General features: G+C 51.7%; 2 protein-coding genes and 1 long non-coding RNA gene across 3 annotated transcripts; 2 read left to right on the top strand and 1 right to left on the bottom strand.

The window, feature by feature from the left end:
* The first annotated feature begins 3,083 nt into the window (after positions 1-3,083).
* On the top strand, positions 3,084-4,503 carry TEX44 (testis expressed 44). Its single transcript, XM_055290963.2, has one exon. The coding sequence runs from the start codon at positions 3,172-3,174 to the stop codon at positions 4,357-4,359; it is 1,188 nt and encodes a 395-aa protein (XP_055146938.1). The 5' UTR covers positions 3,084-3,171; the 3' UTR covers positions 4,360-4,503.
* On the bottom strand, positions 3,295-15,613 carry LOC134737427 (uncharacterized). Its single transcript, XM_063645421.1, has 4 exons — positions 15,197-15,613; positions 14,750-14,893; positions 9,763-9,944; positions 3,295-3,364 (listed from the first exon to the last, which is right to left on the bottom strand). Exons 1-3 carry the CDS (start codon positions 15,611-15,613, stop codon positions 9,834-9,836), a joined length of 672 nt encoding a protein of 223 aa, XP_063501491.1. The 3' UTR covers positions 3,295-3,364; positions 9,763-9,833.
* Positions 15,614-23,783: 8,170 nt separating this feature from the next.
* On the top strand, positions 23,784-24,612 carry LOC134737381 (uncharacterized). Its single transcript, XR_010122260.1, has 3 exons — positions 23,784-23,946; positions 24,061-24,122; positions 24,308-24,612. It is a non-coding gene; the product is annotated as an uncharacterized lncRNA (long non-coding RNA).
* The last annotated feature ends 45,316 nt before the right edge of the window (positions 24,613-69,928 follow it).

Consider the following 69,928-nt stretch of genomic DNA (forward strand, 5'->3'; position numbering starts at 1 on the left):
GCAAGATGATGTCTCAAAAAAAAAAAAAAAATACCGGGCCCACATCTGTAATCCCAGCACTTTGGGAAGCTGAGATGGGTGGATCACCTGAGGCCAGGAGTTCGAGACCAGCCTGAGCTGAGGCATGAGAATCGCTTGAACCTGGAAGGCAGAGGTTGCAGTGAGCTGAGATCACGCCACTGCACTCCAACCAAGGCAACAGAGCAAGACTCTATCTCAAAAAAAAAAAAAAAAAAGAAACTGGCCCATTTGGGAAACTGGTAATCATCTCTGTCTCCCAGTGATTTGGAACCTCAGTGTGAGTGACCCCATCTTGACGTTTAGTCCAGTCTGTTGTGGCCTGGTGCAGGAGCCTCATCCGAAGCAGTAGCCTCCTGTAATTTCTATTTAGCAATTGTCTGACACTAAGGAAGAAGGTCATCTGGGATGGGCAGCCACCATTCTCTCCAGGACTCCTTCACAAGCTACAGGCTGTACTCATCGGCCCCTCACACTCCAACAAGACTGGGTTTGCTCTGTGACCTCTGCGGTGGCGGCAGGGTATCTGTGGGGAAAATAAACACTTAGTGAGCAAGGAGCCTGGTGTCAGTAGTGCAGCCAGCCTCAGAGGGTTACGGTGGAGGCTGGCTGGGCGGAGCCAGTAAAAGGAGTGTGAAGGGAAGGCCTGATCCCGGGAGAGGTGGAGGAGGGAGGGAGCCAGCCAGGAGAGGCAGCAGGAGAGAGGACGAGGGCAGAGAGTTTCAGGGAGGGGAATTTTCCATACACTCATGACCATGCTGCTGATGGTGCAGCCCAGTGCTGGCAGCAGCTGTCACCTGCTGGTGTGGTGGAACCGGTTCTAACGGGAAGCCTCTGTCTGCATCCGCCAGCATCATTACCATGCCAGTCATTAGATATATCTTTTTTCTTTTTTAAGGCACAGGATCTCGCTTTGTCACCCGGGCTGGGATGCAATGATGTGATCATAGCTCACTGCAGCCTGGAACCCCTGAGCTTAAGAAACCCTCCTCCTGGGCCTCAGCCTCCCCAGTAGCTGGGACTATGGGTGCGCACCACCATGCCCACCTAATTTTTGTTTTATTTTTTGTAGAGACAGGGTCATACTACGTTGCCCAGGCTGGTCTTGAACTCCTGGGTTCAAGCGATCCTCCCACCTTGGCCTTTTAAAGTTCTGGGATTACAGGCATGAGCCACCATGCCCAGCCCCTCATTCAACATTTTAAATATCCCTCCTGGGTATGAGAGAGTGCTGGAAAGCTTAGTATTGAAGCCAGACAGGGTTCAAATCCCAGATTCAGCTCTTATTAATAGTGTGGCTTTGAGTAAGTCACTTATTCTCTGTGAGGCTCAGCATGCCTGTGTGTAAACTGAGTATACTAGTAGAACAGTACCTACCCAGAGGTGATGGGTGATGAGAAGGATGCTACACGCCCTTTCCTGCCCATAAGCAGTCACTAAATGTTAGCTGATAACCCCTGGAGAAGCACAGACACTACAGACTGAGCCTTCCTCTCCAACCATCTTCTTTTTTTTTTTTTTTTTTTTTTTTTTTGGAGACGGAGTCTCGCTCTGTCACCCAGGCTGGAGTGCAGTGGCGCAGTCTCGGCTCACTGCAAGCTCCGCCTCCCGGGTTCACGCCATTCTCCTGTCTCAGCCTCTCCGAGTAGCTGGGACTACAGGCGCCCGCCACCACGCCCGGCTAATTTTTTTTGTATTTTTAGTAGAGACGGGGTTTCACCGTGGTCTCGATCTCCTGACCTTGTGATCCGCCCGCCTCGGCCTCCCAAAGTGCTGGGATTACAAGCGTGAGCCACCGCGCCCGGCCCTCCAACCATCTTCTTAATGTAGGATTTCTTTTTTTTTGCGGGGGGGATGGATTTTCACCCTTATTGCCCAGGCTGGAGTGCAATGGTGCAATCTTGGCTCACCACAACCTCCGCCTCCGGGGTTCAAGTGATACTCCTGCCTCAGCCTCCCGAGTAGCTGGGATTACAGGCATGCGCCACCACGCCCAGCTAATTTTGTATTTTTAGTAGAGACGGGATTTCTCCACGTTGGTCAGACTGGTCTCAAACTCCTGACCTCAGATGATCTGCCCGCCTCAGCCTCCCAAAGTGCTGGGATTACAGGCGTGAGCCACCGCGCCCAGCTAAGCACAAGTAGGTGTATCTGGGGTTATCCTTCTCCAAGAAACACTCAGAGGTCTGCAGACCTTTTGTTATTCTCTGCCCTTCTAGCCCTGATGAGCAAGGAGAAGATAGAGATTTTTGCCCTACATCAAAAGGGTTAAACCCACAGCCACAAATGGAGCTGCCCAGGCCCTTGGCTTTTGCTTATACCTACTCACCACTGCTGGGAAACTGATTCCCTGCAGGAACACTGACTAAATTGGGGGTGTTTTTTTGTTGTTGTTTGTTGTTGTTGTTGTTTTATTTGTTTTGAAACGGAGTACGCTTTTGCCCAGGCTGGAGCGCAATGGTGTGATCTCGGCTCACTGCAACCTCTACTCCCTGGGTTCAAGCAATTCTTCTGCCTCAGCTTCCCCAGTAGCTGGGATTACAGGTGCCCGCCGCCACGCCCGGCTACTTTTTGCATTTTTAGTAGAGATGGGGTTTCACCATGTTGGCCAGGCTGGTCTTTAACTCCTGACCTCAAGTGATCCCCCCGCCTCAGCCTCCCAGAGTGCTGGGATTACAGAAGTGAGCCACCATGCCCAGCCTAAATTGGGGCCTTGAGGCACCAGTGTAGACAGAGAGGTGCTGGGAGGGGTCCCTTATAAACACTGTTCTAAATAAACATCTGCGTCCCTTCTCATTTGTCAAAGTCACAGCTCTCACTCCCCCTGTGGCCCTGTGGCTGTACTTCCCCTGTACACACGCCTCCAGCCCTTTCAAGAACATTTGTCGTTTTTTTCCCTATGTACCTGCAAAGTTGGCAACAAACTGTCCCATAGAATTAGCCCACTTGGAAGTCTGCTCCAGAAGCTCAAGGCCCTTGCTCTACGGGGACCTGTGACATCACCAGTGGCCACAGTCCCTTGTGACCTCACCACTTGGACAACTCAGCCCAGCTGGGTTGCAGCCACTCCCTCCAACAGCCACAAGCAGCAAAGGGCATAGATGACCACAGGAGAGCCCTCAGGGGAGGCCGGCTCCACCAGCAGCCCCACACATGGCACTCTCGGGGTACCCCCTGGGCAACGTGGCTGACAGCAGGTCTAAGGACAGCCCAGCAGGAGAGCCCCAAGGTCAGGTCCCACTCACAGCAGATGTCTTGGCAGTGAGCAGCTCTGTCGCATCCACCGACTGGCAGGATACAGATCAGGCCTCCTTCAAGACGGCCACCCCCGGGGCCATATCAACATCTGGAGACAAAGACAAGGGTGCAGTTGTTCCAGAACACGGCCAGAAGACACCTAGAAAAATCACATCTCTGCTTCCCAGCCAAAACCCAAGTCCCCTGCAAATGTCTATGAGCCTTCAGAATCCAACGTGGGACAAGCAGGTTCAAGACGCAAGGACAAGTCAGAGTCTAGTGGTTTTCCCAAGTCACCTCCTGGGTAAGGACAAGATGTCACAAATGGCGAGTGTTCCTGAGAGAGAGCCGGAGTCAGCTCCCTCTGCCCCGAGTGCTGAGCTACAGTCCACCCAGCACATGGAGGCTCAGCCCGTCGAGAGTGATGCTGACCACGTCACAGCAGGTGCCAATGGCCAGCATGGCCCTCAGGCTGCCAGCACCACCAAGGCTGCTGAGGAGAAAGCTGAGCATCCAAAGGCCCCACACCCTGAAGCTGAAGCTTTGCCATCCGATGAGTCCCCAGTGGCAATGGGGGCAAATGTGGTGGACAGCTTAGGAGACCTGCAGGCTTGGTTCTTCCCTCCACCTCCAGCAGGCAGTGTGTCCCTGTCGCCCGGCCCCCACGAGGTGGCCCTGGGGAGGAGGCCCCTGGACCCCAGCCTGTACATGGCCAGTGAGGAGAACGGCTACATGCACTCCATGACCAGCCTGCTGGACAGGGGCGAGGGCTCCATCAGTTCCCTGGCAGACATCCTGGTGTGGTCCCAGACCACCATGGGCATGGCCATAGCCACGGGCTTCTTGGATTCCGGCCACAGCACCGTGGCAGACTTGCTGCACAGCTCAGGGCCCAGCTTGCGCTCAGTCCCCAGCCTGCTGGGAAGCGTCAGCTCGGCCTTCTCCTCCGGGCTGGTGTCAGGGACCAGCTCAGCCCTGCGCACCATCACCCATGTGCTGGAGACAGTGGAGCAGAGGACTGTGGAGGGCATCCGCTCGGCCATGCGCTTCCTGACCAGCCACCTCACCCCACGCCGGGCCCAGGCTGACCCCAGCTATGATTAGAGCCCTGCACAGGGACCCCTGAAGGGCTGGTTCAGTGGCCTCCAGAGATCCCTGGGACCCTCACGCCCTGCTCCCTTGCCCATTCTTGCTCTGGACGGTTCCCCCAGCCTATGCAATAAATCACCAGCGAGCATTTACTTCTAAGCACCAGCCTCCTCCCTTGCGGTGCAGTGAGCAACACGGTGACAGGACAGGAGGACTCGGGGTGTGGTGGAAACAACGTCCCCTGAGGGTTTCTCAGGTTGTCCCATTCAGGGGCTGGGGGCAAATGTGCAGACAGAGAAGAGCCTGGGCAGAGCTGGAGGCAGTGTGGCGAGGGGTGTCTCAGACCTGCAAAAACCCATCCCTACTGAACCTCCACCCAGGTAAGCTCCCGAGGAGCCTTCCCTGGGGCCTAGGCTGGCCTGGCAAGCTCAGGCTGAGAGGCAGAAGAGGCAGTGCAGCTGACAGTGCTGAGTCAAACCATGTGGGTTCAAACCCCAGCGCCAGCACTTGCCCTGGGCAAATCACGTCACTCTCAGCCTACTTAGCTGTAGAAAGGAGAGAATAAATCCATACCATGACTCTGTTATAAGACAGAAGGGGAAGCGATGCAGGCCATAATGCATGGTGTCTGGCACTTGATAAGCCCACACATGGTGGCTGCCATTATCATTATCCTCCGGTGAGCTGGGGGTGCAGAGGGAGCAGGAGTCTAACCTTGTCCTGGTTTGCCTCAGACTAACGGGGTTTCTGGGTTGTAGGACTTTCATATTTAAAACCGGAAAACCCCAGGCAAACTAGGATGAGTTGCTCACCTTAGACCCAGGTCTCTACGTGGTATTTACTCTTGTCTGTGAAGATATGCATCTGGGAAAGCATTAGCAAGGCCCGGCCTTGAGTGCAGCGATGGGGCAGCCATCTGCTTTGGAAGCTGTCAGCCCATCCTCTGGCTAGACCCTGTGGAGCACCTGGTGGTGTGACCTGGTGAATGATGCCCTGGCTGGATGTCCGCTCCAGCTCCACCCTTAGCCAAGTGCCCTCAGCAGCTCTCACTCGCATGCCTTCATGTGCGGCCCTGGCCACGGATGGTTCACTCGTCCTTCCTGGTTCCCAGCAGTCTCCAAATGGGAGCCCTGGGGCCGCAGCCAGCCAACTGATGGGTTGTTTGACCTACATAGTGCTTCTCAAATTGTAAACTAATCGCTAGCATTTAAAAAATAGATTTTATGGCCGGGCAGGGTGGCTCATATCTGTAATCCCAACACTTTGGGAGGCTGAAGTGGGTGGATCACCTGAGCTCAGGAGTTCAAGACCAGCCTGGCCAACATGGTGAAACCTGCTCTCTACTAAAAATACAAAAAAATTAACTGGACATAGTGGTGGACGCCTGTAATCCCAACTACTCGGGAGGCTGAGGCAGGAGAATTGCTTGAACCTGGGAGGCGGAGGTTGGAGTGAACCAAGATCACACCACTGCACTACAGCCTAGGTGACAAGATATCAAAAAAAAAAAAAAGCCTTCCTCCCCTCCCTCCCTCCCTGCCTCCCTCCCTTCCTTCCTTCCTTCCTTTTTTCTTTCTTTTCTTCCCTCTGTGGCCCAGGCTGGAATCTAGTCGGCTCCCTGCAGACTCCCTGCCCCCGGCCTGCGGGCTCCCTGGGATTGCCGGTGCGCGCCACCACCGCTGCCTGCTTTTTCTCCTTTGACTGGAGGCGCGGTTTCGCCATGTTGGCCAGGCTGGTCTCCAGCTCCTGACCCCGAGTGCTCTGCCTGCCTCGGCCTCCCGAGGTGCTGGGACTGCAGACAGAGTCTCGCTCACTCGGTGCTCGGTATTGCCAGGCTGGAGTGCGGTGGCTTGGTCCTGGCTCGCTGCAGCCTCCGCCTCCCAGCCGCCTGCCTTGGCCTCCCAGGGTGCTGGGATTGCAGCCTCTGCCAGGCCGCCGCCCCGTCTGGGAGGTGGGGAGCGTCTCTGCCTGGCCGCCCATCATCTGGGATGTGAGGAGCGCCTCTGCCCGGCCGCCCCGTCTGGGAGGTCTACCACGGAGGCCAGAAGCAATGTGGGGGCTGGACGTGGTGGCTCACGCCTATAGTCCCAGCACTCTGGGAGGCCGAAGCGGGTTGATCACTTGAGGCTAGGAGTTCGAGACCAGCCTGGCCAACATGGCAAAACATATGAAAAATACAACAGACAAACCAGCAAACCAACCCAGCGACAACAAAACAGGTCTACCCTGGAGTTATATTCTAATTTTTTCTATTTTCCTCCCTTTCTGATCCTTTATCCCACTTTCTTTTTCTTCCTCTTCCTTCTCCTTCTTCTTTGTCAAATAGAGGATTGAGTTATTATCATTGATCCATACAAAGTCCCTCTCTCATTTATTTTCTTTAATTCCCACTCCCCATTTCTATTCCCCGTCTTCCCATGTGCAACCCTCCTAATATGTTTGATATGCATCCTTTTGTTTGTATGTATTTTTAGAAAATGTTTATTGTTTTGTGTGCAAAAAAAATTAATAAAAAAAGATTTTGCATTAAAATCTGGATTTCTGCTTCTCTGGGAAAATCTAGGGCCCTCATTTCTTCAGGACCCCAGGCAGCAGAACTGCCTGCTTTAGGGTGTATGTGCTCACTGTCCACCACAGCCCACCTGGCCTGCATCAGTGACCCATGTCACCAGCCCCGCCCCACCCTGCAGAAGGCTCACATGAGGAACGGTGATGCCAGGCCCCAAGGTGGATGCAAAGATGAGCCTGGTGTGCATACCTGCTTCCCTCCAGGAGCTGCCACTTTTTTTCTTTTTTTGGATGGAGTCTCGCTCTGTTACCCAGGCTGGAGTGCAGTGGGATGCCATCTTGGCTCACTGCAACCTACATCTCCCAGGTTCAAGCAATTCTTCTGCCTCAGCCTCCTGAGTAGCTGGGATTACAGGCATGCACCACCATGCCTGGCTAATTTTTGTATTTTTAGGAGAGACAGAGTTTTGCCATGTTGGCCAGGCTGGTCTCAAACCCCTGACCTCAGGTGATCTGCCTGCCTCAGACTCCCAAAGAGCTGGGATTACAGGCATGAACCACCGCACCCGGCCTCACTCATGCTTTCAATAAATTTTTTTTCTTTTCTTTTTTCTTTTTTTTTTTTTTAGATGGAGTCTTGCTCTGTCACCCAGGCTGGAGTGCAGTGGCGCAATCTCGTCTCACTGCAACCTCTGCCTCCTGGGTTCAAGTGATTCGCCTGTCTCAGCCTCCTGAGTTGCTGGGATTACAGGCACGCACCACCACGCCCAGCTAATTTTTGTATTTTTAGTACAGTCGGGGTTTCACCATGTTGGCCACACTGGTCTCGAACTTCTGACCTCAGGTAATCCGCCCTCCTCAGTCTCCCAAAATGCGGGGATTACAGGCGTGAGCCACCGCACCTGGCCTCAACAAATATTTTTTGAACATCCACTATGTGCCCGGCACTGCTAGACACTGAGACCACGAGGGTGAAGCAGCCATCAGAAGGAACAGAAACCCTAACTCAAACCCGATGAAGCAAAGAGATGAGTCAACCAGCACAACAGCCAGGTGTGGCCGGGCCAGGCCAGGGCCAGGGCTCACCCTGGTCGTCAGGGCTCTGCCGTTCCGGCTCGGCTCCCCGGGGCTGGCCCCCTCCATGCTCAGGCGGCTCAGTCACCTTCCGAGAAAAGAGAAGCTTGTTCCCACTGGCTCTGGCAAGAGAGTTGGGGGAGGACGCTGCCAGGCCTGGCTTGGTGCCTGTGCCCTCCCCTGAACCAATCACTGAGGCCACAGGAATGAAATCCCTCATCACCTGGCCTGGGGCCAGGGTCAGACCAGAATTGGGGCCTTCCTAGGGGAAGGGATGCTGGGCCCACCACCAGCAGAGTGGTAGTGAGCGTGTCCTTTGGGTCCAGCTGTCTTGAATCCTGACTCTCCCTCCCACAAACTGTGTCACCTTCATCTTTCCATGCTGTTTTCTCATCTACAAAGTGATAATAGTACCTTTGCATAGGACTGTTGTGAGGATTAAATGAGTTAATGTGTCAAGTGCCTAGAACAGTGCCTGGCATGTAGTCAAGTGCTATGTGGTCCTGATGATTACTGCAGACGGGCCTGCGCAGCTGTGTGCCAGCGCATTCATGACTTCATTACAAGGGGAGTGAACATGGGGGTGCAGCAGCTGCACATTGGCAGTTACCTGAGCTGGGTCTTTGCTGTTGGAGACAGAAGGGCAAAGGCCTGGCAGTGTGGTGATGGTGCCACCTTCGTGCAGGAGGGTGATGGGGATGGGGGCTGCTCTATGAGGAGATGGTCCAGAACTGTGGAACTCAGGCTGGCAGGGAGGGGTGGCAAAGCAAAGGGAAAGGAGACATTGCAGGTGACCAGCTGGATTGAGGGGCCAGGAAAGCATGATTCCTGGGTGGTTTGGGCCTGGGCAGTTAGGAGACTTGAGGTGTCCCTGGCGGGTGGTGGGACATGAGCAAAGGGTTAGCGGAGGCTGGTGGGAAAGGACTGGATCATGTGTTTGTATTTTTGTTTGCTTTGGGTGTTTGTTTGCTTTGTTTTTGTTTTTGTTTTTATAGTTTTTTCTCACTATGTTGCCCAGGCTGGTATCAAACTCCTGGACTCAAGCAATCCTCCTGCCTTGGCCTCCCAAAGTGCTGGGTTACAGGCATGAGCCACTGTCCCAGGCATGTTTGCTTTTAGAAATATTGAGTTTCAGCCAGGCACGGTGCTGTAATCCCAGCACTTTGGGAGGCCGAGGTGGGTGGATCACCTGAGGTCAGGAGTTTGAGACCAGCCTGGCCAACATGGTGAAACCCTGTCTCTACTAAAAATACAAAAAATTAGCCGGGTGTGGTGGTGGGAACCTGTAATCCCAGCCACTCAGGAAGCTGAGGCAGGAGAATCGCTTGAACCCAGGAGGCAGAAGTTGCAGTGAGCCAAGATTGCACCATTGCACTCCAGCCTGGACAACAAGAGCAAAACTCCATCTCAAAAGAAAAAGAAAAGTGGCAAGCTAGCACACTTTTTCCCATCAAAGTGTTTATGAGGGGCTCGTATTAACACCTAGAGGTCACTGCTACTCCACAAGGACAGAGCTCATGCCCAGAACAGGGAAAAGTTATGAAGTCCCACTGGAACCACACAACTCTGCCTTGCATTGCATTCTGCAGGGCCAAGTTCCCAGTCCCCCAGGGGGCTGTGACAGCCACGCCACATTGCTTTGAGTCTCCAGGGCCCCACCACTGGCCAACTCACTCTGTGCTGCCTTGAAACCCACTCAGTCCAGTGTCTGCTGGACGCACCTTCCCTGCTAGCTCTTCTTGATCCTCCCCTCCTTGCTGTGGGGTAAACAATTGTGTTGGCAAACCCATCCGGCAACACACGGGGACCCCCAGGGATCCAAGTACTATATCATACCTGGGGAGGCGGTCAGGGCTGCATGCTCAGGGCCGGGGTGTCCAATACAGAAAGAAAGGGTGCGCTCCAGCTCAGGATGGACAGCTGAGGAAGACATTGTAGAGTGAGAAAGCGAAAGCCCAGAGACAGGAGCTTGAGGAAAGGTCCCATTCCACAGGCAAGAGAAGAAGAGGAAGCAGTTCCTAAAACAAAACACAGGAGCAGGCGGCAAGTGGGGGTGATCCGGCCCATCATGGGGACCTGGGCTTGAAGGCATAGGGGACCACCCCCAAAATATGCCACTTTGGCATAAGGATGATTTGAGCTGAAGGCAATTGAGAAAAAGCAGACAGGATGAGCTTTCTGCCCTTTCCCTTTCTGCCGGAAAAACAGGGTGTACATTTCCTTGTGAAGCTCCCTCACCTTGTCCATACCAGGAAGGGAAGAACGGCCTTATCACTGGAGAGACAGATGGCACTAACAAGCATCTACACAGACAAGCCTTACCAAATAGCCCTATCTACCATAGTGTCCCCCATATGTTTACCTTCCCACAGCTTACCACCCCTAAAAAGTCCAGAAGCCACTTTCCTTTGCCTTGTCACTTCTCTACAAATTTATCATCCTTTGTTAGTATGGTATAAAGCCACCAAGTCTGCTTTGTGGCATTTCTCTTCTATGAAGCACCACCACCTCCCCCATGCCAGGTAACACTTTTAACATTAGGGAGTCATGCTGAGCCTATTCTGGGGTCCACCCGATTTGAAAAACAAAAAAAACAAAACTTTTAACATCAAATAAAACGTGTATGTCTTTTATCTGTCTGTTTTTGTTTGTTTTTGTTTTTGTTGTTTTGAGACAGAGTCTCACTCTGTTGTCCAGGCTGGAGTGCAATAGCACAGTCTTGGCTCACTGCAACCTCCATCTTCCAGGTTCAAGCAAGTCTCCTGCCTCACCCTCCCAAGTAGCTGGGATTACAGGCATGTACCACTATACCTGGCTCATTTTTGTATTTTTAGTAGAGACGGAGTTTCACCATGTCCGGCAGGCTGGTCTTGAACTCCTGACCTCAAGTGATTGGCCTGCCTTGGCCTCCCAAAGTGCTGGGATTCCAGGCATGAGCCACCACACACAGCCCTTTTCTCCTGTTAATCTGTCATTTGTCCAATTATTTTGCAGGCCCAGCTACTGAACCTAAGAGGGTAGGGAATACTTTTTCCTCCCCTACAAAGGCCCCATGTGGTCCACTGCATTCAATGGATGAAAACTGAATAAGTGGGGAGCACTATTAACTGTTGAGGAGAAGCAGTTAATAGAGACAGAAGGAGGGGATAAAGAATGAGCAATAGAATAAAAAGATGGCTGTGCTAGGCGCGGTGGCTCACGCCTGTAATCCCAGCACTTTGGGAGGCCGAGGCAAGTGGATCACAAGGTCAGGAGATCGAGACCATCCTGGCTAACATGGTGAAACCCTGTCTCTACTAAAACATACAAAAAATTAGCCGGGCGTAGTGGCGGGTTCCTGTAGTCCCAGCTATTCTAGAGGCTGAGGCAGGAGAATGGCATGAACCTGGGAGGCGGAGCTTGCAGTGAGCCGAGATCGTGCCACAGCACTCCAGCCTGGGCCACAGAGCAAGACTCCATCTCAAAAAAAAAAAAAAAAAGATGGCTGTGTGTAGGGTCGGTGTTGAGAAGTGAGGTATGATATGACAAAGCTATAAATTCAGCCCTACAAAGCCTGGCATTTCCTCACTCAACAGATCAGGGAACCTGGTTTTCAGTGCCTTCTTGTTTATATGTTAGGGTTAACGTTTGACAACAATCAGCATTTCTCTAGGATCAATAGCCGTCTTTTTGGTGTGTTCTGCCAAGAGACATTGGCCAAGTAAGCTGAGGTCTGCACCAGCCAATAGGCATGGAGGCTGGACCAGGAGCCAGCAGGACAGGCACAGTGTCCTAACACCTGAGCCCAACAGGGGAGGGGCTAAGGGGAGGGCACCAACAAGTCCTAGCAGACATCAGAAGGGACCCCCAGCCTATCCAGCCTCCACCCCAAGGTTGGACTGTCCTGACCCCCTCAAAGAAGGCCTTGCTCCTCCAGCCGCTGGGAGCACTGTCGTTGGATAGGCTTCAGCCTCAGCTCCTGCAGAGAGCACCTCACCCAAGGTGGTGAGGTCCCAGGTGGCCTAATCCCCACACTGGTCTGTGCAGGGGTCTGAGGTCTGACCATCCTGACCCAGCTTGGGATAACCGCAGCTCCAGAGCTCCCTCGGGGCTGGCTGGGGCTGTCATTGAGCCCGCACTACAGGCTCGGCCTCTCCCTCTCCAACTCTGTCTTCATTCTGCTCCTCTTCACAGGGCGTGATCCCAAATAAACATCCTGTGCACCAAACCCTGACTCAGAGCCTGCGTTCTGGGGAACCCAAGATATCACCGTAGGCTGCTAATTTCTCCCATCTGAGATGTGTTGCAGTGGGGGAGTTTCAAAACACAGAAAAACTTCAAAGATTTTTTTTTAATGTCTCTCTTTTTTTAAAGTTAAAAATTTGAGGCAACCTTGAGAATGGTAAAGAAACCAAATCTTTGTCAGTGTTTGTACTTGCTTTGTAAGGATTTTTTTTTTTTTTTAAATCTTGTCAACACACCTCTGCTGGCAGGAATGTAGGAAAATATTTCTGCTTAGTCTGTGGGCCCGTGGCTAATTGGTTAAAATTCCTATGCGACTGTAGTCCAGGTTATAGGTTTGGCGGGGTGAGGTATAGCTTCTATCAGGGAAAAGAGTGTCTCCAAAACAAAGTTCACACATAGGACAGTCCCCCAAGGAGGATGTGATAAAGTGTAGAGGTAAACAAAGTACTTAAATACATATTTGACTGTTTAAATGAAAGACCTCCCACGGCTAAGAGGTAGCCCTATTTCCTAGACCGACTTGATCTTGAGCTTCCAGAGTCCCTAAGGACATGGACTGCGCCCTCTGCTGGAGGGAAGGCACCACCGGCCCATACTAGGGGGGCCCAAGGGCACGGTGGCTCAACTTGTAATCCCAGCACTTTGAGGCCAAAGTGGGAAGATCGCTTGAGCCCAGGAGTTCGAGACCACCCTGCGCAACATAGCGAGACACCATGTCTACAAAATAAAAAAAAAAATAGCCAGGTGTGGCAGCACATGCCTGTAATCCTGGCTACTCAAGAGGCTGAGGGGGAGGATCAATTCAGCCCAGGAGGTTGAGGCTATAGTGAGCAATGATCATGTAACTGTACTCCAGCCTGGGCGACAGAATGAGACCCTGTCTCAAAATAATAATAAAATAAAAAATAATTTTTAAACATTTTTTAAAGAAAGGGGCAAAAAGGGCACAAGGAGAGAGGGGCACAGACCCTCCAACCGGAGTGACTGCCAGAGCTGAACAGCACAGCCATGTAACAGTGCTCCAAGACTCAGACCACAGAGGGCCCAGAGTCCTCCAGGAAGGACCCAGACACAGAGCAAAGGTCTTCATGGGTAAAGTCTGGCTGAGGGGTCTCAGGACAGACAAGGCCCACTGACCCTGTGCCTAGAAGCAGGCTGGCCCACCCTGTGGAGTCCTGCACAAGTGGACACTGTGGCCCTTAGTGTCTCCAAACCTGCTTCCTAATCTGCAAAGTGGTTCTTCCATTTGCCTCACAGAGATGCTGTGGTCAATAATGCTTTTTTTTTTTTTTTTTGAGACGGAGTCTCACTCTGTCACCTAGTCTGGAGTGCAATGGTACCATCTCAGCTCACTGCAACCTCCACCCTCCAGGTTCAAGCAATTCTCCCACCTCAGCCTCCCGAGTAGCTGGGATTACAGGCACTGGCCATCATGCCCAGCTAATTTTTGGGTTTTTGTAGAAATGGAGTTTCACCATGTTGGCCAGGCTGGTCTTGAACTTCTGACCTCAGATGATCCACCTGCCTCGGCCTCCCAAAGTGTTGGGATTACAGGCGTGAGCCACTATTCCCGGCAATAATGCATATTTTTCAAAAACAGCATTTAACAGTGGGCATGTGACAAATGTCAGTTTTCCTTTACTGGGATTTTCCACATGATCTGTGTATTGGTGAGGAGCCTCTTAATTGAAAGTGACAGAAACCCAGCATGTAGTAGCTTAGGCACAAACTGGATTAATGGGCTAGGTCAGGAAGGGCTAAGAGGAACTGGCTGTGAGGATGCTGAGTAGGAACTCAGTGCTGCCAGTACTCTGTCCCCATCACTTGCGTCCTCCACCTCCCATGGAGGCTCTTTCTCTCCGCCAGGCTTCTGCTCCTTGCAGGGACCGTGGCTCCTGGAGGCTCCAGGCCCATAGGCTGGTCCTTGATAAACCAGAGAGGAAAAGTCTCAGTTTCCCCTGTTGGATCTGATCAATCCTAGGGGAAAGGACCCTAGTTGGCCCAGCCTGGATCCTGTCAGAGCAGGCTGCTCCCAGAAAGGGGAATGAGGTACCCAAAGCAGCCTGTCCCTTGTGGCTCCCCTAAGTCCCCCACTGCAAGGGGCCCTGTCCTAACCCCCATCCCTCCTATATCTGAAGGTTCCCCAGCAGATAAAAGTTGCCTTTCCCACAAAAATAGGCCAGGACTCCAGATGGGGTCCGATGTTTGCCTAAGGCCACACAGAGCCCACACCTAGGTTCTGGGACCCGGGGTACGCCCACCACAACACACAAACTTGCCTGTGAATGCCCTGCACACAACCAGAACCTTCCTTTAAACATATGCTTTGGAAAGAGCAAGGCACTCAGATCTTTCAATACTCATCCCCCCAACCCCATGGATTAAAATATATTCCTTTGCATCTCTGAATTTTAAATGTCAACCAATGAGGAAACAGAATTCACCTAAAATTTTGCTTTGGCTACTCACCTCCTGTATTTTATTAGTACTTTTCAAAATACAGTCTTTGGGGAGGAAAAACACCTCCCACCAATGGGCTCACCACACTGAACTTGAACAAGGCACTCAGGGTCCTTCAGTAAGAGATGGTTAGGATTACCCCAGCAGCAGATGGGTAAGTCGAGGCACAGCAGGGCAGGGACATGGTGGCCGATTGCCGGTGGCCCCTGCGCAGGTTCTGGGCCTTGTGTCCCAGTCTGGGTTCTGACTTCAGCACTTTATATTCTGCTTCGGTGGGAACAGCCTAAGAACAGAGCCCGCCCAGAAACTTGGAGGTGGTCAGTGCAGACCTCTCTGGCCCCAATGCCCTCCTCACCCAGGGGTGGCCTGGCCTGGCCTGACTGCCCCCAACCCCAGGCAGCGGTGGAGGAAAGGGATGTCACACAGCACAAACGCTGGGGGGGGCCACAGGAGTGGGGAGGGCAACCAGGGATGAAGCAGAGTGGAGTGCGCAGGCCTCGCGTCTCCTCCCCCAGGGCAGGTGGCCAAGCTCAGAGATTTCTTGGGTGATTAGCGGGAGGGGCGCGAAAACGCCCCTTGCTGCCACCTGCTCCTTGTTGCCAGAGCAGGAACCCAGGTTGGGGCTTGGGGAGCAAATGAGGCTGGGACAGAGCACGGGGCAGTCAGATGGGGTGAGGCGAACAAAGGCCTCTCTCTGCGAGAGAAATCCAGACTGGCTGCGGGGCGCACTCAGGCCACAATGGGGCTTTCTCCGGCCACAGGCGGCCCGGCCAGCGAGAGGGCAAGGCAGGGCGTCTGCGCTGCCGCGGGCCAGGCGGCACCGCTTCCGCGAGGGAAGAGCAGCTCCAGTGCCGGGGCCGGAGCCGGGGCCGAGGCTCCGCGGCGGGACCAAGGGCGCGGGTGGTCGGCGCGGCCTGCAAGACCGGCCGAGCAACCCCCAGCCCCAGCCCCCAGCCGAGCCCGGCCCGGCCCAGCCCAGCAGGCCCTGCCCCGCCGTCTCCATGGCGACCGTGACCTCAGCGCCTGGGCGGGGAGGGAGAGGCTGAGCCGGTTGCTACGCGACGGCCCAGTGACGTCAGACAATTGAGTTTGGTTCCCAAGGCAACTGGCCGGGCAGCTGGGCCGGGAACTATTTGTGTCTGTCCCCAGAGGGGCTGCGGAGCCTCCAGGGTCTGGCGCAGCTGAGGAAATGCGCTCCTGGCCCGGGGCAGGCGGGGGCCGGGACACAGAGGCCCTTTCAGCCCCGGGAGGCCGTGGGCCCGGGCGGGGCGGGGCGGCACCCTGCAGGAGGACGCCCGGCCTTCTCCCCACTTCTGCCTGGGAGGCCCCTGGCCCGCCGGGCTTTGTCCTATTTATAAATGTGCTCCTGAGTAAACTCCCTGAAGAAAGGGGCCTCTGTGTGCGGCAGCCCGGCCCACAGCGCCGCCCTCGGCACACAGTAGGCGCTCAGCACGGCCTTCTCATGGGACTGAAGACAAGCACCGATCCTTGGGAGCTGCCAGCCGCCTCCAGCACCCAGAACCCCTGACATCGAGCGCCTGGACACCTGTTCCCGCAGCCCTGTGAGCTGATGGGCTACGTAACCTCTGGGCTGCAATGCTAGAATAAAATGCATGGCCACTTGTTCCAAAACGATGGAGGGGCGGTGTGGGAAACAGGCCCCAGCCCTGTCGACTGAGGGTGAATGCACTAGTGAAAGTGACAATACATGGGTAAACTGAGGCAGGCGGCATCAGCCGTAGAGGAGAGAGGATAAGGTTCCAACCTGGGGTGTAAGAGAAACAAGATGCGACTGGAGCAGAAGGGCCATCAGGTGTGCTAAGATAAAGCAGGGACCTAAATTTTGACCTGCGAGCTGGTCCAGGCCTGCTAGTGGCAGTGGCTCAAGATGTGGGGCGCTGTGACTGGGTCTCAGACCCAGTGATGCCACCTACCCAGGCTTCTCCCAGGCTCCTCCCCCAGTGGCACTCTGTCACTACAGGGTGACATCCAGGCCCCTCACGATCTGTCTCCAGGGAGCCACCACCTCCCCCAGCCCAACAGGCCAAGCACTGACATCCAAACCAACTGCCTGCCCAGGAGCCTGGGCATGCTTTGTCCGTCTGGTCCAGGGAGGCATCTGCCCATCCCTGTGAACAGCAGCGTCTCTCCTCAACAGTCAGTGACTGCCTTCTGACAGCCTGACCAGGGGCTCTGAGCGCGAGAGGCATCTGGCATCTCTGAAAGAGCAGCTCCAGCCCGGCTTCCAGGGCAGGGACTCTCCACTGCCCGATCTGCAGACTCTCCACCACCAGGGCACCTACTGCAGGTGGGAAAAGTCTCAGATCTGTGTCCTCTCCTCTCTGGGTGGAGCAGGCACCGTGATCCCTGTTTCATGCTCAAGGACATTGATGCTCAGGGACTACAGGACTTGTCCAAGGATGCACCCGAGCCCACGTCCCACCTAGGTTCCCCAGTCTCTCCCAGACAATCCCTCAGAAAACAGTCCTGGGCCCAGCAACCAGAGCTGCTGAGCAGGCCCAACTACATAATTTGTGGAGCCCAGTGCAAATTGAAAATTTGAGACCCTTTGTTAAGAAATTATGAAGAGGCTGGCAAGGTGGCTCACATCTGTAGTCCCAGCACTTTGGGAGGCCGAGGCAGGCAGATCACTTGAGTCCTGGAGTTCAAGACCATCCTGGCCAATGTGTCGAAACCCTGTCTCTACTAAAAATACAAAAATTAGCTGGGCATGGTGGCTGGTGCCTGTAATCCCAGCTACTTGGTAGGCGGAGGCAGGGAGAATTGCTTGAACCCAGGAGGCAGAAGTTGCAGTGAGTTGAGATTGTGCCACTGCACTCCAGCTTGGGCAACAGAAGGAGACTCTGTCAAAAGAAAAGAAAAGAAAAAAAAATTATGAAGAGGCTGGGCGTGGTGGTTTATGCCTGAAATCCCAGCACTTTGGGAGGCCGGGGTGGGCGGATCACCTGAGGTCAGGAGTTCGAGACTAGCCTGGCCAACATGGTGAAATCCAGTCTCTACTAAAAATACAAAAATTAGCCAAGTGCGGTGGTGCATGCCTGTAATACCAGCTACTTAGGAGGCTGAGGCAGGAGAATCGCTTTAACCCTAGAGGCGGAGGTTGCAGTGAGCCGACATCGTGCTACTGCACTCCAGCCTGGGCGACAGAGTGAGACTGTGTCTCAAAAAAAAAAAAAAAAAATTAAGGCCGGGCGCGGTGGCTCACGCTTGTAATCCCAGCACTTTGGGAGGCCGAGGCGGGCGGATCACGAGGTCAGATCGAGACCACGGTGAAACCCCGTCTCTACTAAAAATACAAAAAAAATTAGCCGGGCGTGGTGGCGGGCGCCTGTAGTCCCAGCTACTCGGAGAGGCTGAGGCAGGAGAATGGCGTGAACCCGGGAGGCGGAGCTTGCAGTGAGCGGAGATCGCACCACTGCACTCCAGCCTGGGCGACAGAGCGAGACTCCGCCTCAAAAAAAAATTATGAAGGATTTCAAGACAATGTCAGAAGACCATCAAACTAAGGATGGGACCCATGTGACTGCACAGGTCATGTGCTCATGAAGCTGGCCAGGATGGCAAGTCCAGGACACCAAGCCAGCCTCTTTCCTGGGCACCGTGCACCTCTTCCCTTGCTCAAGGCCCATCTGCTGGCCAGTTCCTGGGATTTCTCTGACCCGCCCACTCCACATAGGCTGGACGTCCAGGGTGTCTTCAGAGAGGTCCACTAGATATTAGGGGACGCTGCCCAGTACTTTCCCATCAAAGACCAAGACCACAGAACACTTCCGGAAACGCTTCCAGAAATGCTCAATCCTGCCAGCACTGGAAGTCTGCCTGCCTATTTTCAGCTGAAGAACACTTGCTCTTGAAGAAAATGTAGCAGGGCTGTCTACCTAAGGTGAAACGTACCAGCTGACAGATGAGAATCTGACACTAATCAACATTAAAACAATATATAAGAACAAAAGTCAAGGGCATGTTTGTGGCCTCCTAGAGTCCACATCATGCCCATGATTTGTCTCACTCTGCCCTTGGAGAGCCAGGGGAAGGAACTTCTGCCTTGGCCCACCTGGGTTTGTCCCCACCCTGGAGTCAGGCCATGCCCACTCCCCTTCCAGTCTCTTCTGGGGTCCCTGCGCACCCTATGCTCTCTTCCAGCTTGTCTGAATCCTGCCCTCCAGTCTGAGTGCCACGTGGTGGGCAGCTTGCTGGGCTGCCCGATGCCCCACAGAACTGCAGGGCTGCTGGCCTCAGACAATATGGCCCTCCACTATCAGATCCCTCCAGAGATGGCCTCAACCGGAAGAAATGCCTCTCAAAAGCCCACATCTCCCTTTCTTGGGTTCACTCAATGACTGGTGAGCAGTGGCGTCCTGATGAGTGACGAGGCAGGTGGAAAGATCCAGCCCTCTTGCCCCAGCTCAGGACAATAATACAAGACCCACCGGGTGCAGTGGCTCACGCCTCTAATCCCAGCACTTTGGGAGGCCAAGGCGGGTGGGTCACCTGAGGTCAGGAGTTTGAGACCAGCCTGGCCAACATGGTGAAACTCCATCTCTACTAAAAATACAAAAATTAGCTGGGCGTGGTGGCGTGTGCCTGTAATCCCAGCTACTTGGGAGGCTAAGGCAGGAGAATCGCTTGAAACTAGGAGGCAGAGGTTGTAGTGAGCCGAGATTGTGCCACTGCACTCCAGCCTGGGCGACAGAGTGAGACTCTGTCTCAAATTTAAAAATAATAAAAATAATAATAATAAAATAATAATAAATAATAATACAAGACCATCCCTGCTCCAGAGCTCCCCTTGGGGTCTGCAGGGCCTTCCAAGTTCTCCCTCTGCCCCTCCTGTGCCTTCCCCCAGAGATGCTGACCCCAGGAGCACTCCCTGATGAACCTCCTGCCTGGCAGTCTCCCTCTCAGAGTTGGCTTTCTAGGAAAGCTGACCTGCCTCCACGAAGCTGCGTCTCCCCTACCTGGGGCACCTGTGGGCACCTCCCACCTCTTCAAATGCCCTGCAACAGTCATCCATTCAGCAGATACTTATTGAAGGCCTACTATGCACCAGATGCTGTTCTGGGTGCTGACGGTAAAACAAAATGAAGCAGACACCCCTGACCTCATGGAGCTCAGGCCTGCAGATGAGCAAGCAAAAAGCAACCAAAAATGTAATGCAATGACACTAAACATCATACCACAGAATGATACAACAGAGAATCTGATCGTGGCTGGGGGCACCTGCTTTAGATCAAACTTCCCCTGGGTCAAGGAGGGTCTCTCTAAGGAGCCACGTCTGAATCAGAGGCCAGTTCCTCGATAAGTTGAAAGGCGAACATTAACCAGGCAAGTTCAAAGGCTCTTGGATGGGAAGGAAATTGAGGTGTTGGATTCAAGGGAACAAAAGTAAATTGGAGTGAAGCTGATGACGGGAGATGAGGTGACATGTAGGACCAGAGGGCTGGGGGGTTGGCTCAACGCTTGTAATCCCAGCAGTTTGGGAGGCCAAGGAGGGCAGATCACTTGAGGTCAGGAGTTTGAGACTAGCCTGGCCAACATGGGGAAACCTCATCTCTACTAAAAATACAAAAAAATTTAGCTAGGCATGGTGGTGTGTGCCTGTAGTCCCAGCTACTTGGGAGGCTGAGTCATGAGAATCACTTGAACCTGGGAGGCAGAAGTTAGAGTGGTCCGAGATCATGCCCCTGGGTGACACAGTGAGACTCTGTCTCCAAAAAATAAAAAATAAATAAATAAAGCAGGACCAGAGGATGCAGGGCCTTGAGGAAGAATCTAGCTTTTATTGTGAGGTGGGAGCATCAGACGGTTCTAAGCAGGGCAGTCATGGAATCTTTTTTTTTTTTCTTTTTGAAACGGAGTTTCCTTCTTATTGCCCAGGCTGGAGTGCAATGGCGCGATCTCCGCTCACTGCAACCTCTGCCTCCCAATTCAAGTGATTCTCCTGCCTCAGCCTCCCGAGTAGCTGGGATTACAGGCATACGCCACCATGCCCGGCTAATTTTGTATTTTTAGTAGAGATGGGTTTTCTCCATGTTGGTCAGGCTGGTCTCAAACTCGCAACCTCAGGTGATCCACCTGCCTCGGCCTCCCAAAGTGCTGGGATTACAGGTGTGAGCCACCGCGCCCAGCCTGGAATCTTTACCTGTTTCAAGCCACCACTGACGGTCAGACAGAAAATGAATTCATCACATGAAATACCTGCTGTTCGGCACATGAGCATTTCTGGAAGTGTTCTATGGAATGGCTGTAAGGTTTTGGGTTTTGTTTTTTTCCATTAGTTTTTTTGGTTTTGGGGGTGTTTTTAGAGATAGGGTCTCATGTTGCCCAGGCTGGACTCAAACTCCCGGGTTCAAATGATTCTCCCACCTCAGCCTCCCGAGTAGCTGGGACTACAGGCACGCACCACTGCACGTGGCTGAACATTAGCTTTAACCTGCATTTGTGCAATATCCTGTCTGCTGTTTAGGAGCTGGAGTCCAGCACTTGGACTTGTTTAGATCCCCAACTGCCTTACTCTGGTGTTCAATGAACATTTGATGAGTTGATGCTTCTGTTTTAGCTATGATCTTCTGGGTTTGTTTTGTTTTGTTTTGTTTTTACATAGAATGTTGCCCAGGCTTGAGTGCAGTGGCACAACCTCGGCTCACTACAACCTTTTCCTCCCAGGTTCAGGTGATTCTCCTGCCTCAGCCTCCCAAGTAGCTGGGGCTACAGGTGCCCGCCACCATGCTGGGCTAAGTTTTTTGTATGTTTAGTAGAGACAGGCCTTCACCATGTTGGCCAGGCTGGCCTGGAACTCCTTACCTCAAGTGATCTGCCCGCCTCGGCCTCCCAAAGCGCTGAGATTACAGGCGTGACCCACTGTGCTAGGCCCGATCTTCTGGTTTTGCTTCTCAAAGTGTGGTCCTCAGACCAGTATCCGCACCAGCTGGGAGCTTGTAGGAAATGGAGAATCCTAGGCCCCACCCAGGCCTACTAAATCGGAATCTGCCATTTAACAAGATCCCCAAGAAATCCTAATGAATGGTAAAGTTTAAGAAGCACTTCTAGAGGGCAGAATAACTCAAGGGCCTCAGATAAACCCGTCACAGACAGCAGGAAGGGGGCAGGGGTTAAAAGAGAGGCAGCCCTTAAGCCTAGCTGGGATGGAAGAAGATTTTGATTGGAGGTAAGAGAAGGTACGTTCCAGGCTAAGACAAGGCTGGGAAGGAGGAGGCAAATGTGAGGGTGAAGGGCCAGTGGTCTGAAGCAGCCAGCCCCAGGGGCCATTAAAATGAGGAGGTAGAAATTCCCAGAAAGGCAGGAGAGGCCAGCTGCAGTGGTTCACGCCTGTAATCCCAACACTTTGGGAGGCCGAAGCAGTTGGATCACCTGAGGTCAGGAGTTGGAAACCAGCCTGGCCAACATGGTGAAACCCCATCTCTACTAAAAATACAAAAGTTAGCTGGGCATGGTGGCAGGTGCCTGTAATCCCAGCTACTGGGGAGGCTGAAGCAGAAGAATTGATTGAACCTGGGAGGCGGAGCTTGCAGTGAGCTGAGATTGCACTACTGCACTCCAGCCTGAGAGATAGGGCAAGACTCAGTCTCAAAAAAAAAAAGACAGGAGAAAGCTCTCTCAGAGAGCAGCCCCTCAGATGGCCAAACAAGACTGGGGAGTTAGGTGGCGTGAGGCTGAATTCTGGCTCTGCCTCCCACTAGCTGAGTGACCTTGGGCAAGTTATCATACTTAACTCTCTGAGACTCTACAAAGTGGGGATAATAATAGATGTGCCAGCTGTTGGGGGGAGCACAAGATTAAATGAGATAACACATATAAAACGCTTGGCACAGGAGAAAGGTGGGGAGCGCTCAGTAAATGTTAACTGTGATGACGATTAAAGTGCGGGCTGGATTGGGAAGGCCAGGGGGGGCACTGAAGGCTTCTGAGACAGGGAGTACTGCAGCCTGTGTTTTAGGGAGATAAATCCAGCGGGTGCACCAGGGACAAGGACAGGGGGGTACCCAGAGGCTGTGGGCAGATGGGAGGTTGGTGTAATGGGGGCAAGACATTGAGAGGTGCCTTGGAGCTCAGAGAGGGGGAAGCAGCTGCCCCGGGGCAGAGAGAGGCTGGGGCAGGATGGCTCTGGGCCTCTAGGCTAGGAGGTGGGCCGAGGGCAGGCAGGCTCTGGGAGAGATGTGCTGTGGGAAGTGTCTGGCTGGGGTGGGGTGGAGAGGGGGGCTTCAGGGGACAGCAGAGAGGGGAGGTCTGAGGCATGGGGAGGATCAGGACCACAGTCAGAGAGAAAACCTTCAGCCACAGGGGTTTGTGGATGCCTCAGGATAGGTGAGGCTGCTCCCAAGAAGGAGGTCCTGAGGGAGCAGGAGGTGAGCTCAGGTGCACACAGGGGACTCAGTTGGGGAGTCTCCCTTAAAAGTGGCAGCCACCCTGAGTCACTGAGTCTGAGAAGTGACTCACCTCTGGCAGAGAGGAGGCAGGACAAGTAACAAAGCTGGTGCTTCCTGGGATGTTATCTATGGGCCAGTCCCTGGTTTGCAAATCCCTTCCGTGCATGAACTTATCTAAAGCCCTATGAGGTGGAGCTAGTACTGGCACTATCCCATACTGCAGATGGAGAAATCGAGGCCCGGTGCGGTGGGGGTTATTCCAGACTCTTCGGCCAGGACACGGGCATTTGGCTAAACCTAGTGTTTGTGGCAGGGTCTGTTCTGATTGGCCGACGCCTGTCCTACTGGTTAGTCAATGTTTTGAAGGTCACCCTGGTTACACAGCCGGAGGAGGCAGAATCCCAACCAACCCCTGGGGCTGGAGCCCTGCTCTGAACCACGATCCTCTCTCCTTCTAGCGCTGCAGCGCACCTCAGGACAAATAATGTGCGTCGAAGGGCTTTGGAAACTGCAAGGCACAGTATAAATAACAGGTTCCTTCATTCCTCCTGGGCAGGAGAAGCCTGTTGAGGCCAAAGACGCTGGGCCATGAGAAGGCAGAGGAAACGTTGCTGTGGGGAACCAGCATTCTCTCTGCTTACTCAACGGGGAAAATGAGTCAGAAGGGAAGCCTCCCTGAGTGGAGCCCCATGGTCAGCTCCTGGGAGGTTCTCACGTGCCAGACGCCATCCGGCACTAACCAGGTTAGCCTGGAATTGTCCCCAGGGACCGTCCAGGCTCTCCTGCAATGGCCACCAGGGGGCGCCGCTCCCCCAGCCTTCCTCTTACTGAACCTACCCCCCCACCACCACCCCCCAACAACCTGCTCGCGAGAAACCAGGCCTTGGAAGGAGTCCAGGGGAGCAGGCACCAGAGATTTTGAAAAGTGGTAAAAACGCGGGAGATGCTGAGTGGAGGTGGGAGTTCGTCCCTGCCCCACTGGGAGGGAAAAGGGAACGGGGGACGGAAACCTACATATACCCATTTTCAATTCCCAAACCAGCCATGTGGAGGAGCGCCTGTTCCCATTTTACAGATGAGGAATTTGAGGCCCAAAGATGTTGGGTAAGATCAAGAGGCTAGGGACAGGCAGCGCTGGGTCATTTGCTTCCAAGGTCAGTTCCCAATGGGACCACAAGCAAATGCTAGCTCATTTGGCCTTGTCGCCTCGCGGGTCCCCCCCGCCCCCCGTTGATCCTATGTTCTGAGTCGTGGCCAATACCACAACCTATTCCCCCACTGTGTTCCAGCAACATTCCAGCTGCCCCTTCTCCAACCTGAACTTTCTGGAAGCCTGGGCACCTGCTTCATTGTTCTCCAGGGGCCCCCATCAGCCACCCATCCCACACCCTCCCCATCTGAGCAGAGCCGGGAGCCCCCTCTGCAGCCCTGTCCTGCTTGACATTCCTTCCCCACCCCAGGGACCCTGCGGGGTCAGGCTTTGCCCCTCGACACCCCAAGGTAGGCAGCAGCACGAATAAACAATGGGACATTTGAACCAGGAAGAGCCTGTGGTTGAAGCCAAAACAGGCACCAAGGTTTTCTCTCAGCTCCTACCAACTCCTTTTATGGCCTCTGGGCCCACTTCCTTCTTCATAAAAAGTCAGAACTGGGAAAGGCCTCGAGTCACTGGGTCCAACCTGAGCCAACACTTTCCTTTTCTATAGAAAAAACCCGTCGTGCTGCCTCCCCGACTCCAGCCAGGTTTACAGCACCAGGATCTGGGCCAGCCACCGTCCTTCACCTGAGGGAAATTCTAACCCTGGGGCGGGACCTGGGCACGTCCGCCGGGGAGGCCCAGTCCCTGCACCTGTAAAATGGGGGGGCGGGCCTAACCGTAGCTTCTTCAAAGGCCCCCCCGCCCCCAGCTTGAGGTTCTGTATCTGGCCCCGGGGACCCGCCCTAACGAACATGTATTTCGGCCCCCTCTGTCCAACCGTTTCCTTCCCTCTGCCCTGAGAGCTGTAGGCAGCTCGCGTGTGTGGGCGCACGTGCGTGCAAGTGATCATGTGTGTGCAGGAGCCCGTGGCGGCCAGACGCAACTCGGCACACGCGTCCGCGTCCGCGCCTGGCTCTGTGCGCGCCCCCGAGATGCCGGCCTCCCCTCGCCAGCCAGATGGCCGTGTGCAGCGCCGCGTGTGCTCCGCGGTTACCAGCCCGGGCCGCCCGCCCCTCGCGGCCGACAGCACGCGGTGCGCGGAATCTGGAACGTGGGAGCTTCTGGTTCCCAGTCCCGGAGACCAGCGCCCCCTCCCCGCCAGGGATTTTTTTCTGCTCCACGAGGCGCGCTTCGGGGCGGGGGCCGAGAGCAGCCCCGCCCGGGACGGCCTGCTAGGGCGGCGAGTCTGCAGGGAGCGCGCCGCCCCCACCCAGGCGCCCCGATGGGTTTTTCCATGACTGCATCCGGCCTCAGGCCGCCTTTGTTCCCGCCGTCCCCGGCCTGCCCGCGAGGCGGCCCGCCTCTCCCTGCGCGCCTGGGATTTTCCAGGGCTCAATTGGAGCACTGGCGAGCCGCCTCCCCGCCTCCAGCCTCCCCCGGCCCGGCTGCCCCCGAGTCCTGTTTCGGGGAGCCTAGCCCTCTCCAGACGCGCCGCTCTGTCCCCTGTCCCCGCCTCCAGGAACTGCGTCCTCCCAGCCCCACATGTGTGCGCAAAGTTGACGGTCACCGGGCCCGCGCGCTTCGGCATCTCGCGAAGGCGCCGCCCGCGCCCTGAGTCCCTCCCTGGGGCTGCACGTTGGAAAGGACAGAGGTCTCCTCTGCTTCGCAGTTGCAGAAGGCCTCACGTTTTCACCAAGGGGCAGGTGGTGCAGTCGGGGCCCTGGGAGGCCTGGTCCACCAAGGAGGGGGAACCCGCGCGCGCACGTGGCCCGGCGCGCCCGGGCGACCTCCGTGTGGTCACCGCGCGCGGCAGCTCCCGGGCGGAAACACCTCCCACCTCCAGTGGGCTCAACCGGGGGCGGAAAGTGACACGGCTGGGGGACGACTACGACTATGTGCTCCCCTAATCCCCTCCCCGCTGTCAGTAAGGAAGTGGAGATAAACCGAAGAGGGGCCTTGGAGAAAGGAGCAGGGCGGGGTGAGGGAGTTGTGGGGGGATTATCTGAGAGAGTGAGGTCAAGCTCAGAGCCCCAGGACCCTCTCAGAATCCCCGTGCCCGTGGGAACTGCGCGTCCACCACCGATCCTGCCCGCCCCGGGTTGAGTTCAGTTTGTGTCTCCGCGCGCTGCGACTTTGCGCGTCTAGGGGCCTCCCAGCTATTGCGTGGCTATGCTGGCGGGAAAAGTGTAAGAAACGCTGTTTATCCTGCAGCAGAAGCCAGACTCGCATGGGGTGCTTCAGGCTGGGGAAAGGTGCCTGCCTCTGTGGAGTTTTTGGAATCCCAGGTGGCACCCTTCCTACAGCCTGGCAGAAGGCAGCCATGCCTTCAGGTGGGGAACGATCTGGAGGTGCGGGTGGGAGGAGGACGAAGCAGGAGGGACACCCGAATCCGTAAAGGGTCGGAGGCCCAGAGCTGTCTTGCTGTGCCAGGTGGGAGGGAACGTCCCGTCGGCAGCTTTGAGCTCCAGCTCCCTGGCCTAACCAGTCATGAGGGAACCCGCAGGCTGCTCTGGAAGGGCCTTTCCTCCGGGTGTCCTCTTGATCAGCCTTGCCTGCTCTTTAAGGTGTCCCTGTGTCTCGGCCGCCTCCCCTCTCAACCCTCTTTGCTGTCAGAGGCAGCACACCAGTCCCCATCCACAACCATCCCAGGATGAGAAGGTCTTGGTCCTGGCTGGGCGCGGTGGCTCATGCCTGTAATCCCAGTACTTTGGGAGGCCGAGGCGGGCGGATCACGAGGTCAGGAGTTGGATACCAGTCTGGCCAACATAGTGAAACCCCGTCTTTACCAAAAATACAAAAAATTAGCCAGGTGTGGTGGTGTGCGCCTGTAATCCCAGCTACTCGGGAGGCTGAGGTAGGAGAATCGCGTGAACCCGGGAGGCAGAGGTTACAGTGAGCCGAGATTGCGCCATTGCACTCCACCCTGGGTAACAGTCCGAGACTCCGTCTCTAAATAAATAAATAAATAAATAAATAAATAAATAAATAAATAGGGCCAGGCGCCGTGGCTCACGCTTGTAATGCCAGCACTTTGGGAGGCTGAGGCGGGCAGATCACCTGAGGTTGGGAGTTCGAGACCAGCCTGACCAACATGGAGAAACCCCGTTTCTACTAAAAATACAAAATTAGCCGGGTGTGGTGGCGCATGCCTGTAATCCCAGCTACTCGGCAGGAGAATCGCTTGAACCCTGGAGGCAGAGGTTGCAGTGAGCCGAGATCGCCCCATTGCACTCCAGCCCGGGCAACAAGAGCGAAACTCCCTCTAAAAAAATAAATAATTAATTAATTAAAGGAATAAAAAAATAAATAAAGCCTTGATCCCACACCTGGATTCCCTGCTGCTCACAGGATAACTCAGATGTCCTTTGCCCTTGTAGAATTGGTGGGAGATTCCAGGAGCAGCGGCACAGCCCCTGGCTGGGGCCCAGCCCTCCCATAAGGGGAACTTTAACCGAGATACCTGCTTCCCTCCTCCATCAGTCCCCCCAACGCCATAGCGACAGAGGCCGTCAAGATGCACAACTCCTCACCTAGTATGCTGACTGATACTGACTAGACCGATCAGACAAGCAGGGCCTCCTTAGACTCACCTAAAAATATTGGGGTGAGCAGGATGCCATCCAGTTCCCAAAATGATAGCACTCTGGCATCTCTTTTCTTCTTCCTTCAACTTGCACAGGGGAGCAAGTCATGTTTAAGATCTAGCCAATTCCGGTGGTGCCAATAGTGATGGTGCCAATTCAAGTGGTGTCAGATGGTTTCTACCTGTCCTCCCTGGCCAGGGCCAGCCTTGGGGCAGCAGGAGAGAAAAAGAGCCCGTTGGCAGGTGCTTGATCCCAGGTGTGACTCCCATAAGGGGGCAAACATCAAAGGTTCTGTCACTCAGAGATGAGGTGATTGCACCACTAAATCCTATTTGCTGTTCCTTCATCCTCAGCTGTCATATCGACTGTTCACCCTTCAATCTCCATGTCCTTGCTCAGGCTGAGAATATTCTATTTTTGTTTTGAAGACAAGATTGCACTCTGTTGTCCAGGCTGGAGTGCAGTGGTGCAATCACGGCTCCCTGCAGCCTCAACTTCCTGGGCTCAAGTCATCCTCCTGCCTCAGCCTCCCTAGTAGCTGCAACTACAGGTGCGTGCCACCACACCCAGCTAACTTTTTGGATTTTTTGTAGAGATGGGTCTCGCTATGTTGCCCAGGCTGGTCTCAAACTCCTGAGCTCAAATGATCTTCCAGCCTTGGCCTCCCAAAGTGCTAGGATTACAAGTGTAATCTTAAATCTTGGCCTGAAGCATTATTCCTCTTCATCACCTCCCACCTACTCAAACATACACTTTCCAGAACTTTCCTTCTAGTCAGAATGTTTTCTCCTCCCTTTAAAGGCAGAGTTCGGGAAAGCAGAAACAAAGAGGAATGCTTTGATCTTGATGCATTCTAAAAATGGAATTAAAATTCCAATAGTGATAGCAAATGGTTAGTATTTGTTATTTGCCAGGCTGTTCACATATATTAATTCATTTAACCCACATAACCACTCTGGGAGGTGGGCACCATTATCACTTCCATTTTATAGATGAGAAAACAGGCACAAGAGGTGAAGCGACCTGTCCAAGGTCACACAGGCAGAGGCTCAGCTCGGAGTTGACCGCAGCAGCCTGGCACAGAGCCTGTGCTCCTATACTGTGCTTGTAAAATTTTGCACAGGCAGACTCAGGAAGTGGTGTTAATATACATAGCTCATCTGTAGAGTAGGAGGAAAACAATAGGTGCTGGGGTTTAGGAGACGTTTTTTCTTGGGAAGAGCCACATTCGTAACGGCGATGTCTGCTGCAGTTCCCACTTTGTGGCTGTTACAGTTGTTTTATGGGTTTTTTAAATCACAACTGTCAACTGAGAAATGTATGCCAGTCAGATCATTACCCCGATGGAAGAAAACTCCAAGTCCTTCCAGCAGTAATGTGCACCGTATAATATTTCTTCATTTCATATTTATTGACCCACTTGCTTGTGCCCAGTGCTGCAGCAGAGGCTAGGGGGAACATTCTTAGCAGGAAGAGAGCTCACTTCACCATCTTCTTGGGGAGACAACACGTACGTCCATATAACAGTGATACCCTCAGTTGCCAAAGGGAGCATTTCAATTGACCAGCAGCTAATATCTGATGAGGACCCGTGGCTGACCGACATGAAGGTGGGCTCATGAGCCCTCTGGTCTCCATGCCCTTCTGAGACGCCCCCCACTTGGGTGTGGGTGGGGCCTATGACTTGCTTCTAACTAACAGAATATGGCAAAAGTGACAGGATGGATGTGACTATGTGTGTGTATGTTATATGAAGTTGTAATGACAGTTTTGCTAGGATGCCTCCTTCCTTGTTGGCTTACGACCAAGAAACTGATGCCCTCAGTCCAACAACCTGCTCATAGCTGAATTCTGCAAACAAGTACATGAGCTTGTAAGAAGATCCTTCCCCAGTGAAGCCACAGATGAGACCCTAGCCCTGGCCTGCACCTTGATCACAGGCTTGGAGAGGACCCAGTTGAGCCATGCTCAGACTCCTGTAAGAAAATTATGAGATAGGCAGGGTGCGGTGGTTCACGCCTATAATCCCAGCACTTTGGGAGGCCAAGGCAGGCGGATCACCTGAGGTCAGGAGTTCAAGACCAGCCTGGCCAACATGGTGAAACCTCATCTCTACAAAAATACAAAAATTACCTGGGCATGATGGCAGGTACCTGTAATCCCACCTACTTGGGAGGCTGAGGTGGGAGAATCACTTGAGCCCAGGAGGGGGAGGTTGCAGTGAGCCAAGATGGCACCATTGCACTCCAGCCTGGGTGACAGAGAGACTCCATCTCAAAAAAAAGAAAAGAAAAGAAAAGAAAAACTTGGGGAGGCTGAGGCAGGTGGATCACAAGGTCAGGAGTTCGAGACGAGCCTGACAAACATGGTGAAACCCCGTCTCTACTAAAAATACAAAAATTTGCCGGGTGTGGTGGCACACGCCTATAATCCCTACTCGGGAGGCTGAGGCAGGAGGATTGCTTGAACCTGGAAGGCAGAGGTTGCAGTGAGCCAAGATCTCACCACAGCACTCCAACCTGGGTGACAGAGCAAGACTCTGTCTCCAAAAAAGGGCCAGGCGCGGTGGCTCACGCCTGTAATCCCAGCACTTTGGGAGGCCGAGGCAGGTGGATCACAAGGTCAGGAGATCGAGACCATCCTGGCTAACACAGTGAAACCCCGTCTCTACTAAAAATACAAAAAATTAGCCAGGCGTGGTGGCGGGCGCCTGTAGTCTCAGCTACTCGGGAGGCTGAGCCAGGAGAATGGCGTGAACCCGGGAGACGGAGCTTGCAGTGAGCCGAGATCGTGCCACTGCACTCCAGCCTGGGCAACAGAGTGAGACTCCATCTCAAAAAAAAAAAAAAAAGGAAGAGAAAAGAAAATTGTGGGATAATAAATACGTGTTTTTGTTAGTTTGTTTCATTTTTGTAGAGATGGGGTCTTACTATGTTGCCCAGTCTGGCTGTGAATTCCTGGGCTCAAGTGTTCCTCCTGCTTCAACCTCCTAAGTCTCTGGGACTATAGGTGTGTGCAAGTGCCCCGAGCTAAATGCGTATTGTTTTAACCCTCTACCTTTGCGGTGACGTTCTTTTTTTTTTTTTTGAGACAGAGTCTCGCTGTCGCCCAGGCTGGAGTGCAATGGCGTGATCTCGGCTCACTGAGGGATCCGCCCCCCGGGGTTCACGCCATTCTCCTGCCTCAGCCTCCCGAGTAGCTGGGACTACAGGCGCCCACCACCTCGCCCGGCTAATTTTTTATATTTTTAGTTAAGACGGGCTTTCACCGTGTTAGCCAGGATGGTCTCGATCTCCTGACCTCGTGATCTGCCCGCCTCGGCCTCCCAAAGTGCTGGGATTACAGGCGTGAGCCACCGCGCCTGGCCTGTGGTGACATTCTTATGCAGCAACAGAGAACCAATATAGAACCTATTAGGTAAAAAGTCCTCTGTGGGGCTGTTAGAGGATACCAAAAAATATAAGGAACCCAACACTTCAAGAACCTCCCAACAGTCAAGGTGAAAAAGGAACCACAGCATAGTTTTACTATTTGAAAAAAGAAAATGTTTCCAATGATTGAACCCAGCCAGCCATAGTGGCTCTCACCTGTAATCCCAACACTTTGGGAGGCCAAGGTAGGAGGATTGCTTGAGGCCAGGAGTTTGACACCAGCCTGGGCAACATAGTGAGACCTCCACGTCTACAAAAATAAAAAATAAAGAGGGAAACTGGCTCCTGATTCTAAGAGGAATTTATCATGTGGACAGTATCTATGTACAATCTGTGAACAGAGCATTGAGTCTGTAGGGGCTGGACCACCTGCAATTCAAGAGTCCTCCTCATCCTGACTCCTTTGGGTCTGACCTCCTGCCACATCACACCCTCCTGCTTGCTGCCCTCCTCCTGGACTGCCCTTCCTTCTCTGCCCATTGCCTCCTACATTTCAAAGACGGGCTGGGACCTGTCATTCCTTCTTCAAAGCCTTTAATTCCCAAGCAGAATTACCTGCTTTCTCCCTGAACTCCCAGATCACTGTTATCAAAAACATAACATTGTATTATTCATTTGTCACTGTTTTTATTGAGCATCTGCTAAATGCTGGGCCTCCTGTTAGGTGCAAGAGACACAGTCATAAATGCAGCACAGGGCTGTCCTTGGGGGCCTACAGCCTATGGCACCATGGTCATGGCCCCATCCTTTCCTCCACACAGAGCCTGTCCTCTCTTTGCATCCTTGGAGCTAGCATGACACACAGCAGCCTCGAGTCTCAGCATTTTTGAAATGAATGATTGAGGCTGTGCACACCTTTCTCTGCTAGCTCACAAGCAGTTGCTGCCTTCCTGACAGGCTTTGGGGAAAGTGCTAGCTTAAAATATGTCCCCAAGTAGCTGAATCTGTAGGATATCATGATTCTGTGGTGTCCACGTGAACTCAACATTCAACCTGTTGAGAGCAAAAGTCAGCAGAAACTGACTTCGTTTCCCTGTTATTGATATGAGGCTGTGGGGGCTCACTGTAATTAATCAGTAGGGTCAGCAGCCTTTGAAGGTTGCTCGTGGTTTCTCATAGCGGCGTCTCCGCAGTATGGATGGAGATGCGGAACAGTGATCTAGATGTGGCAGTGATCAGAAATTTATGCATCTAATTTATCTGAAAGCTGAAGGAATTTAGCAACAAGTTAAGAGGGAAGGCCACCAAGGTGTGGCCCTGTTAGCTTTGTTGCTCAGCACCTAGCCCCAGGTGTTTACAGGAGGGGCTACACAAGTCCTTTGTCACTAGCGGCAGCCTCACCTAAGAAGACCTCTGAGGGTGCTGCCTGCACCTTCAGGAGGTGGGGAGTGTCTCAGGGCCCTGGAGTGCACAGACCCGCCCTGGAGGGTAGCCATGGGGGCAGCCCACTCCATCCTCCCACCCCTACCCCGACTTCCTGGCCTTCCCAGGCAAATGTAGGCCACCTTGTGTTCAGTTTCCTGGAGAGTCTCCTTTCCCCAGCATCCGGGTCCCCAGGGGAGGGGTGAGGGCTACCCCTGTCCCCGATCTGTGGGGCCTGGCCGCCTTCCGCAGGGCTGCGCGCCATTCCCGCGTCGTGCTGCGTCTTGGATGATTTTCCTGGCTGTGGCCCAAGCACCTGGAGCTTCCATTATCTCTGCTCAGAATTTCCAAGTCTCTCCAAAGTCCTCCAAGGAGAACCCCCGCCCCACCCCGAGACGCTGATGCGGGCCTCCAAGAGTTTGTTTTTTGTTTTTTGTGTGTTTTTTTTTTTGTAGTGTGACAAGGTTCCTGGAATCCACGGGAGTTTTACTACATTCCCTGGGACTTGTTTACCGCAGATGCAGATTGCAGCGGCAGTGGGTGCGGGGGACGAGGGGGCCGGGAATGAGCCTTCTCCCCAGAGCTGGGGAACCTGTTTCTGTTTCTGTTTCCTCACTGTCTGGTCTGCCCTCCTTTCCTCTTAGGCAGAGCTGATGCCCCATTTTAATCTAAGCTGCAGGAGAAATGGTCTCAGAAATGGGCTCAAAACACTGCCCCTGGATCCCATAATCTAAAATTTAAAATATTCCGTGAAGCATGCCCCTTGTATCGTATCAGCTCTCCTCTTCCCTCCGTCCTCCTTAAACCTGCACCATTTTTGGTGTCCTCTCTTTTTTTTTTTTTTTTTTTGTTGTTGAGACAGAGTCTCACACTGTCGCCCAGGCTGGAGTGCAGTGGCGTGATTTCGGCTCACTGCAGGCTCTGCCTCCCGGGTTCAAGCAATTCTCCTGCCTCAGCCTCCTGAGTAGCTGGGATTACAGGTGCCCACCATCATGCCCAGCTAATTTTTGTATTTTTAGTAGAGACGGGGTTTCAACATGTTGGTCAGGCTAGTCTCAAACTCCTGACCTCCCAGTGCTGGGATTACAGGCATGAGTCACCGCGCCCGGCCTGTGTTCTCTCATTTTTTGTAATTTTTTCTTTTGTAGAGATGGCATCTTGCTTTGTTGCCCGGACTGGTCTGGGACCGCGGGCATCAAGCTATCCTCTCACCTTTGTCTCCCGAAGCGTAGGGATTACAGGTGTGAGCCACTGTGCCAGGCTTGGTGTCCTCTCTTCATACTCATTTTTCCGTTTGATCAATGAGATCTGGTGACTCTAATTTTGGCCTGACCTCTTGGCCAGATACCTGGGATACCTTGGCTCCCCTCTCGGACCTGACCCAAGCATCCGGAAGGACTGCCTGCTCCACTCTCTCGGCTTGTCCTCAGTGCCTTGCCTCTGCCCAGCCCCAGCTCCAGGCCCAGGATGCTGCGGCTCAGGGGCCTCTGTCTCTCCAGGCTCCAGCTCTTCCTCAACTAAACAGCTCGGTCCCAGGCAGTCCACAGCTAAAGTGTGGGACTAATAAACACTGTAGGGGCTGGGTATCCCAGCACTTTGGGAGACTGAGGCAAGCGGATCCCTTGAGGCCAGGAGTTCGAGACCAGCCTGGCCAACATGGCAAAACCACATCTCTACTAAAAATACAAAAATTAGCCTGGCATGGTGGTGGGCGCTTGTAGTCCCAGCTACTTGGGAGGCTGAAGCGGGGAATCACTTAGACCCGGGAGACAGAAGTTGCAGTGAGCAGAGATCTCACGACTGGGCAACAGAGTGAGACTCTGTCTCCAAAAAAAAAAAAAAGTGGTCCGAAAGCTGGGCCCAGGGGCAGGCATGATGACTCACGTCTGTAATCCCAGCACTTTGGAAGGCCAAGCTGAGAGGATTACTCGAGCTCAGGAGTTCGAGACCAGCCTGGCCAACATAGTGAGACCTCGTCCCTATTAAAATTCAAACAAAATTTAGCCAGGCGTGCTGGAATGCGCCTGTAGTCCCAGATACCACCGAGGGGGCCAAGACAGAAGTATCACTTGAGCTGGAGATGTTGGGGTGGCAGTGAGCCCTGATTGTGCTACTGCACTTCAGGCTGGGCAACAGAGTGAGACCCTGTCTCAAAAAAGAAAGAAAGAGAGGCCCGGCACGGGGGCTCAGCCCGTAATCCCAGCACTTTGGCAGGCCAAGGTGGGTGGATCACTTGAGGTCGGAAGTTTGAGAGCAGCGTGGCCAATATGGTGAAGCCCTGTCTCTGCTAAAATACAAAAAATTAGCTGGACAAGGAGGTGCACACCTGTTGTCCCAGCTGCCTGAGAGGCTGAGGCATGAGAGTCACTTGAACCTCAGAGGCAGAGATTGCAGTGAGCCAGGATTGCCGCACCGCACTCCATCCTGGGCAACAGAGTAAGACTGTTTCAAAAGAAGAAAAACTCCTGGCTCAAGCGATCCTCCCACCTCAGTCTCCCAAAGTACTGGGATTACAGGCATGAGCCAACACACCACACCCCTGCCTGCCCCGCCAAGCCTTGGTTTCTTAATATTTTATTAGATATCTGTTCAATTTTTTTTTTTTTTTTTTTTGAGACAGAATTATGCTCTGTCACCAGACCGGAGTGCAGTGGCGCAGTCTTGGCTCACTGCAACCTCTGCCTCCTGGGTTCAAGCAATTCTCCTGCCTCAGCCTCATGAGTAGCTGGGGCTACAGGTGCGTACCACCACACCCAGCTAATTTTTGTATTTTTAATAGAGATAGGGTTTCACTATGTTGGCCAAGATGGTTTCAATCTCTTGACCTCATGATCCACCCACCTCGGCCTCCCAAAGTGCTGGGATTATAGGCATGAGCCACCGTACCCGGCCATTTGTTCAAAAAAAATTTTTTTTTTTTTGAGACGGAGTCTCGCTGTGTCGCCCAGGCTGAAGTGCAGTGTCGCGATCTTGGCTCACTGCAACCTCCTCCTCCTGGGTTCAAGCGATTCTCCTGCCTCAGCCTCCCAAGTAGCTGGGATTACAGGCGCCCGCCACCATGCCCAGCTAATTTTTGTATTTTTAGTAAAGACGGGTTTTCACCATGTTGGCCAGGCTGGTCTCAAACTCCTGACCTCAGGTGATCCACCTGCCTCGGCCTCCCAAAGTGCTGGGATTGATTACAAGCGTGAGCCACTGCACCCAGCCATTTGTTCAAATTTTTAACAAATATTTATATCTTATTTTGTGTAAGCTGGTGGGCCTATTTTAACACACACTTTATGAGTTGATATTTAAGATGCATGTTTACTGTTATAAGAAAAAACGTAATTCTTCAACAATTACAGTAAAATTAATGCTTTCTTGCCACTGTAATAAAGGCATGTTTGAATTAGGAAAAAAAATGTGGTTTGAGTAAATCTTAAAGAAACACTGTTTTGGCCGAGTGTGGTGGCTCACACCTGTAATCCGAGCACTTTGGGAGGTCGAGGCAGGTGGATCATCTGAGGTCAGGAGTTCGAGACCAGTATTGTCAACATGGTGAAACCCTATTTATACTAAAAACACAAAAATTAAGCCGGGCATGGTGGCAGGCACCTGTAATCCCAGCTACTCAGGAGGCTGAGGCAGGAGAATCCCTTGAACCCGGAAGGCGGAGGTTGTAGTGAGCCAAGATTTCTCAATGCACTCCAGGTTGGGCAACAGAGCGAGACTCTGTCTCAAAAAAAAAAAATAAACAAAAAAATTTTAAATTTCTTTTTTTTTTTCTTTTTTGAGATGGAGTCTCACACTGTTGCCCGGGCTGGAGTGCAATGGGGTGATCTCGGCTCACTGCAACCTCTGGCTCCCGGGTTCAAGCGATTCTCCTGCCTCAGCCTCCTGAGTCGCTGGGATTACAGGTGCCCGCCACCATGCCTGGCTAATTTTTTGTATTTTTACTAGAGACAGGGTTTCACTACGTTGGCCAGGCTGGTCTCAAACTCCTGACCTCCACCTCGGCCTCCTAAAGTGCTAGGATTACAGGTGTGAGACACTGCGCCCGACAAAAAATTTTTATTTCCAATTGAGTAATTAGCAGTTCAGTGAGTCCTTAATTCAAGACAAGAGATAAACTGTTCTGCCAAGAAAGAAGGAAAAAACGCTCTGCCTAGCTCTTTTTAAAACTTCAGATGATTGATCAAATGTCTCAGCCAGCGATAATTGAGGAATCTACAAAACCTGGAGAGACGAGCCTAATGGAGATGGTGCATGAGCGAGCATCTCTTTGTGAGCTCTCTTTGTCCTCATGAGAAGCCACCGATGGCCCGGCCCGGACACCCACCAAGAGAACGTGACTTAGTGGCTGCCCAGGACTCACCCCAAGCTCCATTAGGAAACACTTGTTTTTCGAAACAAGCACTGGAGATGAGGACTTCAACTCCTTTGGTTTCTGAGTGACTTCCTCTCTGGCTGGCTTGTCGCTCTGCCTCCTGGCATCTCTGTCAGGCATTTTGAGTTTCCTGTAGCCTCTATCAGAAGGACAATTAGGGCTGGTGTCTACCTGGGCTCTGTGGGTCTGGGTTATTCTCTGGAAAGCTGCTCCTGGGAGACCCTTGAAATGGAGTTTTGTATGCACTTTAGATGGTGGAAGAGGACCCACAAAGGCTGTCTCCTGTCTCCGTCCCAGAAACAGTCGAACGGGGGTCACAGTGCTGAGTGTTAGAATCATAACCATTGGTAGCTGGGCATGGTGGCATGGCGCCTGTAATCCCCGCACTTTGGGAGGCCAAGGCGGGCAGATCACGAGGTCAGGAGTTTGAGACCACCAGCCTGACCAACATGGTGAAACCCTGCCTCTACTAAAAATACAAAAATTAGCCGGGCATGGTGGTGTGCACCTGTAATGCCCGCTACTCAGGAGGCTGAGGCAGGAGAACTGCTTGAACCCGGGAGGCAGAGGTTGCAGTGAGCAGAGATCACACCACTGCACTCTAGCCTGGGTGATAGAGTGAGACTGTGTCTCAAAAAAAAAAAAAAAAAAAAAAGAATCATAAGCATTGGTGTGCAAGAAAGGGGAGCTTCTGAAGTACTCATCTCATGTCCAGAACTCAGAAAAGGATTCGCTCTCAATAGTTGAATGTCCAAATGTAAGGACCCCTGAGCATCCCACCAGTCCTTGTTCCACAATAGGAGGTTAAGGGGGACCCCACCAGCAGCACCTGGGTCCCCATTGAAGCAAGCAGTCCGTTCCCCATTGGCAGACGCAGTCGCCTAGAAACCATCCTTTGCAGGGGTACACTATGGGCAAAGCCACACTAGTGGGGATATGGGAATATACAAAATGGCTATTTACAGCCAGAGATATAAACAAGGCTCAAGGAACTATCAGGTTGGAACCAGATAGCTGAGCAATCTCTTTCACCTGAGCACATATACAGGAGGATGATACTATTGCAGTCTGTTTAGGGAGTGGCAGGAGTAGAAATGAATCATTATGAAGATCAAGTAACTCAGAGATGACCTCTGCCATGTTAAGGGAGCTAAAGATATTTAGCCCGCTGCTATAGTTGGACTTTATTTTTATTTTATTTTTGAGACGGAGTTTCATTCTTGTTGCCCAGGCTGGAGTGCAATAGCGCGATCTCCGCTCACTGCAACTTCCACCTCCTCAGTTCAAGTGATTCTCCTGTCTCAGTCTCCCGAATAGCTGGGAATACAGGCGCCTACCACCACACCCAGCTAATTTTTTTTGTATTTTTAGTAGAGACAGGGCTTCCCCATGTTGGCCAGGCTGGTCTCGAACTCCTGACCTCAGGTGATCCACCCTCCTCGGCCTCCCAAAGTGCTGGGATTACAGGCGTGAGCCACTGTGCCCGGCCTTTTATTTTTATTTTATTTTACTATTATTAGTTTTTGCGACAGGGTCTCTCTTTGTCACCCAGGCTGGAGTGCAGTGGCATGACAGTGGCTCAGTGCAACCGTGACCTCCTGGGCTCAAGCAATCCTCCCACCTCAGCCTCCTGAGTAGCTGGGACCACAGAAACATGCCACCACACCCGATTAATTTTTTGTATTTTTTGTACAGACAGTATCGCCACGTTGCCCAGGCTGGTCTCGAACTCCTGAGCTCAAGCTATCCTCCCACCTCAGCCTCCCAAAGTGCTGAGATTCCATGTGTGAGCCACTGCACCAGGCCTAGTTGGATTTTAAAAGGAAGAGTTAAAAACCTAAAGTGAAAATTAGCTAGGCATGGTGGTGTGTACCTGTAATCCTAGCTGTTTGGGAGGCTGAGGCAGGAGAATCCCTTGAGCCCAAGAGGTTGAGGCTGCAGTGAGCCGTGATCGCGCCACTGCACTCCAGCCTGGGCAACAGAGTGAGACCCCGTCTCAAAAACAAACAACAACGACATCCACAACAACAAAACAAAACCTAAAGTGGAAGCGGATTTGGTTTCTAAAAGCCACAGGCTGGTAAAGAAAAGAGGCTTATTCTGGGAAGAAAGGTCAGAGTCTTTGGATTTCTTCCTCCCTCCCACCACATTCCAGGAGAGAGTTTTCAGTTCATTGGCAGGTATATTTCACAACACCCTTGGGGGCAGGAAAAAACAGCCATTTATTTTTGGAGTTCAGGACGGAATAATTCTGGAATGGATTTATTCACATAATCAGGGCTAGACTTGCCTAATTCATGTAGACTAAAGGGTAGTAACGCGAAAGACTTCATTCCTCCCATGGGAAAATCTCTGAGCATTCCAGGGCATTCTGTGGGAAGAGCAGAAATTCCAGGGCATTCTGTGGGAAGAGCAGAAAGCTCCAGACCCATACAGGGTAAAGCTCTTCTCAGGCTGGCGACAGTGAAACTGTGGGCAGAGCACAGTCTGGAGTCACGGGCTTCACAGAGAGGGGATCTGGGGAGGGGTCCCATGCATGGCTCAGAAGGTCCTGGGTGGATTCGTCGTCCAGGGTCAAGATGGAAGAAAGGTCCCAGCTGCATAAACAGTCAAGAAAAGATTGGGAGCAGTACAGATTGACTGGAAAATATATAAGAAAAATCTATTTTTTTTTTTAAATAAGTTTTCACTTTGTCACCCAGGCTGGAGTGCAGTGATGTGATCTCAGCTCACTGCAGCCTCGACCTCCCAAGTTCAAAGTGATCCTACTACCTCAGCTTCCTAAGTAGCTGGGACTACAGGTGTGCACCACCACACCCCGCAATTTTTTTTTTTTTTTTTTTTTTTTTAAGAGATGGGGTTTTGCCATGTTGGCCAGGCTGGCCTCGAACTCCTAAGCTCAAGAAATTCACCCACTTTGGCCTTCCAAAGTGCTGGGATACAGGCATGAGCTGCTGCGCCCAGCCAATCTTTTTTTTAAACAGTAAATCTGAGCCAGGCATGGTGGCTCATGCCTATAATTCCAGCACTTGAGCCTGGGCAACGCAGTGAGACCCCATCTCTATTAATTTTAAAAATAATTTATAAAAAGAAATAAAATTTAAAAAGAATAGTATGTCAGATGTGGTGGCTCACGCCTATAACCCCAGCACTTTGGGAGGCTGAGGCAGGAGGATCACTTGAGGCCAGGAGTTCAAGACCAGCCTGGGTAACATAGGGAGACCTCGTCTCGTCTCTAAAACAAAAGAAAAATAGTAAATCTGAAAATGCCAGATACTGGTGAGGATATGGGGAAATGAGTACTCTTTTTTTTTTTTTTTTGAGACAGGGTCTTTTTATTTTATTTTATTTTATTATTTTATTTTTGAGGCAGAGTCTTGCTCTGTTGCCCAGGCTGGAGTGCAGTAGCACGATCTTGGCTCACTGCAAGCTCCACCTCCCAGGTTCACGCCTCAGCCTCCCGAGTAGCTGGGACTACAAGCGCCTGCCACCACCCCTAGCTAATTTTTTTTTTTTTTTTTTTTTTTTTGTATTTTTAGTAGATACGGGGTTTCACCGTGTTAGCCAGTATGGTCTCGATCTCCTGACCTCGTGATCCACCCACCTCGGCCTCCCAAAGTGCTGGGATTACAGGCTTGAGCCACTGCGCCTGGCCAAGAGACAGGGTTTTACTCGGTTGCCCAGGCTGGACTGCAGAGGCACAATCTGGGCTCACTGCACCCTCGACAAACCTGGGTTCAGGGGCCGGGCACGGTGGCTCATGCCTGTAATCCCAGCACTTTGGGAGGCCGAGGCGGGCAGATCATGAGGTCAGGAGATCGAGACCATCCTAGCTAACACGGTGAAACCCTATCTCTATTAAGAATACAAAAAATTACCCAGGCATGGTGGCACGTGCCTGTAATCCCAGCTAATTGGGAGGCTGAGGCAGGAGAATCGCTTGATCCCAGAAGGTGGAGGTTGCAGTGAGCGGAGATCGTGCCACTGCACTCCAGCCTGGGTGATACAGTGAGACTCTGTCTCAAAAAAAAAAAAAAAAAACCTGGGCTCAGGTGATCTTCCCACCTCAGCCTCCAAAGTAGCTGGGACTACAGGCACTCACCACCATGTCTGAGTAATTTTCGTATTTTTTGTAGAGATGGGGTTTCGCCATATTGCCCAGGCTGGTCTCAAACTCCTGAGCCAAAGTGATCTGCCCACCTCGGCCTCCCAAAGTGCTGGGATTACAGGCCTCAGCCACCGCGACTAGCCTGAAATGACATTGTTGTCGGTAGGTACTTTGGGAGCACGTAGCGATACCTGGTAATGCTAGAGGTGTGTGCATGTGCTCTTCAGAGTTCCTTACCCAGGCTTTTGGAACAGGTGTTCAAGAAAACAAGTACAAAGATATTTACTGGAGCACTGTATGCAATTGCAAAAAAAGTTAAAACAACCTAATTTTCTCTCAGCAAAAGAAAGGACAAAATGAACCCAAACTCCTCAAGGTGGTATCCTATGCTGCAGTTAAAATGAATGAACAAGATCTTCATTTTTGGCTGGGCACAGTGGCTCACACCTGTAATCCCAGCACTTTGGGAGGCCCCGAGGTGGGTGGATCACGAGGTCAGGAGCTCAAGACCAGCCTGGCCAAGATGGTGAAACCTGGTCTCTCCTAAAAATACAAAAATTAGCTGGGTGTGGTGGTGTGCGCCTGTAATCCCAGCTACTCAGGAGGCTGAGGCAGGAGAATCACTTGAACCTGGGAGGTGGAGGTTGCGGTGAGCCAAGATCGCGCCATTGCGTACCAGCCTGGGTGACAGAGCAAGACTCCATCTCAAAACAAACAAAAACATATTGAGTTTAAGAAGCAAAAGTTGGGCCAGGTGCGGTGGTTCACGTCTATAATCCCAGCGCTTTGGGAGGCTGAGGCGGGCAGATCACCTGAGGTCGGGAGTTCGAGACCAGCCTGACCAACATGGAGAAACCCTGTCTCTACTAAAAATACAAAAAATTAGCCAGGAGTGGTGGTGGGCACCTGTAATCCCAGCTACTCGGGCGGCTGAGACAGGAGAATCACTTGAACCTGGGAGGTGGAGATTGAGGTGAGCTGAGATCACGCCATTGTACTCCAGCCTGGGCAACAGAGCAAAACTCTTTCTCAAAAAAAAAAAAAAGAAGCAAAAGTTGGCCGGGCACGGTGGCTCACGCCTGAAATCCCAGCACTTTGGGAGGCCGAGGCAAGCGGATCGCTTGAGCTCAGGGGTTTGAGACCAGTCTAGACAACATGGTAAAACACCATCTCTACAAAATATACAAAAATTAGCCAGGCATGGTGGCTTGTGCCTTTCTTTTGTTTTAGAGATGAGATGAGGTCTCCCTATGTTACCCAGGCTGGTCTTGAACTCCTGGCCTCAAGTGATCCTCCTGCCTCAGCCTCTTGGGAGGCTGTGGCAGGAGAATCGCTTGAACCTGAGAGGTGGAGGTTGCAGTGAGCCAAGGTAGCGCCACTGCACTCCAGCCTGAGTGACAGAGTGAGACTCCTCTGTCTAAAAAAAAAAAGGAAGAAAGAAGAAAAAAAAGAAGCATAAGTTGCAAAATGGTACACATAGTAATTCCATTTACATAAATTTCCAAAACACATACACAAAATAGTAAGTTCTGTTTAGAAAGACATTTATAATATGTAGTAAAACAACAACAAAAAAAACATACATGGGGTGATTTACATACATGGGGGTGATTTACACCTACCTCAGGATAATGGTCACCTCTGGGGAGAGAGGGAGAGAATAGCCATAGAGGGCTTTAGCTATTTCTGTAAAGCTTTATTTCTTTTTAAAAAATCTGAAGAAGGCCAAGCACTGTGGCTCACGCCTGTAATCCTAGCACTTTGGAAGGCAGAGGCGGACAGATTGCCTGAGCTCAGGAGTTCGCGACCAGCCTGGCCAACATCGTGAAACCCTGTCTCTACTAAAAATACAAAAATTAGCCGGGCGTGGTGGTGCTTGCTTATAGTTCCAGCTACTAGGGAGGCTGAGGCAGGAGGATCTCTTGAACCTGGGAGGTGGAGGTTGCAGTGAGCTGAGATTGCGCCACTGTACTCCAGCCTGGGCAACAGAGTGAGACTCCATCTCAAAAAAAACTGAAGAAAATGAGGCAAAATATTAATATATGTTTAATCTTAGTGGTATACACATATGTGTTTATGATATTTCATTTTATATTTATGCTGGGCTGAATAGTGGCACCTCCAGAAATGTCCACCCACTATCTTAATTCTCAGAACCTTCATGTCGTAAAGGAAACTTCGCAGATGTGATTATATGTCTTGAGATGGGGAGATTATCCTGAATTTTCTGAGTGGATCCAACATCATCACAAGGTTCCTTGTAAGAGGGAGGCAGGAAGGTCAAAGTCAGAGAGTGGAAATGTGACAACAGAAGTGGAAGTTGGGGTAATGTGCTTTGAAGATGCGGGAAGGGACCACGAGCCAGGGAATACAGACAGTTCCTAGAAGCTGGAAGAGACAAGGAAACAGATTCTTCCCTGAGACCTCCAGAAAAAACATGGCCCTGTCAACACCTTCATTGTAGCCTCTTTTTTCTTTTTTTGTCACTCCCAGGCTGGAGTGCAGCGGCACAATCTCAGCTCACTGCAGCCTTGACCTCCTGGGCTCAAGCGATCCTCCCACCTCAGCCCCGCAAGTAGCTGGGACTACAGGCACACGTCACTGTGTCCAGCTAATTTTTGTATTTTTTTGTAGAGACGGGGTATTGCCATGTTACCCAGGCTGGTCTCAAACTCCTAAGCTCAAGTGATCCACCCGCCTCAGCCTCCCAAAGTGCTGGGATTCCTGGCATGAGCCACCATCCCCAGCCCTTCATTGTAGACTTCTGACCTCCAGAAATCTACTAGAATAAATAAATTTGCATTGTTTTAAGTCACTAAATTTGTGGGAATTAGTTACAACAGCAATAGGAATCTAATCCAGGACTTCTGGGAATGTTTCATCATTTTAACTTTTTGTTTGTTTTTCTTGTATGACGTTATGTTGTGAGAGGCCTGAGTCCTGTCTGTTGATATCTTCCTGTTCCTCCTCCTTCAGAGGAGGTGGGGAGCTGTTCAGGGGCCCTTCTCAACCAGCCGTACCACGAATACATCATGAGACTTCCGTGCGAAAGACAGAGCCATATGCCCATCTCAGGGGGCCCTGGGGTTTCTGGAAGACCTGGTTGTCAGAAAATGTTTGGGGGCTGGGGTGAGCTGCACTAGGGGAACCTCTGGAACTGGTCCCTTTTTCCCTGGAAGGTGGAGCTGCCAGAAGCTCACAGAAGGCTGAGGGTGACAGTTTGCAGAGACGAGCTTTGAGGCTCCGAAAGGAGTGCGCCTGGAACACTCTCCTTACCCTCTTTATCCATCTCCTGAAAAGGCTGCACGAACTGCCCGGGGGCTGGCCAGTGTGGAGAAGATTTGCCTGGAAAGGGAGGTGCTGGATGTCAGACAGGCAGGCCCTCCTCCACCACCAGAGCAGCTCAGCAGTGAGGGTGGCAGCACAGTGCTCACAGGCGCTGACACCCCACACTCAGGGCAGTGCCCTCCCGGGCTCCATCTGAGAGCTGAGCCGGTGAAGCTGTGAGGTACTCAGCCAACAGCACCCACTCATTGAAGTTGGGCTTGAGAAGAGAAGGAAGCTGATAGGAGAGGAGGGTTAAAAGGCATGTGAGGGCCGGGCGCGGTGGCTCACGCTTGTAATCCCAGCACTTTGGGAGGCCGAGGCGGGCGGATCACGAGGTCAGGAGATCGAGACCACGGTGAAACCCCGTCTCTACTAAAAATACAAAAAAATTAGCCAGGCGTGGTGGCGGGCGCCTGTAGTCCCAGCTACTCGGAGAGGCTGAGGCAGGAGAATGGCGTGAACCCGGGAGGCGGAGCTTGCAGTGAGCCGAGATTGTGCCACTGCACTCCAGCCTGGGCGACAGAGCGAGACTCCGTCTCAAAAATAAATAAATAAATAAATAAAATAAAAGGCATGTGAGAACCCAGAAAAAATTATGTTCAGAGGAAAACACCAGTGCATATTTCTATGCGTGCACATGTGGGTGTGTGAGTGTGTGTGTGCACGCAGGCATGTATGTAGAGGCTACAAATTAGAAAGCAGTGTGTCTGCGTCTGTGTTTCTGTGTGCGTGTAGAGATCAAGGGTAAGGGTAAAGAGACAGTGTGATGGTATGTGTGAGTGTGTGTGTGTGTGTGTATGGGTTACAAATAAGCAGCATGCTTGTGTGTGTGTGTGCGCCTGTGTGTGTGTGCACGTGTGCACGCACGCAGGCATGTGTAAGTATTTCTTGACCAGCCTGGAGACTCTGAGAGTATAATAGCATAGGCCCCAGGGGAGGAGGGCCAGGACGAGGAGAACGGGAGTGGAAAATGGCAGGACTAACACACATGTAGGGAAGAAGTAGAGGAAACAACTGACTCTCTGGCCAAAGCATGAAAGGCCTGGCCGGCACGGTGGCTCACACCTGTAATCCCGCACTTGAGCCCAGGAGTTCGAGACCAGCCTGGGCAACACTGCCAAACCCTGTCTCAACAAACAATACAAAAACCAGCGGGGCATGGTGGTGTATGCCTGTAGTCCCAGCTACTCAGGAGGCTGAGGCAGGAGGATCTCTTGAGCCCTGGAGGTCGAGACTGCAGTGAGCCAAGGACGAGGCTGCAGTGAGCTGAGATCGCACCACTGCACTCCAGCCTGGACGACAGAGAGAGACTGTGTCTCAAAATTAAATAGAGAGAGAGAGAGAGACAGACAGAGAGAAAAAGAGAAAGAAAAGAAAAGAAGAGAAAGAGAAAGAAAGAAAGAGGAAGGAAGGAAGGAAGGAAGAAGAAAGAAAGAAAGGAAGGAAGAAAGAAAGAAAGAGAAAGAAAGAAAGAAAGAAAGAAAGAAAGAAAGAAAGAAAGAAAGAAAGAAAGAAAGAAAGAAAGAAAGAAAGAAAAAGGAGGGAGGGACGGAGGGGAGGGAAGGGGAAGGGGAAGGGGAGGGGAGGGGGAAGGGGAGGAGAGGGGGGGAGGAAGGGGAGGGGAAAGGGGAGGGGAGGGGAAAGGGGAGGGGAGGGGAGGGGAGGGGAGGGGAGGGGACTGCTAGGCCTGCAAGCCCGAGCTGGGCTTGGCTGGGCACGGGGCCCATCCTGAGGCACCATGTTACAGGGTAGGGTGAAGAGATAGAGAGAAACAGGGCAGTTCCAACCCTAGGCCAGGGCCAATCTGCTTTCATGTCAACCCTGAGGATGAAGCCATCCTGCTGGAGACAGGAGAGCTGACAGGTGACACGCCTGGGCCGTACTAGGGAGTGAGAGGAGGGAACTGAGTGACGTTGCAAAGGAAAGCTCGGTGACCTGGCAGCTTTTCCATAAAAGGGTGTTTTCCAGGTTGCCTTTCCTCATGGCAGCGGGGTCTCTCACAGGCAGATCCCACGAGATCTGTGCCCTGGGAAAGCCCAGGACAGCCCAACTCCATGGTGACAGCCACGTGGGTAAGGGCCTGAATCCTGACTCAGCCTGTCCACTCCGTCCTCTTCAGCAGAGGCCTCCTCACCCCAGACACCTGGCTCAGCATCAGGGGTCTGGTTACCTGCAGTCCCACCTCCAGGCCGCTCCTCAAGAGCCCCTCGCCCATTCATCCTGCCAACTGCTCTCCTTACAGCATCCGCTCCCACCTCCCTGGCCTCATTCCAAGGTCCCACACACCTCAGAGCACGAGGCTTTAGGGAAGACTCTGTCCACAGGAGACTGCAGGGCCAGGGAGGGGCTGGGTGAAGCCTCAGACTTGCCTGGCTCAGAATATTTATCAACTGCATTTTTTATTAAGACAATAAAATATGCAATAACATTCTGGCACAGGAGGTGCAGGATTTAAGTAAATATAACATAAAACAGGCCCAGGAGAATTGGGTATATAGTCAAGAAACAAGAGAAAATTACAAATCATTTTTTTCTTTTTGTTTTAGCAACAATACTGCAATGAACATTTTTGTTGCTGCATTTTGGACGTCTTAAATATTCCTTCCAGAATAATTTCTAGGGGTGGAAATGACCGGTCAAAAGGAATTGGTAATTTAAAGGCTTAATTTTCCTCCAAAAATGCTCTTCCCATTTTATGCATTCTTAGAAGTAATTAGTGAGAAAGCCTCTTCTCTAAGTGATACTCATTTGCCAATCTGATAGGTGAAAGGAGAAATGTTATCTCAAATGGTTTTACTTTGCCTTGTGTGGAGTATTAAAGAGGCTGAAGATTTTCTTCTTTTATTAACCATCTGGTTAATCTGCCAGCTCACACATTCTCCGTATTTCTCCTTGGTGCCCTATTCTTTTTTTTTTTTTTTTTTTTTTTTTTTTCTGGAGACGGAGTTTTGTTCTTGTTGCCCAGGCTAGAGTGCAATGGCACAGTGTTGGCTCACTGCAACCTTCGCCTCCTGGGTTCAAGCAATTCTCTTGCCTCAGCCTCCAGAGTAGCTGGGATTACAGGCGCCTACCACCACGCCAGGCTAATTTTTGTATTTTTAGTAGAGATGGGGTTTTGCCATGTTGGCCGGACTGGTCTTGAACTCCTTACCTCAGGTGATCCACCCGCCTCGGCCTCCCAAAGTGCTGGGATTATAGGTGTGAGGCACTGTGCCTGGCTGGTGCCCTTTTTTTTTTTTTTTTTTTTTGAGATGGAGTTTTGCTCTTGTTGCCCAGGCTGAAGTGCAATGGCGTGCTCTCAGCTCACTGCAACCTCCGCTTCCCGGGTTCAAGTAATTCTCCTGCCTCAGCCTCCAGAGTAGCTGGAATTATAGGCACCCGCCACCATGCCCAGCTAATTTTTGTATTTTAGTAGAGACGGGGTTTCACCATGTTGACCAGCCTGGTCTCAAACTCCTGACCTCAGGTGATCCACCCACTTCGGCCTCCGAAAGTGCTGAAATTATAGGCATGAGCCACCGCGCCTGGCCCCTATTCTTTAAAAAAGCCCCTTCTAGGCTGGGCACAGTGGCTCACGCTTGTAATCCCAGCACTTTGGGAGGCTGAGGCAGGTTGTTCACGAGGTCAGGAGTTCAAGACCAGTCTGGCCAAAAGAGTGAAACCCCGTCTCTAGTAAAAATACAAAAAAAAAAAATTAGCAGGGCATGGTGGTGTAAGCCTATAATCCCAGCTACTGCTGAGGCTGAGGCAGGAGAATTGCATGAACCCGGGAAGCGGAGGTTGCAGTTAGCCAAGATCGCACCACTGCACTCCAGCCTGGGCGACAGAACGAGACTCCATCTCAAAAAAAAAAAAAAAATTAAAAATTAAAACTGGGCCGGGCGTGGTGGCTCACGCCTGTAATCCCAACACTTTGGGAAGCCAAAACAGGAGGACCACTTGAGCCCAGGAGTTTGAGACCATCCTGGGCAACATAGTGAAACCCCGTTTCTACAAAAAACAGAAAAATTCGCAGGCCGGGCGCGGTGGCTCACGCCTGTAATTCCAGCACTTTGGGAGGCCGAGGCGGGCGGATCACGAGGTCAGGAAATTGAGACCATCCTGGCTAACACGGTGAAACTCCGTCTCTACTAAAAATACAAAAAATTAGCCAGGCGCGGCCGCGGGCGCCTGTAGTCTCAGCTACTCGAGAGGCTGAGGCAGGAGAATGGCGTGAACCCGGGAGGCGGAGCTTGCAGTGAGCCTAGATAGCGCCACTGCAGTCCGGCCTCGGCGAAAGAGCAAGACTCTGTCTCAAAAATAAATAAATAAATAAATTCACCAGGTGTGGTAGCCCCAGCAACTCAGAAGGCTGAGGCAGGAAGATCATTTAAGCCTGGGAGGTTGAGGCCGCAGTGAGCTGAGATCACATCACTGCACTCCAGCCTGGGTGACCAAGTGAGACCCTGTCTCAAAAATTAAATTAAATTAAAATTAGGTCCCGGCCTGGTGGCTCACACCTGTAATCCCAGCACTTTGGGAGGCTGAGGCGGGCAGATCACTTGAGGCCAGGAGTTCAAGACCAGCCTGGGCAACATAGGGAGATCCCCATGTCTACAAAAATTTAAAAATTAGCCAGGTGTGGTGGTGTACACCTGTGGTCCCAGCTACTTGGGAGGCTGAGGTGGGAGGATTGCTTGGGCCCAGGAGATGGAGGCTGCAGTGAGCTAAGATTACACCACTGCACTCCAGCCTGGGTGACAGAGCAAGACCTCTCTCAAAAAAAAAAAAAACTAATTAAAAATATCTAGTGGAGTTTTGGTTTATTTCCATCTTTGGCACAGCACTGATTAATCTTTTCAGGTAAAATCAGAGAGAATAGAAAGAAAAGTTGAGGGAGGGAAGGAAGGAATTTGATCTTTGGGAGGAGGGGCTGAGTGTGACTTGGCAAGAGGAGGCATCCAAGGGCAGAAACTCCAGAGGGAAGGGGCGAAGGGCGCAGAACCAAGGAACTTCCAGCGGCTGACGTCTCCCAGTGGGGTCCACAGAGGTCCCAGTTCACTAAGGGTCATTGCTCCAGGGAGGGAAGGAAGTAGGGGAGGAGGGGAAAAGAGGATGGAAGGGGGAAAGATCTGCATGGCCATGTGTAGCCCCGAAGGTGTCCCTAGGTCAGTTCTGTGGGGTGACAGCACTGGAGAGGCCTGCCATAGCCTCTGGAAACCAGATTATCTCACCCAAACCAACACAGGCTTGGAAACATCCCAAAAAGGGGACAGAGTTGATGGAGCTCAGGACAGACCACCCCAAAATATGGCACCTCAGCATCTGGAAAACCCTAGAAGCAGAAAGGGCTCTCTTATCCTCATCTCACCCTGCTCCTCTAAAGCAGCTCTTAAGAGTCTCATTCCCAGGCCGGGCACAGTGGCTCACGCTTGTAATCCCAGCACTTTGGGAGGCCGAGGCGGGCAGATCACGAGGTCAGGAGATCGAGACCACGGTGAAACCCTGTCTCTACTAAAAAAATACAAAAAATTAGCCGGGTGGTGGCGGGCGCCTGTAGTCCCAGCTACTCGGAGAGGCTGAGGCAGGAGAATGGCGTGAACCCGGGAGGCAGAGCTTGCAGTGAGCCGAGATTGCGCCACTGCACTCCAGCCTGGGCGACAGAGCAAGACTCCGTCTCAAAAAAAAAAAGAGTCTTATTCCCGAGATGCCCTCCAGATACCCGGAGGAGAGGAACAGCCTTATCTCCAAAGACACAGAAACACAGACAAGACTCTGAACAAACAGGCGTTGCTAAGTCTCATGCACCTCCCCCCTCCGCCAGTTTACTGCCATTAGATCATATTTATTTATCAAACCAAACTTCTCCACGACTATACACTTCATCATCAAACCTAACAAAAAATACACAGGTTGGCCGGGTGCAGTGGCTCACTCCTGTAATCGCAGCACTTTGGGAGGCTGAGGTGGGTGGATCACAAGGTCAGGTGATCGAGACCAGCCTGGCCAAAATGGTGAAACCCCACCTCTACTAAAAATACAAAAGCTAGCCGAGCGCGGTGGCGGGCGCCTATAATGGCAGCTACTTAGGAAGCTGAGGCAGGAGAATCGCTTGAACCCAGGAGGTGGAGGTTGCAGTGAGCCCAGATCCCACCACTGCACTCTAGCCTGGGTGACAGAGCAAGAATCGTCCCAAAAAAAAAAAAAAAAAAAATGCACAGGTTCGGCTGGGCACAGTGGCTCATGCCTGTCATCTCAAGACTTTGGGAGGCTGAGGTGGAAAGACTGCTTGAGCCCAGGAGTTTGAGACCAGCCTGGGTAACAATATGAGACCTCGTCTCTACAGAAAAAGTTAGCCAGGCATAGTGGCGCCTGCCTGTAGGGCCAACTACTAGGGAGGCTGAGGTGGGAGAATCGCTTGAGCCTGGGAAGTGGAGGCTACAGTGAGCCATGACTGTGCCACTACACTCCAGCCTGGGCAACAGAGCAAGACCCTATCTATATACATGCATACATACACACACACACACACACACACACATACGTTCACACACACACATAATTTAAAGTGATGACTTAAGTGAGGACAGCTGCCTGATAGATTCATACCCAAGCAACGTTGGATATGAGTTCTTTGACCTTTGATAGAAGCGCGTTTTTGTTTTATTTATTTATTTATTTATTTTTGAAACAGCCTTTCTCTGCCGCCCAGGCTAGAGCACAGTGGTGCCATGTCAGCTCACTGCAACCTCCACCTCCCAGGCTCCAGCAATTCTCATGCCTCAGCGTTTTGAGTAGCTGGGATTACAGGCATGCACCACCACACCCAGCTAATATTTTGTATTTTTAGTAGAGATGGGTTTTTACCATGTTGGCCAGGCTGGTCTGGAACTCCTGGCCTCAAATTGATCTCCCCACCTTAGCCTCCCAAAGTTCTGGGATTACAAGCGTGAGCCATCACGCCCGGCCTGCTGGCTCATTTTAATGTCACTCTGCGCCTGATAACTGAAAAGGACTCAGATTCCTCAGATAAAAGCTATTTTCTTCTCTCACCTGTTTCTTTGGGTTTTCATTTACAAAGTTTCCTGTGTCATGTAAAACTTATATTAAATAAATGCGAGGCCAGGGCAGCCTCACATTCTCTGCCTCAGCCTTCCGAGTAACTGGGATTACAGGCGCCCGCCACCACGCCCAGCTAATTTTTTTTTTTTTTCTTTTGAAACGGAGTTTTGCTCTTGTTGCTCAGGCTGGAGTGCAATGGCGTGATCTTGTCTCACCGCAACCTCCACCACCTGGATTCAAGCGATTCTTCTGCCTCAGCCTCCCGAGTAGCTGGGATTACCGGCATGCGCTACCACGTCCCGCTAATTTTGTATTTTTAGTAGAGACGGGGTTTCTCCATGTTGGTCAGGCTGGTCTCAAACTCCCGACCTCAGGTGGTCCACCTGCCTCGGCCTCCCAAAGTGCTGGGATTACAGGTGTGAGCCACTGCGCTCGGCCTATGTTTTTCTTTTCTTTTTTTTTTTTTTTTTTGAGACAGAGTCTCGCTCTTTCACCCAGGCTGGAGTGCAGTGGCGCGATCTTGGCTCACTGCAGGCTCCGCCCCCCGGGGTTCACGCTATTCTCCTGCCTCAGCCTCCCGCGTAGCTGGGACGACAGGCGCCTGCCACCTCGCCCGGCTAATTTTTTGTATTTTTAGTAGAGACAGGGTTTCACCGTGTTAGCCAGGATGGTCTCGATCTCCTGACCTCGTGATCCACCCGCCTCGGCCTCCCAAAGTGCTGGGATTACAGGCGTGAGCCACTGCACCCGGCCTTTTTTTCTATTTTTAGTAGAGACAGGGTTTCACCATCTTGTCCAGGCTGGTCTTGAACTCCTGACCTCCTGATCCACCCGCCTTGGCCTCCCAAAGTGTTGGGATTACAGGCGTGAGCCACTGCGCCTGGCCCATTGTATGCTCTCAAAGTACCAAAGTTCTGGCAGTGTTTGGTTTTTGTTTACCAAGTTAGAATTTTAAGAATTGCTGTAGCCGGGCACGGTGGCTCACACCTGTAATCCCAGCACTTTGGGAGGCCGAGGCGGGCAGATCACGAGGTCAGGAGATCGAGACCACGGTGAGACCACGGTGAAACCCCGTCTCTACTAAAAATACAAAAAAATTAGCCAGGCGTGGTGGCAGGCGCCTGTAGTCCCAGCTACTCGGAGAGGCTGAGGCAGGAGAATGGCATGAACCCGGGAGGTGGAGCTTGCAGTGAGCCGAGATCACGCCACTGCATTCCAGCCTGGGCGACACAGCGAGACTCCGTCTCAAAAAAAAAAAAAAAAAAAAAGAATTGCTGTAAAGTTGATAAGCTTGTCTTTCTCCCACACTCAGAGGTTAAAAAAAAAACCTCAAACATGATTTGTCTGTGAATTCTTTTTTTTTTTTTTTTTGAGATGGAGTCTTGCTCTGTCACCCAGGCTGGAGTGCAATGGCACGATCTTGGCTCACTGCAACCTCTGCCTCCCAGGTTCAAGTGATTCTTCCACCTCAGCCTCCCAAGTAGCTGGGATTACAGGTACCCGCCATCATGCCTGGCTAATTTTTGTATTTTTTGTAGAGACAGGGTTTCACCATGTTGGCCAGGCTGGTCTTGAACTCCTGACCTCAGGTGATCTGCCCCCGCTAAGCCTCCCAAAGTGCTGGGATTACAGGCATGAGTCACCGTGCCTGACCTGTCTGTGAATTATTTATTTTATTTTATTCTATTTTATTTTATTTTATTGATACAGAATATTGCTCTGTGGCCCAGGCTAGAGTGCAGTGGTGCGATCTTGGCTCATTGCAACCTCTGCCTCCCAGGTTCAAGCGATTCTCTTACCTCAGCCTCTTGAGTAGCTGGGATTACAGGTGCGCACCACCACACCTGGCTAATTTTTGTATTTTTAGTAGAGACGGGGTTTTACCATGTTGGCCAGGCTGGTGTCAAACTCCTGGCCTCAAGTGATCCACCCACCTGGGCCTCCCAAAGTGCTGGGATTACAGGCGTGAGCCACCGTGCCCGACTTGTCTGTGAATTTATTTCATTTTATTTATTTTATTTTACTTTATCTTATTTTATTTTATTTTTTTATTGATACAGAATACTGTTCTTTGGCCCAGGCTAGAGTGCAGTGGCGCGATCTTGGCTCATTGCAACCTCCGCCTCCCAGGTTCAAGCGATTCTCTTACCTCAGCCTCTTGAGTAGCTGGGATTACAGGTGCGCACCACCACACCTGGCTAATTTTTGTATTTTTAGTAGAGACGGGGTTTTACCATGTTGGCTAGGCTGGTCTCAAACTCCTAGCCTCAAGTGATCCACCTGGGCCTCCCAAAGTGCTGGGATTACAGGTGTGAGCCACCATGCCCGGCCTCTTCTGTGAATTTTAAAAATTTGTTTTCGTGTGCCCGTAGTCCTAGCTACTTAGGCTGGAGTGTTTAGTGTTTCCATGGATGAATTTGAAAACAAACGAGCCCGGGTGTAGGGGCTCACACCTGTAATCCCAGCACTTTGGGAGGCCGAGGTGGGTGGATCACTTGAGACCAGGAGTTCAAGATCAGCCTGGCCACCATAGTGAAATCCTGTCTCTACTAAAAATATAAAAATTAGCCAGGCTTGGTGGCGCACGCCTGTAATCCCAGCTACTTGGGAGGTTGAGGCAGGAGAATCGCTTGCACCCAGGAGGCGGAGGTTGCAGTGAGCTGAGATCGCACCACTGCACTCCAGCCTAGGCAGAAAGAGCGAAACTCCATCTCAAAAAAAAAAAAAAAAAAAAAAAGTAAAGAAAACAAACGTCACAGGCATTATTTGTAACTTACTGTAGATATTTCAAAACAATCCTTGGCTACTACTTAGAAGTTACAGAAATAGACCGTTTGGTCACTGGCTGATTAAAATGGAAAAGACAAAGGTTTTCCAGGGGGAAACAAAAGGAGGCGAGGAGTCTCAACTGAGCACTCAAGAAAGTATGTGTGTTATTGAGGAGTGACTGGGAGTTGGGGGCCTTGCCTGGACACTGTCCAAATGTGGGGAAGTGTTCTAGGGGGCAGATGAGTGGGCTCTTCAGTTCCCCAGCTGGTTCTCTCTTGGAGGCTATTCCCAACAGACACATTTGCTTGGAGAGGGGCCGCATTGGCCAGCCTGCTTCCTGCAATTCTGTTTGTGCCCAAGCAGTATGAGTGTGTTGTCCCAATGTGGGTGCGTCCCTGTGCAGCACTGCTGTGTTGCCAGGCAACCCAGTGTGTGTTCCCTTAGAATTCTCTCTACTCCTGGAGTCTAAGGCAGAGCTGGCATGGCTGGCATCCAGGGCTGTGGCTGCCCCGACCTGATCAGTCTGGGGTAGCCCTGCCCTCCAGTCGCAGGGTGCACAAAAGCCCAGGAGGTGTGGCTGGGGACCTGGCACACTGCTGCCTCTGGAGGTTGTGGCTGAAATGGGGTTTCCATTTGGCTGTGTGTGTGTGTGTGTGTCTGTGAGCGCACGTGCGCTCGTGTGCGCTCTGTGTCTGAGTGTTGGACTGTTCAAGGCTCTAGCAGGACCCTGCTCATGGCTGAGAATTTAGGGAGTGGTGCTTGCCCTTCCAGGGCAGTTGTCCCTCTCTGGGGGCCAGCTTTGGGCATTGGGTAGATTTGGCCACAGTGACAGCATTTGCTCTTTTTTTTTTTTTTTTTGAGAGAGAGTCTCACTCTGTCACCCAGGCTGGAGTGCAGTGGCACAGTCTCGGCTCACTGCAACCCACCACCTCCCGGGTTCAAGCAATTCTCCCATCTCGGCCTCCCGAGTAGCTGGTACTACAGGCACCCACCACCACACCCGGCTAATTTTTGTATTTTTAGTAGACACGGGATTTCACCATATTGGTCAGGCTGGTCTCAAACTCCTGACCTCAGGTGATCCACCCGCCTCAGAATCCCAAAGTGTTGGGATTACAGGTGTGAGCCACCACGCCTGGCCTTGAGGGTAATTTTTTTTTTTTTGCTTGAGACAGAGTTTCGCTCTTGTTGCCCAGACTGGAGTGCAATGGCGCCATCTCAGCTCACTGCAACCTCTGCCTCCCATGCTCAAGTGATTCTTGTGCCCCACCCAGCCTCCCAAGTACCTGGGATTACAGGCATGCACCACCATGCCCTGGTAATTTTTTTTTTTTTTTTTTTTCGAGATGGAGTCTCCCTCTGTCACCCAGGCTGGAATGCAATGGCTCACTGCAAGCTCCGCCTCCCGGGTTCACGCCATTCTCCTGCCTCAGCCTCCTGAGTAGCTGGGACTACAGGCACCCGCCACCACGCCTGGCTAATTTTTTGTATTTTTAGTAGAGACGGGATTTCACCGTGTTAACCAGGATGGTCTCGATCTCCTGACCTCGTGATCTGCCCGCCTCGGCCTCCCAAAGTGCTGGGATTACAGGCGTGAGCCACCGCGCCCGGCAGCCTTCTCATTATTCTTGCAGGAATCTTTTAAATTCGTTACTTGGAACCAGCACAAAGTGTCTTGGTACCAAGTGTAGTGATCACTCAAGACAAAAATGAAATAGCCTGGAAATGTGGCAAGGCCAACAACTTGTATGTTCCAAAAACAGGTTCTGAAAGGAATTTTTGTTTTTCGAGACAGGGTCTCACTGTCGCCCAGGCTGGAGTGCAGTGGTGCAATCACAGCTTACTGCATCCTCGACCTCCGGGCTTTAGTGACTCTCCCACCTACAGCTTCATGCCACCACGCCAAGCTATTTTTTTTATTTTTTGTAGGGACGGGTCTTCCTATGTTCCCCAGGCTGGTCTTGAACTCCTGGCCTCCAGTGATCCTCCCCCACCTCGGCCACCCAAGGTGCTGGGATTACAGGCGTGACTCACTCTGCTCGGCCCTGAAAAGAATATTTTTTTAAACAAGTTTAAAAATAAAATATTTTGAACAGTGAAAGCAACATCTTTGAAATAATCACAGAACTTTCTAGGATTATTCCTTTGAAGTTCTGTTCTATTTTGATTTTTAAAAGATCTCTCTCAAGACTGTAGAGGTGCAAACGGGTTCCGGAAAAGCAGCTGAGCCCCTCCTGCAGCACAGGGGGAAGGCGACAGAGCAGATCCGGGGCTGCAGCGGCTTCCCGAGGGTCCCCGCGGCCGCATCCTACGGAGGGTTTCCAGTGTTTCTGTTTATATCTGTGCGTCTCTGGGTGTGTCTCCCTCTGGGTTGTGCACTAGCAGGCTCTAGGCGTGTTCCATCTCAGAGCAGCTCAGCCAGGAGGTGTTTCATCGCTGCAGGGAAATTCCAGAGGCAGCTCCTGCCACAACTGCGGTGAGACATAATTTCCTTGGGAGGAAACCAGTTCTCAGCAGCCAGAAATGAAACAGTTTCCACTCTGGGAGGGCGCAGGAGGGTGTGGCTGCAGGCGGGGCAGAGCTGCCCGCCTGGAGAGCCTGCTGGCCGGCCTGGCTCCCTGAAGCCTCCAGTCACAGTTTAAATTTAGACCTTCTATTCTGGTCCGTGCTGCTCACGCCTCACCCTGTGGCCACCGGTCAGCCGGTTTCCCCGAGCACAAGTGTGCTCCCGAGGGGCAGAACACGTAGGAGGTAAATGGTGTCCTGACCTTCGTTCTGTGGTGGTGTGGATTGTGAAGTGGAATGGAAGAAAAGATCAAGGCCAGAAAAATCCTCCACCCTAACAAATTTCAGAACCAGGGACCCCATGTCCACGCGCCCCACTAACTTCACAGACAGAAACATGCTTGTCCCACAGCCGTTTGTGGAGAGTCAGCCACGTGAGCCACCAAGATTCGGTCCCCCTTCACGGTCTGGTGGAAATTCAGACAAGAAGAGGGCTGATTAGTGAACAGGAAGAGAGTGCATGTTCAGGGCAACTTGAATCTATGCCTGGGGGCGGGGGCCAGGGCGGGGAGGGAGTAGGCCAAGGGCTGTGAATCCCAGCACTTTCAGAGGCCAAGGTGAGAAGCTTGCTCAAGCCCAGGAGTTCGAGGCCAACCTAGGCAACATAGACCCAATCTCACAAAAAATACAAAAATTAGCCAGGTGTGGTGGCACATACCTGTGGTCCCATCTACTGCAGATGTTGAGGTGGGAGAATCGCTTGAGCCTGGGATCATGTGCCCCACTCACTTCACAGACAGAAATAGGGTTGTCCTGCTGCAGTGAGCTGAGATCGCACCACTGCACTCCAGCCTGGGTGACAGAGCAAGACCCTGTCTCAATCTATATATATATATAAACAAAGTTAGCAAAATCTATGAGAATTAAGGCCCGCTTTACCCTAAAAATTCTTTTTTAAGAATCATACACGCTGGGCGCAGTGGCTCACCCCTGTAATCCGAGCACTTTGGGAGGCCAAGGCAGGTGGATTGCTTGAGTCCAGGAGTTGGAGAGGAGCCTGGGCAATATGGTGAAACCCCGTCTCTAACAAAAAAAATACAACAAATAGCTGGGCGTGGTGGTCTGCGCCTGTAGTCCCAGAAACTCCGGAGGCTGAGGTAGGAGGATCCCTTGAGCCTGGGAGATGGAGGTTGCAGTGAACGGAGATCATGCCACTGCACTGCAGCCTGGGTGACAGAGTGAGATGATGTCTCAGAAAAAAAAAAAAAAGAAAGAAAAAAAATCATATAGCCATAATTCCTATAATTTCCACTTCATTCTGTTCCCTGCCCAAATGCCCCTGCCCTGACCCTCCAAATCAGCCCCCACCTCTCACTGCCCCTCACCCTGCTTCACATTCTCCCCAGTGGCACCATCATCTGACAATAGCACACATCCCTGGGTCTTACCGCTTCCTCCCCCAGAATGCAAGATCTAGGAGAGCAGGGACTTGGCTTTGTTCCCTGCTATGTCCCCAGTTCCTAGAGAAGTTGCCTGTATTAACTAAACACTTACTATGTACCAGGTGTTGTTAAACATTTCAAATGGGTTTTCTAATTTTATCTTCATGATAACCTATGAGGTTTTTACCCAAGTAGGAAAAGGAAGCCAGGAGAAGTTGAGGATCCTGTTCAAGGACACACAGAGAACCCAGGCAGTCTGTGCTGGCATGTGTGCCCTTGGCCACTTCACTGGGTGCCCTTTCCACCCAGCCCTGCACATGCTCTGCAAGGGAAACCACCTCTCTTACTCTCTCACTCAGCCCTTGCTGAGCTCCCTAGCCGGTCTCAGGAAGGCTGAGCCAAACCCCCAGTCCCTGCCGCCCCCACCCCCAACCATCCTGGCCAGTGCCTGGGAAGAGGTGCATTCGTGGTGAAGGCATCCAGAATGTATACATGCCCCCAACTTATGATTTTTTGACTTTACAACGGTGTGAAAGTGAGCTGCATTCGGTAGAGACCACACTTCAAACTCTGAATTTTGATCTTTTCCCGGACTGGCAATACTGTCAGTGATGCAGCCACAGGAGCCACAGCGCTGGGTGAGCACCGCACTTTGCGGTGGGCGTGCTGCCCAAGGATTCTGATTTCGTTCCTTCCTTCCTTCCTTCCTTCTTTTTTTCTTTCTTCCGTTTTTCCTTTCTTCCTTTCCTCCCTCCCTCCCTCTCTTTCTTTTTTTTTTTATTTTTTTATTTTTGAGGCAGAGTCTCACTCTGTTGCCTGCCCAGGCCAGAGTGCAATGGCACCGTCTCAGCTCACTGCAACCTCCGCCTGCCAGGTTCAAGGGATTCTCACGTGGCTCAGCCTCCTGAGTAGCTGGGATTACAGGCATGTGCCACCACACCTGGTTGATTTTCGTATTTTTAGTAGAGACAGGGTTTCACCATTTTGGCCAGGCTGGTCTTAAACTCCTGGTCTCAAGCCATCCACCTGCCTCGGCTTCCCAAAGGGCTGGGATTACAGGCCTGAGCCACTGCACCCGGCCCCTCCCTCCCTCCTTTCCTTCCTTCCTTTTTTTTGTAGTGACAGGGTCTCACTATGTTGCCCAGGCTGGTCTGGAACAATCCTCTCGCCTTGGCCTCCCAAAGTGCTGGAATTACAAGCATGACCACCGCACCCAGCCTGCCAAATGATTTTGCCCAACTATAGGCTGATGTCAGTGTTCTGAGCACATTTAAGGCAGGAAAGGCTAAGTGATGACAGTTGGTAGGTTAGGTGTATTGAATGCATTTTCTACTTAAGATATTTTCTTTTTTTTTTTTTTTTTTTTGAGAGGGAGTCTCGCTCTGTCGCCCAGGCTGGAGTGCAGTGGCGCAATCTCGGCTCACTGCAAGCTCCGCCTCCCGGGTTCACGCCATTCTCCTGCCTCAGCCTCCTGAGTAGCTGGGACTACAGGCACCCGCCACCATGCCCGGCTAATTTTTTGTGTTTTTTAGTAGAGATGGGGTTTCACCGTGGTCTCGATCTCCTGACCTCGTGATCCACCCGCCTCAGCCTCCCAAAGTGCTGGGATTACAAGCGTGAGCCACCACGCCTGGCCCTTTTTTTTTTTTTTTTTCTTTTTTCAGACAGAGTCTCACTCTGTTGCCCAGGCTGGAGTGCAATGGCGCGATCTCGGCTCACTGCAACCTCTGCCTCCTGGGTTCAAGCAATTCTCTTGCCTCAGCCTCCTGAGTAGCTGGTATTACAGGCACCTGCCACCACGCCAGGCTCATTTTTTGTATTTTTAGTAGAGACAGCGTTTCACCATGTTGGCCAGGCTAGTCTTGAACTACTGACCTCAAGTGATCTGCCTGCCTCAGCCTCTCAAAGTACTAGGATTATAGGTGTGAGCCACTGCAGCTGGCCTTAGGATATTTTCTTTTTTTATGATTTTTTAAAGACAGGGTCTCGCTATGTTGCCCAGGCTGGAGTGCAGTGGCTATGCACAGGCTCCATCCTACTAGTGATCATCACAGTGTGATGGTCACAGTAGGATGATCACTTAGGCAACCTGGTAGTTCCCTGCTCCTGGGAAGTCACCATATTGATACCAAACTTATTGTGAACACCTGTTCGGCATACAGCATTAACACCCTGAACTCTTGGGCTCATGCAATCCTGCCTCAGCCTCCTGAGTAGCTGGGACTACAGACACAAGGCACCATGCTCAGCAATATTTTCAACTTACCATGGGTTTATCAGGACATAACCCCATCATAAATGGAGGCGTATCTGTATCACTGGATAGAGTTGTTGTTTTGTTTTGTTTTGAGACAGGGTCTCATTCTGTTGCCCAGGCTGGAGTGCAGTGGCATGATCACGGCTCACTTCAACCTCCACCTCCTGGGCTCAAGTGATCCTCCCACCTCAGCCCTCCTGGAGTTGTTCTTTTATTCCCCCTCAATACCTCTTATCTAAAAGCAGGGCCTCCCAAAAGAATTCAACTGTCCTTGATATCCTTTCCAGGAATTTCGCAACAGGGAAGACTGAGAAGTCAGCACAGTGTTAAGAAATCACCTAAACAAGACATCCTCACAAAAGTAGCTCCACCTATTCTCCTAAAGGCCTCTTTTGTTTGTTTGTTTGTTTTGAGACAGAGTGTTGCTTGGTTGCCCAAGCTGGAGCACAATGGCACAATCATAGCTGATCATAGCTCACTGTAACCTCAAACTCCTGGGCTCAAGCGATCCTCTCGCTAAGAGCCCATATAGTTTTCCTAAAACTAATTTGTTTTCCCATAAGTAGCTTTTCTTCCCCTCACTTCTCCTATGAAGGTAATATGTAAGCCCCAAATTCTAACCACCTCCGTGAGTCACATTTTTCTGCAAACTCCTGCCTGCAAACATGTCTCTTCTTTATTTGTCTTTTTTTTTTTTTTTTTGGAGATGGAGTCCTGCTCTGTTGCCCAGGCTGGAGTGCAGTGGCGCAATCTTGGCTCACTGCAACCTCCGCCTTCCGAGTTCAAACAATTCTCCTGTCTCAGCCTCTCAAGTAGCCAGGACTACAGGCACATCAGGCACATACTACCATGCCCGGCTAATTTTTAGTAGAGGTGGGTTTCACCGTGTTGCCCAGGCTGATTTCGAACTCCTGAGCTTAGGCAATCCGCCCACCTTGGCCTCCCAAAGTGCTAGGATTACAGGCATGAGCCACCATGCCCAGCTGTTTGTCCTTTGTCAGCTTCATTTGCAGGCTCCAGAACGCTGAACCTAAGAATTCACCATGGTCTGCATTGCAGCCCTCAGCTCTGTGTGCCAGAGGGAATACCTTTCTGGAGGACCAACTCACACTAACCAAACTCATCAAGCACTGAGAAATAGACAGAAATAATGGTGCTCTAACACCTGGACTTAGGGACACCACAGATAAAATCCTCTACCCAGAGACCAAGCTACCTCAGATCCTGCTGCCCAAAGTTCCACCATCTAGGCATGTTGGGGGATTAAAGCACCATAGTCCTATGAAGTCCCTTTGAAATGCAAATCCACTGCAGAGGAATGCAGAATTACTCAACTCAGTAGCCCTAGAATTTTGGAGGTGAGTAAGAAAATCCCGGCCGGGCGCGGTAGCTCAAGCCTGTAATCCCAGCACTTTGGGAGGCCGAGGCGGGCGGATCACGAGGTCAGGAGATCGAGACCATCCAGGCTAACACGGTGAAACCCCGTCTCTACTAAAAAAATACAAAAAATTAGCTGGGCGTGTTGGTGGGCGCCTGTAGTCCCAGCTACTCGGGAGGCTGAGGCAGGAGAATGGCGTGAACCTGGGAGGCGGAGCTTGCAGTGAGCTGAGATCGCGCCACTGCACTCCACCCTGGGGGACAGAGCAAGATTCCGTCTCAAAAAAAAAAAAAAAAAAAAAATCCTAGAAGTGGCCGGGCGTTGTGGCTCACGCTTGTAATCCCAGCACTTTGGGAGGCCGAGGTGGGCGGATCACGAGGTCAGGAGATCGAGACCACGGTGAAACCCCATCTCTACTAAAAATACAAAAAATTAGTCTGGCGAGGTGGCGGGTGCCTGTAGTCCCAGCTACTCGGAGAGGTTGAGGCAAGAGAATGGCGTGAACCCGGGAGGCGGAGCTAGCAGTGAGCCGAGATCGCGCCACTGCACTCCAGCCTGGGTGAGAGAGCGAGACTCCGTCTCAAAAAAAAAAGAAAAAGAAAAAGAAAATCTTAGAAGTATCCTGAAATTTCTAACGATGTCTAGGTATTCCTGTTTCTATGGAAAGACATTATTTTTCAATGGACTGCTTGGAAATGATCTGAGAATAATAAAGGGAAAAAAACGAGGATGCTACTTTTATGTAGATAAGGAGCAATTTCCAAAGCATAGGTTGCTAAATAAAAAAGCAAATGCAGGCCAGCTGGGCACAGTGGCTCACGCCTGTAATCCCAGCACTTTGTGACGCCAAGGCAGGCAGATCACGAGGTCAGGAGTTTGAGAGCAGCCTGGCCAACATGGTGAAACCCCGTCTCTACTAAAGATATAAAAAATTAGCCTGGCGTGGTGGTGGGCGCCTGTAATCCTAGCTACTCGGGAGGCTGAGGCAGGAGAATCACTTGAACCTGGGAGGCAGAGGTTGCAGTGAGCTGAGATTGTGCCACTGCACTCCAGCCTAGGCCACAGAGGGAGACTCCGTCTCAAAAAAAAAAAAAAAAAAGAGTTTGAGGCCAAGGGACAGGGTGGGAGAGAAACTTCTCACATTTTTTTTTTAACTTTTGAAATGTTGTCCCTTGTGCTCATGTATCTATTCAAACAGCAGCTGTCCTTAAAGATTCTTTCTACCTGATATTGAAATTACAGTTTTCCCTGCCTCCAGCTCTGACACCCCTGTTTCGTGCTCTGATGCTGACCTGCTCCGAGCGTCTTCCTCCCAGTTAGGCGCACCCACTGCCTGGGGAAAAGGTGTCCCAGGGAACAGAAGGACCAGCAGGAACCAGCGCCACCAGGGTGCTGTGTGGGCCAACCCCAGCAGATGGCAGCGTGTGGCCACTCAAGGTGTCCGGCCCACTGAGGAAGGGTACCAGGCCACCTGAGGCACAGGAGTGGAGACAGGGATGCCAGGAGGGAGGGCTGGTGGGGTGACCGTTAGGGTAGTTGGCGCTGGGCAGGTCTGCTTCCTCTTCTGTGCCACAGGCCCCTTGAGTCTAGGGGGGCCCAGGGACCTTTCTCAGAGTGGTTTATGCATTTTTATTTTTATTTTTATTTATTTATTTATTTTGAGACAGAGTTTCACTCTTGTTGCCCAGGCTGGAGTGCAATGGTGTGATCTTGGCTCACCGTAACCTCTGCCTCCCGGGTTTAAGTGATTCTCCTGCCTCATTCTCCCAGGTAGCTGGGATTACAGGCATGTACCATGACGCCTGGCAAATTTTGTATTTTTTTTTCTTTTTTTGCTTTTTGTTTTGTTTTGTTTTATTTTTTTGAGATGGAGTCTCACTCTGTCGCCCAGGCTGGAGTGCAGTGGCGCAATCTTGGCTCACTGCAACCTCCCCCTCCTGGGTTCAAGCGATTCTCTTGCCTCAGCCTCCCGAGTAGCTGGGACTACAGGCGCGTGCCATCACACCCGGCTAATTTTTTGTATTTTTAGTAGAGACGAGGTTTCATCGTGTTAGCCAAGATGGTCTCCATCTCCTGACCTCGTGAGCTGCCCTCCTTGGCCTCCCAGAGTGCTGGCATTACAGGCGTGAGCCACCACGCCTGGCCTAATTTTGTATTTTTAGTAGAGACGGGGTTTCTCCACGTTGGTCAGGCTGGTCTCAAACTCCTGACCTCAGGTAATCCGCCCGCCTTGGCCTCCCAAAGTGCTGGGATTACAGGTGTGAGCCACTGTGCCCGGCATTTATTTTATTTTTTGAAACAGAATCTTGCTCTGCTGCCCATGCTGGAGGGCAGTGGCACAATCTCGGCTCACTGCAACCTCCACCTCCTGGGTTCAAGCGATTCTCCTGCCTAAATCTCCCAAGTAGCTGGAATTACAGGTGCCAGCCAACAGACCCAGCTAATTTTTGTATTTTTAGTAGAGATGGGGTTTCACAACGTTCGCCAGGTTGGTCTCAAACTCCTGGCTTCAGGTGATACTCCCGCCTCGGCTTCCCCAAGCGCCGAGATGACAGGTGTGAGGGTAATTCTTTTTTTTTTTTTTTTTTTTGCTCTTATTGCCCAGGCTGGAGTGCAATGGCACGATCTCTGCTCACCACAACCTCCACCTCTCAGGTTCAAGTGATTCTCCAGCCCTAGCCTCCCAAGTAGCTTGGATTACACAGACGTGTCACCACGCCCGGCTAATTTTTTTTGTATTTAGTACAGACAGGGTTTCACCATTTTGGTCAGGCTTGTCTCGAACCCCTGACCTCAAATGATCCACCTGCCTCCGCCTCCCAAAGTGCTGGGATTACAGGCATGAGCCACCATGCCCAGCCAAGGGTGATTCTTTTTTTTTTTTTTTTTTTTTTTTTTTTGAGACGGAGTCTTGCTCTGTCGCCCAGGCTGGAGTGCAGTGGCGCAGTCTCGGCTCACTGCAAGCTCCGCCTCCCGGGTTCACGCCATTCTCCTGCCTCAGCCTCTCCGAGTAGCTGGGACTACAGGCGCCCGCCACCGCGCCCGGCTTATTTTTTTTTTTTTTATACATTTAGTAGAGACAGGGTTTCACCATGGTCTCGATCTCCTGACCTCGTGATCCGCCCGCCTCGGCCTCCCAAAGTGCTGGGATTACAAGCGTGAGCCACCGCGCCCGGCCGGGTGATTCTTTATAAATGTATTCAATAACTAGATCCAGTAGTGAGCCTGATAACTATGACTTTTTTTTTTTTGAGACACGGTCTCACTCTGTTACCCAGGCTAGGGTGCAATGATGTGATCATAGCTCACTGCAGTCTCGACCTCCCAAATTCAAGCGATTCTCCCACCTCAGCCTCCCAAGTAGCTGGGACTACAGATGCATGCCATCATGCCCAGCTAGTTTTGTTTTGTTTTCGTTTTTTTTTTTGTAGAGATGAGTTCTCACTATGTTGCCCAGGCTGGTCTCAAACTCCTGGACTCAAGCAAATCCTCCCACCTCGATCTCCCAAAGTGCTGGGATTACAGTTGTGAGCCACTGTGCTGGGTATTACCACGATTTCAAAATCATGATGAACATGAATGACATCCAGAATATCTTCCACAACTGTGGCGTGATAAGAAAATACCTCAGCCGGGCGTGGTGGCTCACGCCTGTAATCCCAGCACTTTGGGAGGTCGAGGTGGGCGGATCATGAGGTCAGGAGATCTAGACCATCCCGGCCAACATGGTGAAACCCCGTCTCTACCAAAAATACAAAAATTAGCTAGGCGTGGTGGCACGTGCCTGTAATCCCAGCTACTTAGGAGGCTGAGATAGGAGAATCGCTTGAACCCAGGAGCAGAGGTTGCAGTGAGCCGAGATCATGCCACTGCACTCCAGCCTGGCGACAGAGCAAGACTCCATATCAAAAAAAAAAAAAGGCCAGGCACAGTGGCTCACGCCTCTAATCCCAGCACTTTGGGAGGCTGAGGCAGGCGGATGACGAAGTCGGGAAATTGAGACCATCCTGGCTAATGCGGTGAAATCCCGTCTCTACTAAAAATAAAAAAATTGGGCCAAGTGTGGTGGCTCATGCCTGTAATTCCACCACTTTGGGAGGCTGAAGTGGGCAGATCACGAGGTCAGGAGTTCGAGACCAGCCTGACCAACATGGTAAAACTCCGTCTCTACTAAAAATACAAAAATTAGCCGGGCCTGGTGGTGCGCACCTGTAATCCCAGCTACTGGGGAGGCTGAGGCAGGAGAATCACTTGAACCTGGGAGGCGGAGGTTGCAGTGAGCCAAGATCGTGCCATTGTACTCCAGCCTGGGCAACAGAGCAAGACTCCGTCTCAAAAAAAAAAAAATACAAAAAATTAGCCAGCTGTGGTGGCGGTTGCCTGTAGTCCCAGCTACTCAGGAGGCTGAGGCAGGAGAATGGCGTGAATCCTGGAGGCTGAGCTTGCAGTGAGCCAAGATCGCGCCACTGCACTCCAGCCTGGGCAACAGAGCAAGACTCCGTCTCAAAAAAAAAAAAAAAAGAAAAGAAAAAAAGAAAAAGAAAATACCTGTGCCTTCTTTCTTTTTCCCTTTTTTTCTTTTTCTTTTCTTTCTTTCTTTTTTTTTTTTTTTTTTTGAGACAGAGTTTCACTCTTGTTGCCCAGGCTAGAGTGCAATGGCACAATCTTGGCTCAGTGCAACCTCTGCCTCCCTGGTTCAAGCGATTCTCTTACCTCAGCCTCCCAAGTAGCTGGGATTAAAGGCACTTGCCACCACGTCCAGATAATTTTTGTATTTTTTTAGTAGAGACGGGGTTTCACCATGTTGGCCAGGATGGTCTCGAACTCCGAACCTCGTGATCTGCCTGCCTCGGCCTCCCAAAGTGCTGGGATTACAGGTGTGAGCCACTGTGCCAGGCTTACTACCTGTGCTTTCTATAGGTGACAAAGTCCCAAGAACTGCCTCTACTACTGTGGTGTGCTGCTTACATACACATGGAAGGAAATGCTAGATGTCAACGAGGGATTAGCAAAAATCCACAGTGTCACTTTTTCCCATCCTGAATTCACCGAATCCTTAACTGTAGACTAAGAATCTAAGGAGCGCAGGTCTGAAGGGGCCTCAACCTGGGAGGAAAGGCTGAATTTCTGGACACCTCCCCGAGCCAGAGTTGGATTCTGCCGTCATTCAAAGTTGGTGTGGGAGCCAGGCGTGGTGGCTCACGCCTGTAATCTCAGCACTTTGGCAGGCCGAGGTGGGTGGATCACCTGAGGTCAGGAGTTTGAGACCAGCTTGGCCAACATGGTGAAACCCCCATCTGTACTAAAAATACAAAAATCGGCCGGGCGCGGTGGCTCACGCTTGTAATCCCAGCACTTTGGGAGGCCGAGGCGGGCGGATCACGAGGTCAGGAGATCGAGACCACGGTGAAACCCCGTCTCTACCAAAAATACAAAAATTTAGCCGGGCGTGGTGTAGTCCCAGCTACTCGGAGAGGCTGAGGCAGGAGAATGGCGTGAACCCAGGAGGCGGAGCTTGCAGTGAGCCGAGATCGCACCACTGCACTCCAGCCTGGGTGACAGAGCAAGACTCGTCTCAAAAAAAAAATAAAAATAAAAATAAAAATAAATAAATAAATAAAAATACAAAAATTAGCTGGTGTGGTGGCGGGCGCCCATAATCCCAGCTGCTTGGGAGGCTGAGACAGGAGAATCGCTTGAACCCAGGAGGCGGAGGTTGCAGTGAGCTGAAACTGCACCATTGTACTCTAGCCTGGGGCAACAAGAGTGAAACTCCGTCTCAAAAAAAAAAAGTTACTGTGGGAGACCTGGAAGGCAGAGTGGGGGCCAGGGATAGGAGGACAGCCTGGGCACGGTGGAGCTGCCACCAGGGACACTCTGCCCTGGCTGGAAGCTGGCCTGGAGTGTGCATGGATAGATGCTCTGCCTGTTGCCTCCAGGCCCTCCAGTGACAACAGCAGTGCGTAACTGGTCTGGCTGGGAGGACTGGTCAGGGCTCCCCTCTTCTCACGTCCCCAGCTCTCTCCCAGGCACCCCAGCTCCTTTCACTTCAGAGGAGCCCATGATTCTCTGGAAACCAGAAGGTATCCCAGGGCCCCTCTTCCACCCTCCAGAGGGTGGTTCACGTCACCTTGACAATGGGCCAGCAATAAGGAAATGGGGTGAAGTGCGTCCCCTCTGCCCTGTTCCACCTTCTCAGGAGCCTTGAGTCTAAACCTAAAAATAGCCCAGGTGCTCTGCGTTGCCTAGACAATTCCATCTTATGTCTGGGGTCGAGGTACGTTTTTTTTCCCGTTTGTGTATTTGGTTTGTTTTTCCACTTTGTGTTACAATTTTTGCTTTTTTTTTTTTGAGACAGAGTCTCGCTCTGTCGCCTAGGCTGAAGTACAGTGGTGCGATCTTGGCTCACTGCAACCTCTGCCTCCCGAGTTCAAGCAATTCTCCTGCCTCAGCCTCCCGAGTAGGTAGGATTACAGGTGCGTGCCACCATGCCCAGCTAACTTGTATTTTTAGTAGAGATGGGATTTCGCCATGTTGGCCAGACTGGTCTCAAACTCCTGGACTCAAGTGATCCACCTGCCTCAGCCTCCCAAAATGCTGGGATTACAGGCGTGAGCCACTGCACCCTACCAAAAATTTTTAAAAATACATGAAAGTATAAAAAAATAGGCCAGGCGCTGTGACTCACACCTGTAATCCCAGCACTTTGGGAGGCTGAGGTGGGTGGATCACAAGGTCAGGAGTTTGAGACCAGCCTGGCAATATGGTGAAACCCCATCTCTACTAAAAATACAAAAATTACCCGGGCATGGTGGTGGGAGCCTGTAGTCCCAGCTACTTGGGAGGCTGAGGCAGGAGAATCCTTGAACCCTAGAGGCAGAGGTTGCAGTGAGCTGAGATAGTGCCACTGCACTCCGGCCTCGGCGACAGAGCAAGACTGTCTCAAAAAAAAAAAAAAAAGTAAAATATACTCCCATTACCTCCTCGCCCAGATTCTACAATTCTCAACCTTTCACCACAGTGGTTTTCTCTGTCCCTTTTCAGCATAATTATTAGTTGTGCCATCTTTTCCCTCAGAAGTCCTGGTTTGAACAACTTAATGCAATCTCTGGCTCTAGACTGAATGCTGCCCTGGAGGGGAAAAAATTGCTATTAAGGACATATTTTGGTCAATTGATAAAACTGGAATATAGGCCAGGCGCGGTGGCTCACGCCTGTAATCCCAGCACTTTGGGAGGCCGAGGCAGGTGGATCACCTGAGGTCAGGAGTTTGAGACTAGCATGGCCAATATGGCAAAACCCCGTCTCTACTAAAAATACATAAAGTAGCTGGGCGTGGTGGCACGTGCCTGTAATCCCAGCTACTAGGGGGGCTGAGGCAGGAGGATCACTTGAACCTGGGAGGCGGAGGTTGCAGTGAGCTGAGATCATGCCACTGCACTCCAGCCTGGGCAACAGAGCGAGACTCCGTCTCAAAAAAAAAAAAGAAAAAAAATCTGGAATATAAACAGTGGAGCAGATACAACTCTTATCAAAGTTAAATATATTGATTTTTTTTTTTTCAAGATGGAGACTCACTCTTGTCGCCCAGGCTGGAGTACAATGGCGTGATCTCGGCTCACTGCAACCTCTGCCTTCCTGGTTCAAGTGATTCTCCTGCCTCAGCCTCCCGAGTAGCTGGGGTTACAGGCATCCACCACCACGACCAGCTAATGTTTTATTTAATTAGCCCAGCTAATTTGTATTTTTAGTACAGACGGGGTTTCACCATATTGCCCAGGCTGGTTTAGAACTCCTGACCTCAAGTGATCCGCCCGCCTTGGCCTCCCAAAGTGCTAGGATTACAAGCATGAGCCACTGTGCCCGTCCAAAGTTTATTTTTTTTTAATGTGGTTATACAAGGCAGTTTCCTTATTCTTAGAAAATACACACAGATCAGCCGGGCGCGGTGGTTCATGCCTGTAATCCCAGCACTTTAGGAGGCCGAGGCTGGCAGATCACCAGGTCAGGAGTTCGAGACTGCCTGACCAACATTGTGAAACCCTGTCTCTGTATAAAAATTAGCCAGGCGTGGTTGCACATGCCTGTAATCACAGCTACTCAGGAGGCTGAGGCAGGAGAATTGCTTGAACCTGGGAGTCAGAGGCTGCAGTGAGCCTAGATTGCGCCACTATACTCCAGCCTGGGCGACAGAGCAAG

This window comes from Symphalangus syndactylus, chromosome 8, assembly GCF_028878055.3.
Source record: "Symphalangus syndactylus isolate Jambi chromosome 8, NHGRI_mSymSyn1-v2.1_pri, whole genome shotgun sequence".
Classification (NCBI taxonomy): Eukaryota; Metazoa; Chordata; class Mammalia; order Primates; family Hylobatidae; genus Symphalangus; species Symphalangus syndactylus.

Excerpts from the sequence above, each read along its gene's own strand:
- TEX44 (XM_055290963.2), top strand. The coding sequence starts at position 3,172 with ATGGCACTCTCGGGGTACCCCCTGGGCAACGTGGCTGACAGCAGGTCT.
- LOC134737427 (XM_063645421.1), bottom strand. The coding sequence starts at position 15,613 with ATGGAGACGGCGGGGCAGGGCCTGCTGGGCTGGGCCGGGCCGGGCTCG. Across the intron at positions 14,894-15,196 it reads GCTCTGGCAACAAGGAGCAG|GCTGTTCCCACCGAAGCAGA; the intron begins GTGGCAGCAAGG and ends CTCTGTTCTTAG. Across the intron at positions 9,945-14,749 it reads CTTACCCATCTGCTGCTGGG|GAACTGCTTCCTCTTCTTCT; the intron begins GTAATCCTAACC and ends GTTTTGTTTTAG.